This window comes from Quercus lobata, chromosome 10 (genome assembly GCF_001633185.2).
Source record: "Quercus lobata isolate SW786 chromosome 10, ValleyOak3.0 Primary Assembly, whole genome shotgun sequence".
Classification (NCBI taxonomy): Eukaryota; Viridiplantae; Streptophyta; class Magnoliopsida; order Fagales; family Fagaceae; genus Quercus; species Quercus lobata.
Genome location: NC_044913.1, coordinates 63,558,742 through 63,630,830, shown reverse-complemented (window position 1 = coordinate 63,630,830; position 72,089 = coordinate 63,558,742). Strand labels below are relative to the sequence as shown.

The window sequence follows — 72,089 nt, the reverse complement described above, 5'->3', positions numbered from 1 at the left end:
GTAATATGACACCTGTATGCTTCGGCATAGCAAAAGTGCAGTATCAATGACATTTGTGTGCTTAGACATAGCAAAATTAGAATGTCAAATATCATTGTGTATTTCTTTTCTCACTTTAATATGCCCATGCATGATATTCTTAAAAATAAAAATATGCAAAGAAAATAAAAAGCAAAAAGATAAAAAATGCTTTAAAAATGATTGCAAGCGTGTATTCTAGGAGATGTGGGAGTTATAGGATGTACCTCAAAAGTGACAGTCCCCATCAAGCAGTTATGATTGTGTGTGTGAGTTAAAGTGATTTTCTCATATCTCAAATCGTCTTAACATGTATACACTTATACAATCTTGCGATGTTTTTCACACACAACATGCAATATTCTTTGCTACTTTTGATACATGTGCAGGTACAATGTGATTTGGTCATCACAAGGTTTTACATGTGTTAATGTATGCTCACTGAACTGTCTTGACTTGTTTTTGAAATATAAAATTGGTTAGACTTGTTTAGTGTTTGTGTGTTTTGTTTCTTTCTTTTATCTTGTCATCCATAGCATCTTGTTTCATTACATTCATGCATTTTTATGGATTTCTTGTGCCCCCTTGATCATCCTTGATCATTTTTTTTTTCTCTCGGGTGAAGCTTTCTAGCCTCTTGTATCCTTTGTCAATCATGACAAAAAGGGGGAGAAAGTGTGGAGAAATTGTGGTTTCTTTATAAGATTTCTACATGTTAGGGGGAGAAATACATTCCTTGTAAGGGGGAGATATGTTTCATCTTGTTAGGGGGAGTGCTTACTTCGTTTTTCTTGTACACCGGTTTTGTGACCATGTTTGCATACATTGAACTTATCTTCTTTATATGTTGATGTATGTCTTCTTCACCTAGCTCTACATTTGTTGTTTCTTTTCTATCTCTCTACACATATTTCTTATTACTTGTATGCAATCTATTATTTCTGTTTCACACAAAAATGCCTTGATGAGTTTTATTTAAAGTGTTTCAGAAATACAGATTGTCAAAGTCTACTTGCCATAAACTCTCTTCTTGCGAAGTTTTTCAAGAGTTTGTGTTAGGATAGATTTTATTGTATTCAACAAGTGAATTTGAGTTGAGTGATTTATGACTTCTTTTATATGTTCATTTGTTTGTTATGGTTTTGTCACGGATTGCCAAAGGGGGAGATTGTTAGGACATATGTGTTTCACTTGTTAAGAACATATGCCATTGTTTTATGTAATTGGCTAATCCTTTGACAAAACGCACTTTACTTGTTTTTGGGTAGATCTAGGATATGTTTAATACTTCAAGAAACATGTTGTTCAAGTCTAGTATTAAAGCCATGAAGATTGGACCAAGAAACAAGTGAAGAAAAGCTATTTATTAAAACTGGACAGATAGCTCGACACTTCTCGATAGCTGGTGGATCGATCGAGAAAGCTTTTGTCTCCTCAACAGCTCCTCGATAGCTTCTCGATAGCTGTATCTGTCGAAGTTTAAATCTCGACACCTCCTCAACACCTCCCGATCGATCGAGGTTACGGGAATTCTGATTTTCAGATCTGATTTTCAACCCATGCTGACATGTATGTGTAGGGTTTCTTTTCTCATAACCCTAGACCTATATAAGGCTTATTTTAGAGGCCGTCACATAAGAGAATACAAAGAGAACATATGCAAAAGGTGACCAATGCCTTATTCTCTTTGAAAGAAGCTACTACGTCTTTGCACCTTAGGGTTTTGTAACCAAGTGCTTCTTGATCTTTATTTTTGATGAAGTGAAGAACTTTGTAACCAACAATCTTCTTCTAGTTGGTGTTTAAATCGTGTATTGGGATCCACGCAATTGGTTAGTCACGTACTGGGATTCGTGCATCAAAAGGTGGTGTTCATATATTGAAGAGTTTAGATATTCTAAAGTGGTAGAAGGTTTCTGCTGTGAGTTCATCTACAGGGATTGTAAAGTCTAGGGACCAAGGTTTTGTACTAGATCTGAAACTTCTCTTTTTTATAGTGGATTGCTTTTCAAGAAGGTTTCCCCTCAGGTTTTTTACTGTGAAACTAGTTTGTTTCATTGGTTTTCTTGGGTTATCATATCTTGTCTTATTTATTTTTCTGTTGTATGATTTTGACATGATGTTGATGTTTGTTTGTTCTATCAAGTTTTATTCATAATAAATCTAATTAACAACTTGGGTTTAAAAACTTGTTAATTCTATCAACCAGGGTCTAAATTTCCCAACATCTTATGTTTGACACAATCTTCTTAAAGGAGATTTCGCTCCTCACACAATCACTATGGTGTTTTGAGATTCATGGACGTCTATCTCCCAGGATAAAATGATCTACAGCACGAAAACGAAGCACACAAGGTCGTGCTCTACGAACTACTCAATGTCCCTTTCCCTCTCTTTGACACAAAATGAATGCACAAAATATTCTTACTTGGAGAGTTTTCTAAAAAAGTCATTTCTATGAATGAGCGACTATGAATTATTATATGTTACTGAATGCACAGACTAACTGACTCAAAAATTAAAATAATAAAATATTATTATTTAGACAAGTAAACCCAGTCCACATATGCTAAAGGTGCAACCCAATGTCCAACTCATGAGCATATGAACTCATATATTATCTCTTTCCTTTCCTATGTGAGACTCAGAATTTTCACCACATTTAATAATATCTTCAAGTGAACATAGAAAACATCAATTTCTTATTCACTCCATGTTATTTTTTCCAACAATATTCCAACACCTCTACTATAACGTCAGCCTCCTCCAAAAGAAAAGGAGAAAAAATTTAGGATGAGAATCCCTGGATCTTTGGAATTTTATCCACTGTTAGTTTCAAGCCCACTTTTGACCTTCCAAACAATTTTTATGAAATTTCTGGTAAACTACAAAGTTGTAGATCTTCATGTATTCTTTCTGTGGCCACAAGAATCAGATCAATTAAATATCTATGCAAAAAGTAATGGTAAAAAAAATGAAACTGTGCAGGATGTTTCCATATCATGATTTTTCCAATTTTGACTTGGACGAATTTCTTTCTTCCCTTTTTTATTCACGCAGGTTTTTTACTTATTTAATGCTTCAAAAACCATGCTCCAATTTATCTTGACCCTTAGATTCTCTTGACAGCATGTCTGTATGATTACTCACAATCACATTTTTCACATAATGAAAATCTCTATATAGAAAAAAATGTGCCAGCAGTACAAAAAGGGTCTGAACAATCAAATAAGAGGTCAAGTTTAGGCGAGTTATACAGGCTAAGTTTCAATATTGCAAGTTATGTCAAAGAAATTGATTGGATCGTGGTATTAGTAAATCTAGATCCAATCAAGGAGCTGTATCTTCCATTCTTCACTTAGCTTTAAATCAAAACAAGCAACACAAGCGCGTGCGCACACACACACACATATATATATAAAATAAAAAATAAATAAATAAATAAAAAAAAAAAAACAACAACAACAACAACAGAACGAAAGTAATATAGTCATAGATGGTTGTACTGGTTTTCTACATGGTTGTTGCGTGTGCGTTCCTCTTTCTCAAAGTTAGATTAAAGGTATTTATATAGAAGATTAGGGTTAAGGGCACAGCAGAATAAGGTTAAGGAGTGGTCTTTTTGTCTTTTGGGCATGGCCTGATTTTATCTTTGTCCTAGCCCAAATGCTTGCGAGGGCTTTGCTTTGGCATGAAACCAAAGGCCCATCAGGTTAAAACAAGAAAAACTTAACTCTATTTTGGTACATTTTTTAACTTTTCAATTTTTTTTTTTTCTATACAAGATAGAAATTCTACTCTAGAATAATCTAAGTATATATGTGTGTGAAGCTCTCCTTTAGGAACCCTGACCTTTGTCCCCCACACCTCAGATGCACTTATACTTGTGGAGTGACCATTGCATTAAGGATGTGTGGTGGTGCTTTTCAATTTTATATTAGATAATGTTGGTATTTTATTTATTTATGATAAACTATATATTTGGTCTCTATCCTTTACACCATATTTTAATTTGGTTCCTAGCCTTTCAATTGTGACATTTTGGTCCCTAACATTTCAATATCGTGTCAATTTAGTCCTTACCATTATCTCTTGGATGAAAATTGCTAACATGGCAAATAGCCAACAAAAAAAAAAATAGTTTCTATCTATGTGACAATAAACTAATTTTTTATTTTGCCCATTGTTGATACCTGTTTCTAATAAAAGGTGCCCAACAACAGGAAAGCCTAGTAATTAGCAAAGAGAGATGGAGAAAAGAGATTAGTAAGCAATGACAGAAACAAGGGGCAATAAAAGCCTGAAAAGAAAGAAAAAAAGAAATAAGGCCCAATGGGCTAGCCTTGTAGGAAATAACAGCAGGCAAGCCCACAGGCCCAAGAAGATGCAAAAGTAGGGCATGCCTAGTAAGTCGTGGTAGAAAAAAAGGGCCATAAAAGCCCGAAAGGAAAGAGAGAAAGAAATAAGGCTTAATGGGCCAATCCAGCAGGAATAACAGCAGGCAAGTCCATAGGCCTAAGAAGAGGTAGAAGTGGGGCAAGCCTAACAAGCCTGTGTCATCCTCCATAAAAGATAAGCACAGGCAAAAATGAAATTGAGGAAAAATGAGACAAAGTTGAGCAGCAATGGCAAAAACATGGGAAAGAAAGAAGACAAAAACAGAAAGTAGTGGAACAACCACATTATAGCGGGAGCATCACCAACCTGTACCCAACCAATGTAAGGGACGTGGGCCTATGGTTAAGGGATTTATAGAGGATGTGGTTTGGTGTAAGCGGGAAAATGGCATATTTTTGGTATCCAACTAGGGCCTCTTTTGGGAGATGCTTTGTCGGGATGGCAACTTTGCCCAAAATAGGTGGTAAACTGCTGGAACCACTTAATGCATGCTAGAGAGGTAAGTACAGAGAAAGAACTTAAGCCTTATCCATTCAAACAAAGGGGAAAGACTCACGACAGAACCAAATAAATTGGGATCTATTATGGAATGGGTAGTGGAAGAGAGAGAATGTACTGGACATAACTTGATGTAGTGGTGGTCGAGCAACAAATAGGTTAGTGGGCAGCTCTGAAGAGGTGTTCACAGCAGACAAGAATGGTTGGTGAGACATAAGGGTGAAAGAGAGATATCCTATAGGATTATCCCAACATAAATAGGAACAGTAACACTAAATGGAAGGGGGATAGCGACTAAAGCAAGAAAACAGAGAGAACTAAAAGAGAAATAATAGGGAAAAGAGAAAGAGTCAACTAAAAAGAAAAGACAGTAAACACGGCAAAAAGACATGCATCAATAGGCCACATTTTCCCTCCTTTTTACAGCAAACCAACTCTTTGAAATCCCAAAGTAATAACAACTAGCCATCTAAGCCCATTCTCCAGAATGCACAATTTTGATGGCTTAGCCCAATAGCAAGTTTGTCCAGGTTAGGGTTCGAGTTCTCTTTGGTTCACTTCTTGCCGAAAGACTTATCATTTTATATTCTGCTATGTCATTCTTACATTTTGCTGTATTATTTTTACATTCGGTTGTATTATTTAGCATTTTGCTATATTGGTTATGTTAATTGCTTCCATAATTAATTTTCCTCAATGTAACTTAGTTTCTTGCCACAAGATATTTTCCACTAGATCTATAAACACGTGCTAACATTTGTATATTAATATGCATGTATTTGTTAATGGTTGTTGTCTTTGTTTTTTGGGGATGCTGGGTTTGTGCAAAGACTGGCCCTTTAGCAAGGTCCTGCTAGAATAGTGGGTCAGGCCCCAAATCTTCGAACCAAAGTAGAAAGGCCTTAGCCCAGCTAAATGGGCTCGGCCCAATAGCATGGAAAGGCCCCCACAGCATTTGCCGCGTCAACAATTTCCATCCAAGAGCTAACGACACGGACCAAATTAACACAACTAAAAGATCATGAATCAAATTAAAATATAGTGTAAAATATAGGAACCAAATAGCAATTTACCCTAAATAAAAATACCAATTATATCTAATATAAAAAATTCAAAAGTTAAAAAACACATAGGGGTAGAGAGAGAAATGAGAATTGCCTTTTGGTTGGTTGTGGTAGGTTGGTAGCTACTTTTTTTTATTCTTGAGAAATGTGAATTGCTTTTTGGTTAGTGGTTGTCTTAGTAATGAACATAAAGATTCTCATGGCATCCTCTCCTTGTGGTTAGTCTTCAAAGCATAGAGAGAGAAATGAAAATTTCTGCATTGCCCTATTACGAGTGTGCAACCATCCTGCCAATTCGCCAAAACCAACTCAATCTAACCCAATTCATTGGATTAGATTAGTTTTTAGAGGTTGATTGGTTGAGTTAAATTGTAATTTTTTTTTTTAACAGTGGGTTGAGTTGGATTCGAGTCATAAGGTTCAGAAATCCATCTAACCTACCCAACTTACATATATTTAATGTATATTTAAATTTTAAATAATATATTAATTTAATATATACATACATATTTAAAAATATATTATACAATTTTGTTTTGTTTATTTATTTATTTATTTTTTGTCTCTCTTCCTAAATAAAACCAAAATCCTAAGTTCTCCTCATATAGTTTATGTTGGTTTGGTGTTATGTTCAAAATTATTTGGTTATAAATTTACTTTTATTTGTGGTGATGTTCTAAAATTTAATTTAATAATAATTGAAGAGGAAGAAATAGACATAGACGGTCTCATTCTATCGAATCAGTCACGAGCAACGGTACCTTTAGCTTGTGATCAAGGTAATGGAAGAAAACGGGGAATATATACAGAAGAGGACAGATGAGGAAGTGGATGAATACAATGTGGACGATGAGTGGGGCCACGTGACATCCACATGGTGTAAGTTATCCTCAAGGTGACAGATGCAGAGTGGATGGCGGCAAGGTCACGTGACATCCACATAGTTTAAGTAATCCTCAAGAAACTTCAAAAGGAAATATCTTGCACCCCACAATTAATCCTGATCAACAAAATCGTTATATGGAAAGGATCCCAAAAAATAAGTGATTTTATGAGGATCTTCCTTATAAAGAAAAGTTCCTCTTCCCCAAGAAAATAAGTCAGTTCTACACTACTATAAAAGCCCCAAAGCCTTCATAAATCAAGATATGCATAATTCATCCTAGCTCTAGCACCATAGAGTTGTGAGAAGCTTTCTAACTTAACCTTCGAAGGGTCTTTGACCAGTACCACACCGGTTCTCTCCTAAGGTCCTCTTGTTCAGTGTTATGTAGATGTTGTCTTGAAGCATGTGAGGACTGTGTGACCTACTGACAATTTTCGGCATCATCAATTGGCACCGTCTATGGGAAGACGTATTCAGAGACAATGGGAAGCAATTCGACAACGTCACATTCAGAGACTTTTGCTCACAATTAGGGATCAAAAATCACTACTCATCTCCTGCCCATCCTCAAGCCAATGGACAAGTTGAGGTCACAAATCTGTCCTTGCTCAAGATCATCAAAACCCAGCTCGAGGGGGCAAAGGGTATATGGGCGGAGGAACTGCCAAGTGTCTTATAGGCATACAAGACAATGATAAGGTCACCTACAGGAGAAACACCATTTCAACTAGCATATGGAAGCGACGCTGTCATTCTAGCTAAAGTAAGGCTTACTAGCTACCGAGTAGGAAACCATGATGAGGGAAGAAACGATGAAGTACTACGCCTGTAGCTTGATCTAGGGGACAAGGTCAAAGTAAAAGCTGAGCAAAGGTTAACATGATACTAAGACCTTATTGCCAAGCACTACAACTCTAGGGTTAGACATAGGAACTTCTAGGTTGGAGATCTTGTCTTAAGAAAGGTGATGGGCGCCACAAAAGATGCCTCCCAGGGGAAGCTACGACCTAACTAGGAAGGACCATACAGAGTTGCATCATGGCACAGAAAAGGAACCTACCACCTAGAGACACTGGATGGGAAAAAGTTTCATCACCCATGGAACATAGTGCACCTAAAGAAGTACTACCAGTAGACAGTGGCAAGGGCAATGACACTTCTCATTTCCAATTTATTTCCTTTTAGTTTAATTTTCATTATCTACAATCCCAAAGGGAATTTTTTTTTTTTTTCAAAAGACAATTTTTATCCGCGTCTTTTTCACAATAAGAGGAGTTATTCAGAAATTCCATGTGTATGTTATCTATATTTCTACATTATCATTATAAGTCCCAAGTAGACGGGTTCACCCTTAAGGGGTTTTGTATTGATCAAGTCCATAAGGTGAACGGGTTTCATCCTATAAGGATGACTTATCTCCATTAAAAGTCCAGAATAAGTGGACGGGTTCATCAGAGAGTGAAATAAAAATTAATCCACAAGTGGACGGGTTCACCAAAAAGTGAGCTGAAATTAGTCCATAAGTGGACAAGTCCAACTTAAGGGGTGATCAAGATTATATCAAGTCCCTAAGTGGATGGATTCCCTAGAGGGTGAGTTAAAAGTCCATAAGTAGACGGGTTCATCGTGAGGGGTAATCAAAGATAATATAGATTGACAGGGTTCACTTTAAGTGAACGGGTTCGTCCTAAGGGACGAGTCAAAATTATAAATGAACAGGTTTGTCCAAAAGATTCAATCATTATAGGATGGGCCGACCCCTGAGGATAGCATAAATATTGTAAAGTCCACAAATAAACAAATGGATGATCAAGTTAGCAAAAATTTGGAAGCAGAAAGCAACATATGAGTGAAGCATAAGCGACAAATAAATAGAAATAATTAATAAAAGCCCGCAAGGCAAGTGTTTACATCTTGAGCCGACGGAAGAAAATAAGTATAGTTTTCTCAAAAAAGTTAAAAGCTAGAAGTTTACAAGTGAAAAAGAAAAATCTAAGACTGGACGACAGGGGTATCTACAACCTTCTTCGCGGTCTGATCACCTTCAAGGTGATGGGTAGCATCCTCAGATTTTTCTTGGTTATCATTAACACCATTACCGTCACCTTGAGGGTCAGGGTTGGTTTCATCAGCGAAGAGCTCGTCGGTTCCTTCGGAGTAGACGAGCTGGGAAGGAGTCTAAGCCCAGGTGTCAATGGAAACGTGAGAAAGATCTAGGTTAGGGAAGGAGGCTTTGACCTGATGGAAGCAGTCATCAAAACCGTCAGCAAAGGAGCCCCCAAGCTCCTTCAATAGGGCGTCGAACTCACGGTACTCTCACACCGCATCCTCCTTGGCCTGACGCAAGTGACACTTTGCCTTCGAGATCTCTGCCTTCTTATCCTTTAGAATCTTCTTTAGCGCCTCAACTTGTGCCACCGACTCCTTCAAGAGCTTCTTTGTATAATCAAGCTTGGAAATCTAGACGTCCTTCCAGGCCATCAGCTCCCTCAGCTCAGAGTCCTTCGCCTCCACCTTATCCTTTAGACGGGTGGTCACCGTCTCGTGGGATGAACACTAGTCCATAAGACCTTTCATCATGATGACCCCCTGCAATAGTCAAAGACTAATGTTAGAGTAGGACAACAATGGGAAGGAACAGAGGAAAGAGGATAAAGAAACATACCTGAACCAAACTGAATAGGCTTATCTCCCCCATGGCCTCAGTGGCATAATTGCCCAAGTCTTCGTAGTCGTCATCCTAGATGATTGAAGACAACTACTTGAGCACATACCTTGAGTCCTCACGAAGGAGGACGGGGCGCTTCTCGGCGATGAGGTTAGCACACATCATCAACCCCTTCCCCTTGCTCGGTCCAGGCTTAGGGGGCAACTTGCCAATGGCAGTAGTCTCACCAACGGTAGGCTCCATAACCACCTTGGCTTCTTAGGTGGATGGTCCACCTTTTTAGATGACTCTCTTTTGGCAGATGGATTGGCCTAGCTTGTTGCCTTAAGAGGCAAGCTCACCTCCTACTTCTTCTTGGCAAGTTGCTGCTTGATGTAAGCCCTTCTCTTGTTCTCTTCCATTTTTGCACAGAGGTGGATGGATAAAAGGAGTTAGATAACTTGAAACAAGGAAATCAAAGTGTTTGGGTGACGGACTTACATTGGCGGATTTGTGAATTGTAATCATGGGCAGCCGCAGTTGGTTCGAGACCGTCACAGTACTAATGGAAGGTGTCCAAGGTTACAAGCTTAGTCCACAACCTCTTGGATAGCTTGGTTTTTGTGAAAATCTTCACCAAGAAGCTCCACTGCCCAAGTGTAACTTTTGGATGGTTCTGAGCTGCAACAGGATATGGTTAGAATATCACAAAAATTTAAAAAGTACAAACCTCATGCAAATGGATACATACTAGACAGAGGCATAATGCCCCATGTTTTGTCCATGGGCATGTATTCTTTGTCACCAAGGTGACACATCCATTCTTCACCTTGGATGAAGAAATAGTGACCCTTCTAGTTCCTGTTGGAGTCGGGGGTGTCGCACACTAGCCTGAGCAACGAGCTCCTCGGCACGAAATTATACATGCCTCTTAACTGTGTGATTTCAGATGGACGGTAGCAATGGAAGAACTCTTCCACCGTCATCCTACGAGCCCCGTCAGACACCACCCTGTATAGCACTTCAGCTCCAAGAAATACTCTCCAGGCATTCGGAGAGATTTAGGTGACGGCCAGACCAAGATACTAGAGAAGACAACGATGAAGAGCACTTAAAGGGAACCTAAGCCCTATTTTCAGCATTTGCTCATATATACCGATTTTCTCTACACCTTTGTAGTAGCATTTTTCCCGTTTAAGGGGGAGACACATTGGAATGTTGACGGGTATTTGGTACTTCTCCCTAAGGGTGTTGAAGTGACGTTCTTTGAAGGACAAGTTGAAATCATTTATCGTCCACAACGGGAGCATAATGAACTCCCTGAATCCATTAGGGCCTATGATGGACTAGACGGGGGGCTCATCATTTTCTATGTCTTCGTTTGAATCACTTTCTGATCTATCTCCATCCAAATCATCATCCTCCATGGAAGGTGAATTGGTGGATGGGACCCTTTCTTCAAAAGAGGTGCCGAGGTTGTCCTGACCTAACGGATACACCTCATTGTAGCCCGCTCCCTCACGGACACACGACTGTTCACTCGACACATTAGACATCTGTCACCTACACGTGACGGACAAACCCTAAGAATTTGATGGTCTACATAGATGACAGGTTGGTGAAATTTAAATAAAAGACAAAGGAAATTCAACTTAAATTAAAAGATACTTACGTAGTGAGCAAAACGGAGAAGGCAACAGAAAAAGATATAGACGACAAAACACCAAGTAAACAGTAGCGCCAAGAAGACGGTATGCTGGTTTGGTGAAGAGGACAATGGCACTCTGGTTGTAAATTTTTTGCCAAAAGTGAAAATGAAAGATAAAGGAACGTGTATATATAGAGGTAACAGCATGAAAGACGAAGGGATGCTTCGGTTCAAGCAATTAACCATTAAAAATACGCCACGTGTACCTACAACATATATGACCCTAGGCTAGCCTGTCAATCAGAGCGCATCTCCCAAAGTTAACATTAGACCATCACTCCACAAATCCGTCCTGACATTAGTGGATGGATCCATAGAGTGAGGGGGCAACTGAAGAAGAAGAAATAGACATAGACAGTCTCATTCTATTGAATCAGTCATGAGCAATGGTACCTTTAGCTTGTAATCAAGGTAATGGAAGAAGACGGGGAACGTATATAGAAGAGACCGGATGAGGAAGTGGACGAATACAATGTGGACGACAAGTGGGGCCACGTGACATCCACATGGTGTAAGTTATCCTCAAGGTGATGCATGCAGTGTGGATGGCAGCAATGTCACGTGACATCCACGTAGTTTAAGTAATCCTCAAGAAACTTCAAAAGGAAATATCTTGCGCCTCACGATTAACCCTAATCAACAAAATCGTTATATGGAAAGGATCCTAAAATATAAGTGCTTTTATGAGGATCTTCCTTATAAGGAAAATTTCCTCTTCCCCAAGAAAATAAGAAAGTCGATTCTACACTACTATAAAAGCCCTAAAGCCCTCATAAATCATGGTACGCATAATTCATCCCAACCCTGGCACTCTAGAGTTATGAGAAACTTTCTAACTTAACCTTCAGAGGATCTTTGGCTGGTACTACACCGGTACTCTCCTAAGGTCTTCTTGTTCAGTGTTGTGCAGGTCTTGTCTTGAAGCACGTGAGGACTATGTGACTTACTGACAATTTTCGGCATCATCAATAATAATAATAGTAATTAAATTTTTTTTTTTTTTTTAGAAACTATCAAACTCATAGGTCTAACTCGATTCAACCCGTTCTACATGGATTGGATTGGACCTTTGAGTTGAGTTGGATTTTTTTTAACCCACATCTTAGGCGATTTACTGATGTAAGCCTATAACCCTCTAGCTATTGTTTCCCTTTGTGAAACATCTGCCACAATCCTTTTTCAAATATTTTTCTTGGTACGAATTTTAGCTTATTCGAACAAACTCAAACATAAAATTTTCATGAGTTCCTGGTTATTTACGTATGTTTAATTGCTTATCCCTCCAAAAATATTTTTAGTAAGTTATTTTCATGTTTATGTTTAATAATTTTCTTTTACGCTAATACATTTTCATGTTTAATAAGTTATACATTTCATCCTATTTCTTTAATTGATTCAATGAATTATTCTTATCATCAAAATTCTTTTGAACAAATGTGAAATGCCCAATTTTTTAGTTTTTTAAACATAAATCAAAAGATCGTTGTACTACCTGTAAATTTGATTCCCATCACTCAAATTGATTTGCAAATTATCCAATTATAATCTTGGAAACTAGGACCACCAAAAAAATTCATATTATTGCAATAGTATGATACAAAATTTGATAGCAGTAATAAAAGGGTCTAAACAATAAGACAGAGGGCCAAGTTCAGGCGAGTGATACTGGCTAAGTTCAATATTGCAAGGTCTGTAAAAAGAAATTGATTGGATCGTGGTATTAGACCCGACCAAGAAGCTGTACCTCGCCTTTTTCTCTTCCTTATTTATGCTTCAAAACAAGGGGAGAAAAAAAAAACACACACACACACATAACAAAAGGAAAAACTACAGAATGAAAACAACATAGATTGTAGTACATGCTTTTTATTTTTATTTTTTTGCTAAGAAACATAGATTGTGGTACTAACATATGTAGTTGCTGCGTGTGTCCCTCTCTCTGAGAGTTAGAGGTATTTATATAGATAGGATTAAAGTGAACCGAAGATTAGTGAGAGGGCTCTGCGTCGTATGGTACTAAGGCCCACAAGGTTATAACAAGAAAGACAACTTTAGGTTGGGTACATTTTTTTAAAGATAAAGTTGCATTTTTATTCTTTTTTTTTTTTATGTCAAATAAATTAACGAAAATAAGTTAATACCAAGTGATGTAAAAACTAATATTCAATCCGATTAAACTAAATAAGACTACATCTAGTAGACCAATCAAGTTATTAACAAAATTCCTTATAACTCTAGGCTACTACTACAAAGGTTAAACCCTTTTGTAGTGATAGTTTAGTTATGTAATATATTATAAGCGTGTTTAAAAAACTCTATATAGTCTTTCGTACTCATGTGTACTATTCTAATAAGTATTACTGTCTCCTAAAAAAAAAAGTTACTAATAAATTTTCTCAAAAAGAAGAAAAAGTTATTAACAATTATTTTTCCCAAATTGCCATGTACCTAACCTCAACATTTGCGAAGTACATAGTGTGTCTTCAAATTAAGATACCAAACTAATATCTTTACTGTGATGATGTATAAAACTTATGTTGAGAAAAGATAAGAAAAGAATTTCACCATCTATGATAAGAATAAGTGCACTTTCTTTTTTATTTTTGCTAAACAAGAAGAAGTGCACTAGTTAATCATGCATAAGAGCACTAGTATCAAGTTTCTCAAATGCTAAATTTGACGCACCAAACACCAAAAAACAAGATTCATGAGGTGTTTCATATGCTAAAAGTTTTAGCATTTTAAGCGAAATTGCTACAATACAATTGTATTGATAGAATTGTATTGTAGCATGTTGTATAATTAAATAACAATTTTTTAATTATCTATTAAATAAAAATTGTATTGTAGCATGAGGTGTTTCAAATTAAATAGCAATTTGTACTAGTAGAATTGTACTGTAAAATTGCTAAGGTACAATTTTTTACTACTACAGTACAATAGCTAGGTTTTTCTAATTATTATTTTAATGTAGTGTAATGTTAAAATAGAATATCTGATATATAGTGTATAGTAAAATGATATGCTAAAATTGATAAAGTAGGCTTTGGTGTGGTAAAATGGCATTTGGCATAGCATGCCTAATGCTAGTGCTCGTGTTTTCATAAAAATAATAGTAATAATAATAACTAAAACTAATGACACGAAGATGTTGATAAGCATAAAAATATGTAATACCCTAAAAACGAATGCAATCTAAATTGCATAAAAACAGAAAAGAGAGGAAAATATAGTCCTACAAGGCTACAACTAACAAGATACCTGTAATTTGTCTTTTAGTTCCATTATTGTTCATCAACCCTGAATCAATGTTCCACATTGAGGGCCAACTTCTCGTTCTAAATATTGTACCAAAAACATTAAAAACTAAAAATTCATATTATCTAGATGCTTATTGTTTCTAAGAGATTAGGACAAGGTAAGGTACAACCATAGAACCATAAGTTGGTATAATGTATTTGTGTCCTATTTGAATCATTATGCCGAGGAAAAGCATTAAAAATAACTATTGCATTGTCATTTGACGAATTTCTCACACTAGAAATTATGTGCGCTAAGTCTAGTATAAAATAAAAATTAAAACCATATTTGTCTTTTCTATAAACAATATGTATGCACGTTGAAATTACACGCTTCACATTGGTAGAAAAACTCTTCATTGCAGGGACTGCCACATCTGTGACATGCATGGTGGTCTTTAGTTTTTTGAATGATAATAAGGGGGGTGCGTGACAGTCAAATGTGTAAGAAACTCCAAATTTAAAATTTGGATATTTCCCAAGAATACATTTGGGATGAGCAGGTTAACTACAATATGCACAGTAGTAAAATCATTGTTTTGGGTCTCTTTCTTCTTCACATATATCACAATAATATTCACCAGAGTCATCTTCAGCAACATCACTAAGAATGAAGGGATGCTCATATTGTTTGTACCTTGTAGTATATGGTAGTGTAGCACATTTAAAGTCTAGTGCAAATTCACAAGTGATACAACAGAATCCTTGGGACCTTTCAAAGTTACAACTACTATAGTTTTGACTATATCTTGTGCTGGAGAGGCGAAGACAATGCTCGTGACCTTTGTGGGTAAGAATATCCAAGATCAAACTACATTGAACATCAAGATCAAAGTCACATTTATTACACTTGTAGGTGAAGCCATTGCAAAGCTGGCCACATGCATCACACCTAAACAACATAGACCTACAAGGTGACTTTTGGAAGAGAGCAAGTGAGTGTCGATGAAGAGGGTGTCACTTTTTTTTAGGTAATTCAACACAAGATTTATGAAGAAAGAATCAACACTTGACACAACTGTAAAATGGAGGGAGAAGGGCTAATAAACACCCATTGCATTGTTTGTTATTCTCAACCTCATCAATAAGCTTTAAGTCATGCTCATGATTGACGTGTTTGATTTCTTTGCCAATTTCAATTATGTCCTCACCTACATTAATTTTTTTGACTATGTAAGTTGCTGAGTCATTAGATTCATCAAGCTCCAAATCTTCATTTTCCAACTCACTAGACCCTCCATCTTTGAGTTCCATCAAATTTATGTCCTCCCTATTTTTCTCGTGCATAGCACAATCAAGGTGGGCAACAAAATTGCAACTTAAGCAATAGTAAAACTTATAGTCTGTGTCTACTTTTTGAACACAAAGTTGACAAAATTAAGAAATAGATTGATGGACTTCAAGAGAAGAATAAGTGAGGTGGAGGACGTGGTCATGATGAATAGCTTTGACACTATGTGGGTAAGAAGTACAACTTTTATGAATACAAAAATTGCATAATAACTACTGCATTCTCATTTGACGAACTTCTTAGGCCAAATATTATGTGGACTAAGTGTAGTACATAATGAAAATGAAAATTACATTTGTCCTTTCATAAACAATTTGCATGCATGCTGTAATTACACATGGCACATTGGAAGAAAAACTTTTTGTAGGGATAGCCACATTCGTGACATTTAGGGTGGTGTTTAGTTTTCTCAATGATAGTGAATGGGTTTGGGTGACAGTCAAAAGTACAAGCACCTCCAAACTTAATATTTGGGTATTTTCGAATTATACATTTAGGATGATTAGGATTGCTACAATTTGCACAATAATAAAACCAATACTTTAGGTCTCGTTCTTCTTCATAGATATCACAATAATAGTCACCGGAGTCATCTTCAACAGCATAATTGAGAGTAAAGGGATGCTCATGTTGTTTGTGCCTTGTAGTAAGTGGTAGTGTATCACATTAAAAGTCCATTGCAAATTCATCACAAGTGATACAGTGTAATACTTGGGAACTTTTAGAGTCACAACTACAGCAATACTGACTATAAATTGTGGTGGAGAAGCGAAGAAGATGCTCGTGACCTTTGTGGGAAATGATTTTCAAGATCAAACTACATTGAACATCAAGATCAAAGTTGCATTTATTACACTTGTAGGTGAAGCCATTTCAAAGTTGGCCATAGGCATCACACCAAAACAACTTAGACCTACAAGGTGCCTTTGGGAGGAGAGTAAGTGAGTGTCGATGAAGAGGGTGTCGCTCTTTTTTAGGTAATTCAACACAAGATTTATGAAGAAAGAAGTTGCACTTGTTACAACTGTAAAATGGAGGGAGAATTACTCATAAGCAACCATCACATTTTTTGTTATTCTCAACCTCAGCAGTAAGCTTTAAGTCATGCTTATGACTGAAGTGTTTGATTTCTGTGGCAAATTCAATTCCATCCTCACCTACATTGATTTTTTTGACTATGTAAGTTTCTAAGTCAACAGATCCATCTAGCTCTAAATCTTCAATTTCTAGCTCATTGGACTCCCCATCTATAAGTTTAAGCAAATTTATGTCCTCCCTATTTCTCTCGTCCATAGCAAAATCAAGGTGGGCAACAAAATTGCAACTGAAGCAATAGAAAAACACATAGTCTGTGTCCACTTTTTGAACACAGAGTTCACAAAATTGGGAAACAGATTGATGGGCTTCATAAGAAGAATAGGTGAGGTGGAGGAGGTGGTTATGACGTATAGCTTTGACCTTGCTTGGGTAAAATGTACATCTTTTATGAATACAAAATCCACATGAGGCACAAAGATAGGGCACATTGCCTTCTTTGCTACAAAGGTCACAAGTGAACTTCATCAACTTCAAAATGCGAGTTAATGGGTGTTCATAGACTTCAAATTCTATTTCAGATTCTAAGGTGAGCGGTAAGGAAGCACACTTGTCGTGAAGGTTAAAGTTACAACGGAAATATCCATAAGTGTATTCCCCACGATATTGTTTGCAAACTTTGCATTTGCTATATTCTATGTCAAATATATATTCCTGTTCGTCAAAGAGAAAAAGAGGACGTTTTGGGTGCAAGGTATGTTACAACTCACAGTGTAGTTCCGCACATGATTTATGATGGTAGTATGGCTGACAAACGTATCCTCCTCTCTCGTCTTCATCGTGGCAAACATGTTGAATTTCCATCTATATCACATGAACATATAAGATATAAGAACACCCAATTTCTTTAGAAAAAAAGAGGAATTAATTTATAGAATGCTAGATGGTACCCAAAATCCAAATCAAAATGTAGATCAAAATAATTGAAGATTGGACACATACCCTTTATAGATTACTAGTCGCAGACCCGCGCATTATGCGTGATAATTATTTTATGGTGGTTTTATTATTATTATTTTTTTACAATTTAAACTAATTTAATAAAGAGTAATGTATTTCATAATCATATTTTATTTATTATAGGAACAATCATAAATCATAAATATAAATTTTGTTGTGCCAAAATGAAAACAATACAATTTTTCTCAAAAATTCAAAAGGCAAGTTAACGAAAATTTTCATTTTTTAATAAAAGTTATTTATAACATTTTGTGAATCATTAAAAAGATTATAAAATTTGGAAATTATTCTTTTAGTTTTAAACAAACTTTCTCAAACCTTATTTTTTCTACTTACAATCCAAAACACCAAAAAATGTAACTAAGCAAATTAATAAAACTTAACAATAATTAATTGGATCAATTAGGAAAACAATTTGTTGTAATTTCATCCACCTAAAACATATTATTAAATAAAAAATTATTGGAAAAATCTAAGAATTAAATTTCTATATATGCATTGTTATAAATTATAAAACAATAACAATTTGGCATGCTAACAATATTTTAAAGAATATAAATGCATCATGTCAGTATTACATTCTATGTTTGATACATTATTACTAAAGTGACTATTACCAGGGGGAATTCGGTCTTCAGATACATTTGTGGTGACAACACCATTTTCATTTAAAGTAGTGCATATATAGATATTAGAATTTTTGTTCGTAGTCTCACTATTATAATCATGTCGTCTCTGTCTAGTGCTCCTCATAAATGGATCATCCTCCATATCTCTTGAATGGCCTAAAGAGAAATCAAATATAAGTAAATCCATAATACACACACACACACACACACACACACACACACACACACACACACACACATATATATATATATATATATATATATATATTAAATTGAAGACTTTAATAATATATTTAAAAAATGTAACTTTATGAAAAACCTACCAACAATATAATGTGAAGGTGACACAATCGTAAATGAAGCAGATCCTCTTTCTACAAAAACCTCTCCTCTCAAAGCATCAACATTGTTGAAGTTAGCATCTACTAAATGACTTCTATTAGCTGCACAATAACTCATATTCTTTTGCCTATCCAACACAATACCCCTATTCAATTCTAAGTCAGTAGCAATATGTTGAGTTGCAGGAGTATGAATATTGGTTGGATAATTGCAATTTCTCCTAGATGCAAGAATCATCCTTCTTCTCAATTGTGCATAATAAGAAGACTCCATAGTACCTACAAACCATTAGTTACTAACTGTCATTATAGTGAAAAATAATTTCAAATAACTAATGGATAATATGAACAACCTGCACCACCAAAAATAATATGAGGACAATTTTAGAAAAATATTTCATTTAATTTACAACTAACATTTAGACATACCTAAAGAAAACTTCTAGCTTTTGAACTTGCAATTTGATAGATAATCCGCAATAATTTGATAGACAATATGAACAGCCTACACAACCAAAAAATAATATTAAAATGATTTTAGCATACCAAAAGATAATATAAAAAAAAAAAAAAAAATTTACCATTGCCTTTTCATTATATTTATAATTGAGAGTTGGACATACTTAACGAAACAATCCAACTTTTGAACTTGTAATTTAATAGAAAATCCATAATCAACTAGTAGAAAATGTGAACAACCTACACAACCAAAAGATAATATAAAAAATATTTTAGCCTTCTTTTTTAGGGGTGCATTCATTTTGCTGTCATCTATTTATAGTGCCTTCCCGGTAGGTATGTAAGTTCACATATGTAGCATGAAGAGCACTTTTCTAAGACTATTTGGAGATTCCTGCCTTTATGCAATTGCTTTAAAAATGAAAATATAAATAAAATATTAGGCATTGTGGCTGCAAAACATAAATAAAAATTATGTGATATTTTTGCACCAATCATGTTTTTCAATAGAAAATATCTAATCTCTGAACATATTACAATCTCATCTAACGATTATCTCAATATCTGAAATCATGTGGCTCTAAAGAATTTAGAATTTTTATTGAATTATTTTACAATCTCATCTGACGATTATCTCAAAATTTGAATATCATGTGGTTTTAAAGAATTTGAAAAAAATTTTATTTATAAAATTCCCCCATTTTTTCAACTTATTTGGGTTCTATATTCTTTTGTATCGTGGGAATGTAATTCAATAAAATTTCATATTAAAAGATAGACACCCTAGCTGTTGATGTGACTCCATAGTACCTACATCATTTACTAACCGTCATTATAATAAAAGATCATTTCAAATAACTGGTGGATAACATGAACACCCTACCAATAATATGAGGACTATTTTAGCAAAGCATTTCATTTTAGAGAGACCTGAAGAAATATTCTAGCTTTTGTGAACTTGCAATTTAATAGATAATCTGTTATAATTTGGTAGACACCAAAAGATAATATAAAATTATTTTAGCACACCAAAAGATAATATAATCTCAATTTTATAACAGCCTTTTCATTAATTGAGAGTTAGACATACTTTACGAAACAATCCAACTATTGAACTTGCAATTTAATAGAAAACCCGTAATCAGCTGGTAAAAAATATGAACAACCTACACAACCAAAACAAAATATAAAAAATATTTTAACATAGCCTTTTCATTTTATAGCTATTGAACTTGCAATTTAATAGATATTCCGTAATCAACTAGTAGAAAATGTGAACAACCTACACAACCAAAAAAATATAAAAAAAAATATTTTAACATAGCCTTTTCATTTTATTTATAATTAAAAGTTAGAAATACTTGAAGAAACAATCTAGCTTAAAAACATGTAAATTAACAGGTAACTTGTGAGCAAATGGTGGGTAAAATAGTAATCAAAACGGTGACAAGTGTCCACATCATTGAACACCATGACCTCTTTTTTTTTTTTTTTCTTTTTTCTTTTTTTTCCTTTTCTTTTCTTTTGATAAATGAACACAAACATTCAAATACAAATACACACTCAAACACTTAAAAAAAAAAAATGTCATCTATCTATAGTGTCTTCCTACTTGTTAAGTAAGTTCACACAAGTATCATGAAGACCATTTTTCTACGACGATTTGGAGATTCCTATCTTTATGCAGTTCCATTAAAAATTAAAATATCACAAGGTAAGAACCAACCCAAAAACTTAAACTAAAATAGTTTTTTAGACCAACATCATTTTTTTTAATCTCCCTCCGTTTTTGCTTTTAATCTACCTTTGTTTTTACTCTTTCACTTTGTGTTAAAACCTTCCACTGCCTATTTTGATCCCCCTTTGTATATGGTGTAATTAAATAGTCTGAAATTTTAATCAAACATGTGAATTTGGGTCAAAAATTCATTAAATAACTTATTGATCCACAATTGATTTTCCAACTACTATAATTGCAGTTAACACCTTCCTTTTGAATGAGATCAATAGGAAAAAAAAACCCAAAGCAATACTTTTGTTTTTTTGTAATTTGAAACGTATTGTACATATAACCATGTTTTGAAGCTTGGCCTTTGGTAGCAATTATTTCACAAAGTGGACCTCACAAGAAGACTAAATTACTAAACTTTTTTTAAGAATCAACTAAATTATTGAACTTAATTAGGTATATAAGGCTACATTCAGGAAATAATTAATTAAACATGTTCTACGGCATCGGCATGGTTGCTGAAAAATGTCCTAGAGACTGATCTCAATGTTGATTTCTTTTTCCTTAGCTCATCGTGCTTAAATAGTAGTGACATTACATAAGAGGCATAGATTTATAAAAAGGCTGCAGTTAATTAAAACTTCTCAATTTGAGAAAAATATCACACCTACAATAGTTTAGGATGTGCCTATTAGGAAAAAATATCACAAAAGATCCAAAGAATTTTCCAAACAACTCAGTAAATAATTTGGTATATATCTCAAGGCTAAAAATGACTAAGATAGATAGTTTACTGCTTAAGGCACCATTTGAGGGACTTTGATGGAGGCATATGGCTACATAGGGCTGATAGACAACAAAGTAAAAACTTTAATCCAATTACTGTGGGTACCAATCTACACTAACACAGGACACTTGATATATAGAAGTGAAGACAAACAACAAAATGAAAACTCTAATCCCACAATCACAAAGGTGATGCAAACGTTTTGACTCCAAATATTTATGGCAGCTTAGTTACAATTTCTGGCTACCAAGTGGACAAATTGTTTGAGATGGCGTACCATAGATTGTCAACAATTGCCATTGGGACCTCTTTATTCATTTTTATAACCATGGTCTTCTGTCCCATTTGGGCTGGCAGTGGGCTTCATGATTTGATTGTTCGTAACCTGGAAAAAATTGTTGACTCCCTAGACGGTGTGCATGAACAAAGATCATTGATTGAACACTCAATATATAATTAATTCTCCTTATTCAAGCATAACCAAATTATACATAAAACACTTTGTCAACTTGAAATTCAGGATGTGCCAGCGAATTCTTCAAAGATGATAAAACTAAGCTTGGCAATAAGGAAGATCCTAGCAGAATTCAAGGCTACAATGTGTGCTTAATTCTAAGGCAACTGAAGAAGTCATGGTCGGCTGTTAACTATCCTAGTGGGTCAATTTGCTAGCAATATAATAACTATTGAGTACTCAATTTGTTAAATTTTCTAATTCAATTGTACAAGCCAATCTTGCGAGATGGGAACCTGCACATGGCAGATTCAATGTTCGACATCCATGGAAACAATACCTCAAGATTGGGACATCAATGCGTAAGTGTGCTTATTGCATTGAGGCTCTCAACAGTTGCATAAACTCAAAAATTCAGGTAAAACACTTTACTTTGGTTTTATGTATCATACTTTGTTTACTTAAATTTCTTGTAACATTAATTCCAATATTTTTTCTTGGCCATAAGCACTAGAGTATCTAAAGAAACATCTCAGCGATGTATGCATGGTATTGAGCACCAATTCTTCAAAGGTCCTAAAAGAATTGGTCATTACAATGAAAACTCTCACCAAATCATCCAAGATAGATTTATAACCTTAAAAAACCCCAAAACCCCAATCTTCTCCTTTTCTTTTTTCACAATTTCCCATTAACCAAACAGAGAAAATAGTAGAGTAACATACCATCTAAAAAAGCACCTGAAAATTGGGTATATATGAGACTCCAATCTACCAAACCATGTAATCCTCAACTAAACAAAACAAAAGATTATATCAGATCATTTTATTAAATAGCCATAAAATCATCAAATGATTGTAGAAATATTACTTGGTAAGCCCCCCACCCCCTGCGCCCCCCCCCCCCCAAAAAAAAAAAAAAAAAAAAAAAACAGCTAGCTAGATAGGTTAGTTTTGAACTTTAACTTTTATCCATTGAAATCAAGACATTTCCCAATTTTCATACACTATTACATTGACAACCCTGCTTTTACACTTGAACTCAAAATGGTTTCCCAATTCTTTCACTGGGTCAATTTGCTAGCAATAAGATAACTATTGAGTACTCAATTTGATAAATTTTCTAATTCAATTGTACAGGCCAATCTTGCAAGATGGGAACTTGCACATAGTAGATTCAACTTTCGACATCCATGGAAACAATACCTCAAGATTGGCACATCAATGCGTAAGTGTGCTTATTGCATTGAGGCTCTCAATAGTTGCATAAACTCAGAAATTCAGGTAAAACAATTTACTTTGGTTTTATGTATCATACTTTGTTTACTTAAATTTCTTGTAAAATTAATTCCAATATTTCTTGCTAGGCCACAAGCACGGACTATCTAAAGAAACATATCAATGATGTATGCATGGTATTAAGCACCAATTCTTCAGATGTCCTGAAAGAATTGGTCATTACAATGAAAACTCTCACCAAATCATCCAAGATAGATTCATTAATTGGAGAGATGAACTTAGCTGTAAAAAAACTTCAAGATTCCTTGAACTCTCTTCCCAATTCTTTCATTGGACCCACAGTGTCAACACTACAAGCTCCCAATCTTTTTTCCATATATCAATACTCTTATCAGTAGAGCCACTACACAAAAACGCCTTTATTTTACACATACATAGGACAACCATTTGATGAGCTTTTGTCTCATTAACTAAAAGGTGACAGATTTAATATATAGATTCAATATAGCTACATGATTGTCACACTATTTCTCGGTTTTCTCAGCCTAAAAAATCCCCAAAAGAACTCCGAATGAACATACCCAAAAGAAGCAGTGCTCCAATTAAATAACACAACAGTAACAAATTGAACACCCTAACAAATATGGTTTAGAAATTAAATGTAGCGTAACAACCATCCACACCACAGCAACAAATAGGCAAAAACAAATGTAGAAAGGGAAAAAAAACCATCAAGCAAAAGAATAAAGCACAAAGATGTAGGAATACCTCAACTGAACCACCCAGCTTACATCAGTATTTATATAGATGTGAGGAGTGGAAGGAAGACAAAGAGACTGCCGTTAGAAGCCAAAACAAAAGCTGAAACCATAGAGTAGGAAGATGAAACCGTGAGTCAAACGGTAGAACAGAAACTAAAATCGTGATAATCAAAAGGTGGGGAAGGGGAAGGGACTAATCCTGAAACGATGAAACAAAACATGGTAGACTAGAATTTGAATCGTGTAACAAAAGGGAATAGCATAAGTTGTAACCATGGAAAGCAATCAAGTTTGACAAGGGAGTTAGTTAAAAAGACTTTGGGTGCGGGCTTGGGCTTTATGGTGGATTTAAATGTATAAGAAGTGGATTTTAAAGTAGAGATAAGGCTGAAAATAATTTTAGTTTTTCAGCATTTTAAAATTGGTAAAATTATTTTTAAATTGAATTAAAAATTCAGAAAATAAGATAGGAATGATATAGGTGCTGACATAGCTCAATGTAAGTGTAACAATATTAAATACTACATATTAAATACTACTGATGATGCTCAGATCGTCAGTAGAAATGTTCGTCCAGAGGGGAGTCGTCCTCAACTAACCCTGATCCTGCAACAAGTCAAGCTATGAAAAGAAAGAACGTGATCACCGGTGTGGCGCCTGCCATAGGGTCCCCGATGCCAAAGTTAGAATGGCCAAAATAACAACAGAATGTCAATCGTTGTGAATTTTAAGTGTATGTGTACCTGTTTGTTGGGTTTCGAGAGTGAGAATATATAGGTGCTTCCTTCTTCCTTCTAGTCGTTGGCATCTTCTTAATGGTGGTATCATTTCCAAATCTGTAACGACCCTGCTGGGTGTTAAATGGGAAGAAACACTTTCAACAGTATGGAAATTCATTATTGACTTGGTAACGCTTCGTCATTAATGGAAGGGTGATGGCCTTGTCCTCGCCAGGTGGTTGATCCAGAGCTGGGCCAATCCCAAGGTTATACTCGTCAATGGATGGACGAATATATATCGGGGACTATCAGCTACCCCCCTATTCCAAGGTCATCCTTTGCCTTTCCTTTCTCATTTCTCTACTTTCTCTCTATGTTCAATTTCTCAGACTCTTAGCTTTTTTTCTTTGATTATCCTCTGTGTTTGAGTTCTCTGAGCTCATAGCCGTTTGTTGTGCATTTTGTCCTCCACCTTATTGGTTTTCTTCCTCATTTCCAAGTACGCCTCCTTTTTTTCCTTTTTGGTTTTACTGTAATTTGTACTCCTTTCCTTTTTAAGTTCCATATTTTTCCTTAATGGTGGATTACTCTGAAATTAGGCGCGCCTTTCCCTCCATTGCCTTTCTTTTTGCTCGCCTAGGGGGGCTGTTAGATTCTTCTAGTGACCCATTAGGTGTACTTTCTCCTTGCTCTAGTGATCAATACCTACAGGTTAGGGATTTCATTGTGGGCCGTAGTGGTCTTGATTTAGTGTTGGGTGACTTGTATCCGTTGTTGCACCAGTCTTTATCTTGGTTCAAATCTGTCCGTGGTGTTTTTAGGAGGGAAAATATGGGGTCCGAGGTGAGATCTAGTGGTCCGGAGAGGGGTTTGTCTTCCAATGTGGGCATGGATGAGGCCGGGACAAACACAGCCACCTCCATGCCTACCTCTATACATTCGTCTTCCATTATTCCTGCCTCTGCCACTTCTTATCCTTTTCATGCCCTCAAGAAGAAGTGTACCTTGAAGGCCGATGTCTTTGACAAGTTTAGAGATAGGTTCCAATTTCCTGACGAGACCAGGGCTCATCTTCCCAAGAAGGGTGAGAAGGCTTATGCCTTCGCTTATGGTGAAGTCTGCTTTTATGAGGCTATGTTCTTGTGCGGCCTCAGATTTCCCATCCATCCATTCATTATGGAACTCCTTAATCACCTGAACATTGCCCCGAGGCAGCTTATGCCAAACTCCTAGAGGATCGTCATAAGCCTCATGGTGATTTTGATGACCATAGCGGATGGGGACATGATCACACTCAACGAGTTCATCAATCTCTATCGTTTGAAAGAGTCTAAGGAGTTTGGGTATTATGAACTTGTACCTTGGGATAGGAGATCTCATATCATTGTTGACCTTCCTTTGTCGTTCCGATATTGGAAATCTAGATATTTCTTCGTGTCAGGCGATGGTTGTGAGACCTTGTCCGACGACTTTTAGGGGAACGTCCCTAGGTTGTTGCACCGGTGGGAGATCTCTTGTCTTGGTGCATTCGTCCTCATGTTTCTACTTGTTATGGTCTCGTTTTTGTTTATCGTCCTTATGACCTTGCTTAATTCTCAATTTTTATCTTGCAGTGAAAGAGCACCCTGAACTTGAGGATAAATTTGGGGAGCGAGTTGAGGAAGCAGTGAGATACGCCAGTACAATAGAAGACTTTGACGATCTTGTTGACCCACGCACGCTAGCTCATCATTGTTTGGGGCCAGAGCCTTCTCCTTATGTCCTTCGTACAATTGACCGAGAACAGAGAAGATGTAAGTAGTCTTGATGAGTCTAATCATCCTTTTCTCTTTTTTTTCTTTTTTTTTTTTTTTTTTTTTTTTTTTAAGATGATGACCAAGTTTAACAAAGATACGTACACAAAGATCAAGGAGAAGAAGAACGAGTTCCTTTCCAGTATCGGCCAAAGAAGGTTGAAGATAGTTGATAAAGGGAAAGAGAAGGAGAAGGAGTCAACAGAGAGGGGTTCGTCCACCCCAACCCTGGATTGGACAAACTGCTTCCCTAGCCATCTCACTAGAGGAGGTCGTCCCTCTTGCCAAAAAACGAAAGACTGGGGACAAAGGGAAGGAGAAAGTAAGCTCCAATGCTTGGGCCAATGATGGGGCTGCCATGGCTCGGGCAAATGATTTTCTGACTCTCAAGGAAATGAGGGAGATCTCCAGTATACCCGCCCATGAGATAGTGAGCCAGCATGTCCACAAGTTTGTGCAGGTGACTTTCCCTCTTTTGTTTGTTATTGTTTTTTTTTACATCTTCTTACTTTGACTGTGGCAAAACTTCTTGTTGTCATGTTTTGGGAGAGACGATGCATATTACTTCTCAGTATTTGGCAAATGAGGAGAAGGCTGTCATGGCCAACTCGAAGGTTGAGGTACGAAAGGCCGAGGCTTCAGGGCTGCGGAAGGACCTGGGATGCTAACAACACTACCAAGGATCAAATTAAAGTTTTAACTAAGCAGTTGGAATTTGAGAGACTGCTGGTGAAGCAAAAGGACGAGCTTTTGGCTTCATTGGGTTAGAGGATAAAGGCCGCTGTCACTAAGGCTGCCCACGCATTCCAAACTACTAAAGAGTAAAACATCATCCTGTTTTAATGGTATTTCAAAGGATTTGAACTGCTGAGGACATATCTGATCAAGCATGGCCCGAGGACGGATTTGGAAGAACTAGACTTCGAGGTCGTAGACAAGGAGGTTGAGGTGGACGATGCGGCCCAAGCTGCAGCCTTGACTAGAGAGGACTTGGAGACTGGCAAGGACGATGATAATGTTCCTCTAGCTTGATTCTGTAGCCCGTAAAAATTTTCTTCCTCTTTTTTTTTTTTTTTTTTTTTTTTTTGGAAATGCCCTATTTGTTTTAGGGCTATTGGACTACTTATGCTTATGGGCCCTACTTGTTTTGGGGCTTTTGAACAATTTACTGCTTCATATATGCACTTTACTTTTCTTTATGCTTATCTATGCACTTTACTTTATTCTGTTTACGTAGTCCATTTTGGAGTTTTTTTTTTTTTTTTTTACTAAGGCATTCTCTTCATCCGGTTATGGACTTCAGAGGATTTTCACTATATCATTCTCTTCATCTATCTGGGGACTTAGAGAATTTATTGAGTAACTCTCATCGTCCATCTCGGGACTTAGAGAATTTTATTGAAAAATCCTTCTCGTCCATCTTGGGACTTTGAGAATTTTTAGAGGAACTCTACTCGTCCATCTTGGGACTTCAAAGAATTTTATTAAGAAATATTCCTCTTCCATCTTGGGACTTTGAGAATTTTTAGGGGAACTTTCCTCGTACATCTTGGGACTTCAGGGAATTTTATTAAGAAATTCCTGGACGATGCACCTTCAATTAAAGGGTTTTATCGTTTTTATGCTTTGAACGATGTCGTCCTTTTGTCTGGACGATGTTCATCCACTTAAGGAATCTTATCGTCCTTTTTCTTGGACGATGTACATCCACTTAAGGAATCTTATCATCTTTTGGACAATGTACATCCATTTAAGGAATCTTATCGTCTGTTTTTTGGACGATGTACATCCATTTAAGGAATCTTATTGTCTTTTTGTTTGGGAAAGAGAAATAGATAACTAGAACACATGGATTGCTAGATAGTACATTTATTTGATTTACAAAAAGTATGAGTTCATGCATACAATTTGTAGAAAGTATGAATTCATGCATACAATTGGACTACAGTTCCTATTTGTAATACCTCTTCAGGTGCTTGACATTTCATGGACGAGGTAGCTTGTTTCCGCCTAGATCTTCAAGGTGGTAACTTCCTCAACGAGAATAGTGGACGGCCTTGTAAGGTCCTTCCCAGTTTGGTCCTAGCTTACCTTATGCTAGGTCCTTTGTAGCAGAAGTTACTTTTCGAATGACAAGATCTCCAATGTGGAATCTTTCTAGCTTCACTCTCTAATTGTAGTATTCGGCCATCTTCTGCTGATACTTGATCATTCTTCAGGAGGCTTGGTCTCTTAATTTGTCCAGACAATCCAGGTTCTGCTTTAATTGATCATCGTTGCTTTACTCGTCATCTTCTATTAGCATTCGTGCCGTAGTCCTGTAGGCCTATAGGACACTTGGAAATTCCTCGAGCCATGCACCTTTTGCCCCCACTAGCCAGGCCTTGATGATCTTTAGCAAGGTTCGGTTTGTTACTTTTGTCTGTCCATTAGCCTGAGGATGCCCTGGGGATGAATACTTGTTTCTGATGCCTAGGCTCGAGCAAAATGACTTGAATCCATGGCTGTCAAATTGGCATCCATTGTCTGAAATGATCATCCTGGGAATCCCGAACCTGCAAACAATATTTTTCCATACAAAATTCTGTACCTTTGCTTCTGTGATCGTTGCTAATGCTTCTGCTTCGACCCACTTGGTGAAGTAGTCAATCGTGACGAGTAGAAACCTCATCTATCTCTTTCCTTAAGGTAGGGGGCCCATGATGTCGATTCCCCATTGTGTGAATGGCCAAGGTGAGGAGATGGTCGTCATTTTTCCCCTGGGAGTCATTAGACATTTCCGTACCTTTGGCAGCTGTCACATCTTTTCACGAAATTCATTGCGCCTTGTTGCATAGTAGGCCAAAAATAACTTGCCTTCATGATCTTTTGGACGAGGGATTTTGCCCCCATGTGATCGCTACAAATTCCTCTGTGCACTTCTTCCAGAACGAATCTTGCTTCCTCCTCTTCTACGCACCTCAAGTAAGGTTGGGAAAAGCCTCTTTTGTAGAGCTTGTCATTAAGTATCGTGAACCTAACAGCTCGCTTCTTGATCTTCTTGGCTTCTTCGGGGTTCAGTGGTAGCCGTCCGTCCTTAAGGTAAGACAAAATAAAACTTGTCCACCCTGAGCGAGTGTGCACAGGGAAGGTTTGAAATTCTTTGATATTAGGGGAGTTTTGTTCTTCCAGCCTCCAGTCATTTACCCTTGATTGGTTGTCTGCAGACGCACTCCATGCCACTTCGTCAACTTTAACACTTCGACTTCGTGGGATCTAAACAAACTCTGCACGATCAAAGTTACTTATCAACCGGTTCGCCAACTTGAGGTATTTCTGCATTCTCGTCTCCTTTGCTTCAAAATCTCCTCTGACCTGCCCTACAATGAGCTGTGAATCACTCCTTAGTGAAATGTTTTTAGTTCCAAGTGCCTTGGCTATTCTTAGCCCCATCAATATAGCCTCATACTCTGCTTCGTTATTGGTTACAAGAAATTTAAACTGGACACCATCCTTCAAAACATCTTCCTAAGGGGAAGTGATGACGACGCCTGTTCCACCTCCCTTCTAGGTCGATGAGCCATCCGTATGGATCATCCAAAGCTCTTCGTGGTTCTCTTCATGCTTGAGATCGGTGAATATTCTATGAAGTCTACTAGTGCCTGAGCCTTGATGGCCATCCGAGGGCAGTATTCTATATCGAACTAACTGAGCTCAATAGCCCACTGTACCATTCGTCCTACGACTTCAGATTTTTTCATCGCTCTTTTGATGGGCTGGTCCATCATTACTATGATTGGGTTAGCTTGAAAGTATGGCCGAAGTTTCCTTGAGGCTACTATTAGAGCGAAAGTAATCTTTTCTATCTTCAGGTATCGGGCTTCAGCTCCCTAAAAGGCCTGACTAATGTAGTACACTAGAAGTTGTGACATCTGTGTAGGAATGGCATTTGGTGCAGGAATGGCATCTGTGACAAGGTCAGAAGTTGGAAAAGAAATCAAAGGATCATGAGGTGAAGCTACTGAAGGAAATAGATGAGGTAGAGGGATGTTGGAATGAGATGAAGATGAATAGGGATCCGACACAAAAGGAAAAATGGTTTCATGAAAAATCACATCCCTTGAAATGAAAATTCTCTTAGTAAATAGGTTAAGAAGTTTGTAAACCTTAACACCAAAGGGGTATCCAAGAAAAACACACTTAGTTCTATGGTGAATTAAAGTTGAAGCAAAACAAAGACAACCAAATATCTTGAGATGCTCATAAGAAGGAATTTTGCCATATAACTTTTCAAAGGGAGATTTATTGTTTAAAATAAGGGAAGGCAGCCTATTAATGACATGTACAGCAGTCAACACACACTCACCCCAAAGATAAAGAGGGACATTAGACTGAAATCTCAAATCTCTAGCCATGCTCAAGATATGTTGGTGTTTCCTCTCCATAACTAAATTTTGTTGTGGAGTGGCTACACAAGAATGTTGATGTATAATACCATTTGTAGAAAAGAAATCTTTCAAGAAAAACTTAGGAGCATTATCAGTTCTAAACACTTTGATTTTGGTGTGAAACTATGTACATATCATGTTGTAAAAAGAAACAAGCAATGGTCTAGTATCTGATTTGTATTTCATTAGATAGACCTAAGTAGATCTAGTAGCATCATCAACTAGAGTGAGAAAATATTTGAAACCTTCTTGAGTACGTTTAACAAAAGGACCCCAAACATCACAATGGACAATATCAAAAGTATTAGAGGAAATGTGATTAAAAGACGGAAAGGGTAGCAACAGGACAGAGAACACAATCTTTATTACTTTGAAATTGGATTACATCAGGAAGATGAATGTGCAAAGTATTGAGCTTATTATTAGAAACGTGCCCAAGTCTAAGATGCCAAAGAAATGGCTTAGAAACAACAAACACATTGGAAACAGAATTTACAAGTGAATCAAAAACATATTGCAAAATGGAAGAAACTCCTGATATAGATGTGCAATCTGGTGAAACTTGCAACAAGTAAAGATTGTTGTGCAATTTACCCACTCCAATCATTTTCCAACATGACAGGTCCTGTATGAAACAAAATTTGGAAAGAAAAACAAGACAACAAGATAGGCATTTTGTTAATTTGCTAATTGAGATTAGGTTGAATGAAAAAGAGGGAACACAAAGAACATTCTCAAGAATTAAGGTGGATGTGATTTGGATAGTTCCTATGTGAGTGACAGTAACTTTCTCACCATTAGGCAAATGAACAAAAGTGGATATAGAACTAATGATTTTGGTGAATAAGGTGACAAACTGAATTATGTGATCTGTAGCACTAGTATCAAGAACCCAAGTCTCACCATTGAAAGCACTTTTGTGCACAGGATTAACAGCAAATACAGAATGTTGCATGCTTAAAGTCATACAATCTTGAAACATATGGCAAGTATTACCTGAGGCAGTAGTGGAAGTAATTGCAGAATTGGCTGAATGGACACCTTCACAGGAATCAGATGAGAAGGCATGAGTGTTGAGTAGGGAAATCAGTTGTTGGCACTGATCAACAGTAAAAGGAAAATTGCCACTGCCTAGCTATGTCTCTCCAATTTGAGATTGATCACCCTCAAGACTGATCTGATTTGCCATTGGAGCCTTTCCATTCTGCTTATAACCTAGTGGAAAACCAACCAATTTGTAACACTTCTCCTTGATGTGACCAAGCTTGCCACAATAACTGCACATAGGCCTTCCTTTCCCAGCATTGCCTTTGAAATTCTTGCCAGAATTACTTGTAAAACCAGAGCTCTGAGTAAAGCTTTGATTTTTAACAGCAAGAGCAGTTGTTTCAACTGATGAACCCAGATTGAAACCTGAAAATCTTTGCCTTTCTTCTTGAATCACCAAAGAAAATGCCTTGTCTATAGAAGGAGTAGGTTCCATCATGAGAATCTAAGTTCACACTTGAGAACAAGCATCATTCAATCCATTGAGAAATTGCATCAGTGAATCTTGATGCTAAAGAGAATTGATCTTATCATTTACACCACAGGTGCACTTGCCACAGGAATAGCAAGGCAAAGGTCTAAAATTTAGCAATTGATCCCACGAAGCTTGAAGCCCTGTGAAGTAGGAGGTGATTGTTGAATCTCCTTGCATCACAGTGGAAATTTGCTTTTGTAGCTGTGAAATTCGTGGTCCATTAGCCTAAAAGAAACGATTCTTGAGTACATTCCAAACTTCAAGAGCTGTGTTCCTATAGATCAAACTAGCAGTGATATGAGGTAAGACACAATTCAGAATCCAAGAGGAAATCATTGAATTGCACTTAGACCATGCCTTGTTCTCCAGAGGAGTAACTGCCATTGAAGCAATGATTGATCCATCAACAAAACCTAGTTTGCTTTTGGCATCCAAAGCCATCTTCATCGCACGAGCCCAGGTAGGATAGTTATCCTCTATTAATGGTTGTGAAACCAAGATCGCACCAGGTGATTCACCATGATGCAGAAAGAATGGGCTGCGAGGATCCTCCATTGGTGAAAGCTCATGCTGTGAGGTTGAAGATGAAGCTTGTTGAGGATTGGATGCCATTGAAAGCGATTCTAGCTCTGATACCATGTAAGAATGGAAAACAAGGAGTAATAGAAAGCTAAACAGAGAGCTATGGAAACTAAGAAAAAGAGAGAGAGAGAGAGCTTCTGGGAAAACTTTCTATTATGACTGAAAAGAAATGAATGAATTGATTTCGTATATACTAACCAGATGCTAACTGAAAGAAAACTAATTCCCAAACTATGCCCTGGGTAGTTACATCAAGCAGTTACAACATAGCACGTGTGACTCTCACATGTGAATATAAATAACTAATGCAAACTAAAACTACAGGTAGTATAAGTTCTTGTGTCGTTTTGTGTATAACACTGTCACTTGCTTCACTCTGTTTTACTCCACAAGAACTTCACACCACAATGACTTCACCTCACTGTTTCAAAATTTGCATCTTGCCTCACTGCTGCTCTAACCTTGACCTCAGTATCTTTACATTTATGGACCAAAAAGAACATGCAGAAGCAACACCTTCGCTATCATCTCATATATTGGAGTTACTACTTGCTTTAGAAAAGCCTCGTCATCAGCATCATATACTGGCTTTACAGGCTCACCAGTCATTGGACTTCCAGCCAGTATCCCACACAACTCAAGTGCCATCTATAAAGATTGAAGTACAACTGAATGATTAAGTCAATAGAACCTTAAATTATACTCAATGATCAATAAAATTAGAGTGTCTCATTTGAACAACCATAATTTATATTTAAAATTAATCAAAGTTGAACCCCACTATTGGAGATATTAGGTTTATTTGTATAAGCACATAGGCCCAATTGTATTACTCAATACAAATGAGATTATTACATTGAAAATCCTCTATCAAATATAGTGACAAACTGCTTATTTACTAGGAAATTGTAAATTTAATAATTAAATCATTATACTAATATTTCCCCACCATATGAGGGAACAAGTATTAAGAAATTTTTTTTTTTTGAGATAATTATAATATGTTGTTAACTCTGCAATTTGAATTATTTCTCTCTTAAATCTCCAAACATTTTGTGTATAAAGAAGTGTCAATTAAGCTAAAACTCTTGACTTAAGCTATTAAAAAGTAAAACTTAAAATACTAGGAAATTGTGAATCTAAGCATTGAACCATTAGTATAACATATTCCACAACTTAATTAAAGCAATTTTCAAAAATTGTCAAAGCATAATATATAAAACTGCGGTAATCGCCAAAAAGTACTATAATTTAGTTTATGCAAAATTCTAATGTAGATCATGATCAATGTTATAGAAAATTTGCTACTTGGAATTAAAACCCTTGCATTATCCAAATTAAGTTCCCCTTGTTCACCTTCATCCAAAACGGTTTAGATTAAATAGATCAATCTCCAAGACTACCCGTTTCTCCAAAAAAAAAAAAAAATCTCCAAGATTACCCAAATCAGGCTTCTTATGTAAGGCCCACAAAGCTTGGAGCATGCCGCCATGCTATAATATAGTCAAACTTCTTACTACTAAAATATCCTTGTTGACTGACCACTGTTCAAATTTACACTACGGCAATATCTCATGCACAATTTGAATAAACCACTAAATCTTTATTTATGTTACCGGTACATATAAATGTTTTTTGGCTGAACAGCCTAGACCAGCTTACAGATGAATAGATTTATCAGAGAAGTACCTCGCTTGCAAAATTGAAACTACCTATGAAGACTCGAAAGCAACTTAAATGAAGTCTGTGGTGGTACCACCATGATATTTTACAAAATAACTTATAGAAAAACCATCAAATCAGTGAGTTGACTTGCATATTCTTACACCCTATTCAACTTATCTTCCGAACGTTTCCTAGCGGTAGATCATAAAATTGAAAATAGGAAAAAAGTATGAAGCTCTTGACATCATAAAAGCTTGGGAAGCTCACTATAGCACATAAAAAAGTACATGAAAAAAAAAAGTGATGCATAATTTTTTCAGTTAATATAAAAAATCTAGTAAAATTATATGAACAGTAATATTTTTTTTGTATTTTGGTTCCTCAACTTTTCTGACCAGACACATGGCATTGGCAATATCCCCACACAAGAGTTATGTCTCGTTAGTATTTAAATCTGTCATTCATATCCTTTCCCTCCCTTTCCCTTACGATTTAGAGCCCCAAAAAAATGGAAAGAAAAATTAATTCTTTAAATCTCTCTTTGCATTCTCAAGAACAATCATAACTGTACATACATGATGATAAATATAGCAAAGGCATTCTGGCATGAATCTCAAGTTTGCAGCTTCTCCCCATATAAGAAGATATAAACCCACGTATAGTAATTTTCTCTGCTGCACTTCCTGTTGAAGTGCCAGTTCCCTGCCAATTAGGGAAAAAAAAAACCACGAAGTAAAAGAAATGTATCAAAGTATAAAAGAGTACCTGACAATTTTGTATCAACTAGCAAGAAAAAGAGTATGAAATACGCAAACAGGATACGCAAACAGTGAAATTAATGTGCTAACTAAACTATGTACCTACCACAGCAGAAGAAAGCAGTCTAGTACTGTCGCACGTAACACTAAGACTAATCCAAGTGGCACTTTCAAAAAAATATATATATAATTTTTCAGATGAAATTTCTTAATAAAAAATAGGAAGGCTCACCGAAGGATACTTTTGCGATCCAAATACTTGCACCACTTTCTGTAGTTTTTGAGCGGTTTCTTCATCACTTCTGTCAGAGCACGATCATCCAACTAAATAAAGAAACAAAAAGTATCGTATGTTATGACAACATAAGACTGGCTCAAAAGATAAAAATACAAGCCAGAGCATTAATCTAAGAAGAATAAGACCTTGGGTTGCTGATCAGGCTTTGGGAATTGACGTATTTGCACATTTGCCAGCAACATAATCAAGTGCTCCCTTTGATTTGCAACATTGTCCTTCTACATGTTAATAAATGGAAAGTAGCCTGATGAGTATGTAGGGAATTTAACCAAAATCTCAACCTGTGAGAAACAAAACAAATAGAGAAAACATACATCAAAGAAAACAATCACACGCACAAGACAATATTTACGTGGTTCGGCAATTTGCCTACATCCACGGAGTTGCAGGGATTTCACTATTATCAGGGAAAATACAATAGTGCACAAGAACACTCTCAAGAAACTCAATTTCCAATTACACCCTAACTCTCTCACACGGCTGCACTTGCTAGGTTATTGGGAATCATTACTATTGCATTCTTTTTGCCGCACCTAATCACATATATATAGATATATATGTTAAGTCGGCTAATGAGGTTCCTATTACAAATAGGATTCGGTCAACTAAGGTGACTTAGACTGACTTGGGCTTGTGGCAATTCAAGCCACAGACAGGCCCACTTCAACAAATCTCCACCTTGACTTGAAATTGATCAAGCTACACTAGCAAATTCCTCCATCACCTTCACCTTAACCCTTAAGGGCTCACAAGCTGCAAATATCAACCACAATCCTCCATAACACAATCCCTCATCCCTGCAACTCATCCTCCTGTCCTCAAGCTAGAAGGCCAATTGAAGCTGTGTGCAGCTTCAGCTTTTCAATAGTGAAACCCTTAGTCAACATGTTTGCCGGGTTCTTAGATCCACAAATCTTTTCAAGTATTACCAGCTTATCTTCAATAAGATAACGGATAAAGTGGTATTTTGTCTGTATGTGCTTCGAATTTGAATGAAAAGCCGAATTTTTGGCAAGAAAGATTGCACTCTGACTATCACTGTGTAGAATGCCCATCTCCTGCTTCTTACCCAATTCATCTAAGAAACCATGTAGCTAAATCATCTCCTTTCCAACTTCAGTTGCTGTAACATACTCAGCTTCTGCAGTAGACAAAGTGACAATCTTTTGCATATTTGAAGCCCATGATATAGTTGTACCACCCAGAGTAAAAACAAACTCAGGAGTACTCTTTCTACTATCAATATCACCAGCAGAATCAGCATCTACATAACCCTGCAGTTTCAAACTTGCACCTGTGAAGCAAAGACATGTATCTAATGAACCCTTCAGATATCTCAGAATCCACTTGACTGCCTCCTAATGCTGCTTTCCAGGCCTACTCATGAATGTGCTCACAACTCCCACTGCATGTGAAATGTCTGGCCTTATACACACAATAGCATACATCAAGCTGCCAATAGCTGAGACATAGGGCACCTTGCTCATATGGTCCCTTTCTTCCTCTATCTTTGGTGATTGTTCTTTGCTTAGTTTGAAATGACTACCCAAGGGTGTGCTCACTGGTTTAGCTTCATTCATGTTGAACCTACTGAGAACTTTCTTCACATACTCTAACTGTGAAAGCTTCAATGTACCATTAGCCTTGTCTCTAATGATTCTCATACCAAGGATTTGCTTTGCAACTCCCAAATCCTTCATTGCAAACTATTTGGACAATTGCTTCTTCAAATTATTAATCTCCTCAATGCTAGACCCTATAATAAGCATATCATCCACATACAACAGTAATATGATGTAAGAATTGTCAGAAAACTTAACATAGCAACAATGATCAGTCACATCTCTTGAACCCAATTCTATGCATAAAACTGTCAAATTTCTTGTACCACTGTCTTGGAGCTTGTTTTAGGCCATACAAGCTCTTTCTCAGTTTGCAAACTAGATTCTCTTATCCCTGAACAATGAACCCTTCTAGCTGAATCATGTAAAGGTCTTCCTCCAAGTCACCATAAAGGAATACTGTCTTCACATCTAATTGCTCAAGATGTAAGTTTTTTGCAGTCAACATTCCCAGTACCAGTCTGATTGTTGACATCTTCACAACTGGAGAAGATATCTCTGTGTAGTCAATACCCTCATTCTGCTAGAACCCTTTAAAAACTAACCTGGCCTTGTAACGTTTGCTACCATCACACTCATTCTTTATTCTGTATACCCACTTGTTGTGCAAAGCCTTCTTTCCTACTGGCAATTCAGTCAGTTCCCATGTCTGATTCCCCAACAAGGAATCCATCTCATCCTTCATGGCTAACTCCCACTTGCTTGAATTCTCATCTTGCAAGGCTTCATCATAACATTCTGGGTCACCACCATCAGTCAACGGGAGATAATTTAGAGTGGGTGAATAACGCTGTGGAGGTCTGATGTTCCTAGAAGATCTACAGACTTCAGCTATAGGTGTACTCAAATCTACTTGTGAATTTACATTCTCCTTATCTTCTTCGCCCCTTTTCTGGACAGTACCTTCAGTCAATTCATCTAAGTTGACAAACTCAGATTTCTTTTGATCTATCTCTGTAACATCTAACACTACAGTTGACTTGTACTTGTACATAACCTATTCATTAAATATCACATTTCTACTTCTAATGATTTTCCTATTTTGTTCATCCCAAAACCTATAGCCAAATTTCTCATCACCATAGCCAATGAAAAAACATATTTTAGACTTTGCATCAATTTTACTACAAGCATAAGAATCAATATAAACATAAGAAACACAACCAAAAACTTTTAAATGTGAAAACTTTACCTCTTTACCACACCAAACCTCCTTAGGAAGTCTGAACCCCATGGGAGCTGATGGTCCTTGGTTTATCAGGTAAGTTGTAGTTCTAACAGTTTCAACCTAAAAATTTTTTGGTAGTCCAGCATGCAACCTCTTACTCCTAGCACGCTCATTGAGAGTTCTGTTCATGCACTCAGCCACACCATTCTGCTGTGGTGTCCTAGGAATGGTCTTCTCCATCCTAATTCCCTGTGCAGCACAATACTCACTGAACCCTCCATCTATGTACTCTCCTCCATTATCTGACCTCAAACATTTTACTTTCAAACTTGTTTCTGTCTCAACCATGCCCTTCCACTTCTTAAAAGTTTCAAATACATCAAATTTATTTTTCAGAAAATAAACTCATACCTTTCTGCTTAAGTCATCAATGAAAGTGATGTAGTACCTTGAACCTCCAATGGATGCAACCAAAGAAGGCCCCCACAAATCAGTGTGTTCTAACTCCAATTCTTCAGCCTTTGGTGTCTTACCAGTTTTCAAGAAGCTCACTTTTTTCTGCTTTCCTAAGATGCAATTTTCACACATGTCAAAATCGATGGACTTCAATTCTGGTAGTTTTCCTTTTGACAGCAGCATCTTCATCCATTTCTCACTCATGTGACCAAGTCTGCAGTGCCATAGGCTTGTATTAGTACTTGCATCAGCAACTGCAATTGTGTCTCTTGGATTTGAGGTCATGTACAGAGTACCAGTTTTCTTTCCACGAGCCAATACCCTAGCTCCCTTTGTAACCTTCCAAGTACCACCAACAAATAGTATTGCATGCCCTTCATCATCAAGTTGTCCAACAGAAATCAGATTCCTTCTCAAGTCAGGAATATGTCGAACCTTCTCCAGTAACCAAATAGACCCATTGGCCAACAATATCCGGACATCTCCGATACCAACAACATCTAAGGCTGAACCATTAGCCAAATACATCTTACCAAAATCACCTGCAACATAATTCTGTATGATTTCTCAGTGTGGAGTGGTATGAAACGAAGTTCCTAAATCCAAAACTCAATCATCAAGTGGACTGTCTACTGTAAGAAGTAATGCATCTTGTATCTCTTTTGTTACAGCATTAGCAGAATCATCTCCATTCTTCTTCTTAGGACTTTTGCATTGATTCCTAAAGTGGCTTGTTTTCCCACAGTTCCAGCATTGTACTTGTTGGCCTGATCTAGATTTACTTCTGTTCCGATTAGAATTTCGAGATTTTGATCTGCCCCGGTTTGAATTTCTGTCATTACCTCTGCCTCTTGTCTCAAGGTTTAGGGTAGAATCAGATCTTGAAGTTTCGCCTGCATCTCTTTTGCGAACTCCTCAACCAGAATTAAATCTCGTATGTCATTGTACTTTAGCTTTTCTTTTCCTGTAGAATTGCTTACTGCCATCCTCATTACCTCCCAACTGTTTGGCAAAGAAACCAAAACGATCAGAGCACGAATCTCATCATCAAAATCAATTTCTACAGACGACAATTAATTTGTGATAGTATTGAATTTGTTCAGATGTTGTGCTACAGAAGCATTCTCTGCCATCTTCAAATTGAACAATTTCTTCATCAGGTGCACCTTGTTGTTTGCAAACGGCTTTTCATATATACCAGACAAAGCCTTCATCAAATCTGCTGTGATCTTCTTCTTTACAACATTGTGTGCAACAGACCTAAACAGAGTTAACCTAATAACTCCCAATACCTGTCTGTCAAGAAGAGCCCACTCTTGAGCCTTCATAGCCTCAGTTTTTTCCCCTTGAAGTGACAAATGCAACTTCCTCCCATAAAGGTAATCCTCGATTTGCATCCTCCAAAATCTAAAGTTTGTGCCATCAAACTTTTCTATTCCAGACGCCTTTCCTGCTTTCTCTACTATTGCTCCCACTCAAACCTAACCCTAGACTCTGATACCAGTTGTAGGGAATTTAACCAAAATCCCAACCTGTGAGAAACAAAACAAATAGAGAAAACAGACGCCAAAGAAAACAATCACACGCACAAGACAATATTTACGTGGTTCGGCAATTTGCCTCCATCCACAGAGTTGCAGGGATTTCACTATTATCAGGGAAAATACAATAGTGCACAAGAACACTATCAAGAAACCCAATTCCCAACTACAACCCTAACTCTCTCACACGGCTGCACTTGCTAGGTTATTGAGAATCATTACTATTGCACTCTTTTTGCCACACCTAATCACATATATATAGATATATATGTTAAGTCGGCTAATGAGGTTCCTATTACAAATAGGATTCGGTCAACTATGGTGACTTAGACTAACTTGGGCTTGTGGCAATTCAAGCCACACACGGGCCCACTTCAACAGAGTAGCCATGAAACACTAGCTAGCTAATGGACAACAAACGATTTAGTAAGTCACCTGAAAACCAAATTGAATCTGAGGCCACTCTAGAATGTCTTTATTAACTTGCATCTGGTGGCCCATTGGCCATGGCAAACCGCTGGTATTACGAAGTGCAGAAACAGTAGCTTGAATCTGCCAAAAAAAAAAAATCAAAAGCAAACTTGAATGAAAGAACTAAGGAAAATCAACCATTCCACACAAGAAACTGGAACAAATTACCTTAAGATATCTCATAATAACCTGATTTTGACTCTCTGGATCAAGAGGAAGAATATTATAAGGCATATATAATTCTTCTCCTTAACCGTAGTGTGAGCTTGCAAAATCTACAATAGAACAAGTGTTAAAGGACAATAATTTCCCAAGAGGGCTAATTAGGGCTAATCCTAGTTCCTAGTCTATATTTATTGTAAACAACAATTGAAAATATGTGAAATATAGCCTTCAAGCCTGATAGAGATATGTTAGCTCAATATATGTAAGGTTGAATTTATTCAACCATCTAATTGGCTTTATTCCGTGCCAAATTTGCTTGTAATTCAGCATTTAGTAACCCTGTATTTAGGTGGGTTTGATGTAAGGGTAGTGAGTGAGATAGAGTGAAGATTGCTCAAGAGTGTGCAAGAAAATAGAGACTCGCGGCTTCAAGCCGCCAGACGCAGCACACGTGCCAAGCATGCTGGAAGGTGAACAATCATGCAAGCTGGAGCACTACAGGACAAAACAGGACAACTGGCCATACGGTTATCTCGCGACTGGATCTCGCGACTTAGTCAAGCCGCGAGGTCAAGCCGCGAGCCACCCCTGTTTTGTAAAACCTGACGTTTCACATTCCTCTACCACTCCAGTATAAATACCCCTTTTACCCACGATTGTAAGAGAGCTTCCGGAGAGAATTTTGAGAGAGAAACCCTAAAGAAAAACAAGATTGATTCACCCACAATCTATACATTAGAGTCTCTTCAAATTCCTCAACTCTCTTCCTCTCCATTGTCAAATCCTTGAGAGGCATTATACCAAACCTAATTCTCACCATTATCATTACTGTGAGAGAGCTGTTTGGATTTCTGGAAAGCAGTTAGGAAGGAACCAATCTTCATTGGTTGATGCTACGGTCTAGTAGCGAAATCCGGGAAGCTAGAAAAGAAAAAGGTTTGGCGCAACCTCGTTGGAGCAAGAAGCTTGGAGGGCTTAGGTGCACTGGGTAGATTAGGCTTGGAGGGTCTATTACTGTCCATGTATCCTAACTGTATTTTCTAGTGGATTGTTTACCGCTTGGAGGGCGGCGGAGAGGTTTTACGCCGAGGGCTTCGGTTTCCTCTTCAATAACACATCGCGTGTTGTCTTTGTGTTTGCATATTCCTTCCTCTCTATCTTTGCCTTTTTATTATCTGCTGTGGATTGTGTTTTGTTTTGGCTTAGATAGTTTTTAACCAATTCCATATTATAGCTTATGTTAAGTTTCCGCACACTTGTTGTTTGACATATTGCTTGAATTGGTTAAGTCGTATTTTGGGGGTCTAAACGTTCAAGGGTGTTTATACACGTTTTTGAACTTTCATTTGGTATCAGAGTGGGTACACTGTTGTTGGTTTCATTACCATTGTGTGATCCTTGACTCCCTTTTGAGATGGATCGGTCTCAATCCCTAAATGCACCTCCATATTTTGATGGTAGTAATTATGCTTTTTGGAAGGTTCGCATGAGAGCTTTTCTGTGTTCTATTGATGAATCTGTTTGGGATGCTGTTGAGATTGGTTGGACCAGACCTGAGGCAGCCAAATCCACATGGGATAAGGCAGCACTTGCTGCATCTAATGCTAACAGTAAAGCACTCAATGCTATTTTCTGTGGTGTGTCTCCAGATGAATTTCACAGGATTTCTCACATTACCGTTGCCAAAGAAGCATGGGAGATTTTGGAAACCACCTATGAAGGCACGAAGAAAGTGAAAGACACCAAGTTGCAAATGCTGACCACTCGGTTTGAGGAGCTCAAAATGAGTGAGGATGAGTCTTTTGACTCTTTCTATGGGAAGCTAAATGAGGTGGTTGTCAGCAAGTTCAACTTGGGGGAGAAAACGGAGGATTCAAAAATTGTAAGGAAGATCCTTCGATCATTGCCGGAAAGTTTTCGTGCTAAAGTGACAGCAATTGAAGAGAGCAAGGACCTTGATGACATCAAAATACGGGAGCTGGTTGGTTCTCTTCAGACTTATGAGATGTCGCTGCCCAATCAACAGAAGAGTAAATCTCTTACTCTTAAAACCATTAATGAGAAGGTGGAAGATCAAGACTCATCGGGAGAAGATGTGGTTGACAAAGATATTGCATACATTGTCAAAAATTTCAGAAAGTTCTTGAAATTCAAAAATAATGGCAAATTTGATGATAAAAGAAAATTCCAAAGTTCTGGAAGGGAGAAAAGGGAATTCAAAAAGAAAGATGGAAAAGAGTCCCAACCTACACAAGGTGTCACTTGCTTCGAATGTAACGGGCATGGACACTTTAAGAAGGAATGTCCGAATTATTTGAAATCGAAAGGTAAAGTGTATGCCACGACATTAAGTGACTCGGATTCGTCTGACTCAGAATCTGAAGAGAGCTGTGATGGAGAGGGGAACTATTCGGCTTTTATGACTATTGCTCATGTTGAGTCTTCAGATGAGTTGAATCTGTTTGTACGAGACCTTGGAGAACATAGTGATGATGAATCACTGGGAATTGTTGAAGAATCAGATGTTGAAGAAGATGAAAGCACAGCAAATCTTCAAGAGAATTATAACTCACTCTTGGAGAAGTCGGATGAGTACACAAGGGTGGCCAAGGCTGCTGTGAGAAAAATGAAGAAGGCAGAGGAGGACTACAAAAGTCTCCTAATCCGATATAGGGAGGCCAAATGTGAGATAGAAACACTAAATGGTGAGTTGTCCGAAGCTTACACAAGAGTGAGATTTCTTGAGAATGAGGTTGTGCAAGCAAATGCAAAAATAGAGAGGGTCACCACCAAGAAGCTAGATGATGTTATCTCATCTCAAAAGAGCTTTTCAGACAAATCCGGATTGGGATATACCGGAGGAAGTAGTTCATCTGGAAATGTCACTAAAGAAGTGAAGTTTGTAAAGGCCAAAGATCCAGTTGTAACTGACCTTACTGAAGAGAAGCTCAAGATGGAGGAGAAGAAGAATGTGGTGAACCAACGGATGCTGAATCCCCGTAATCAATCTGTGGGCAGGTCTGAATCTCGTGCCAAGTCACGTCCACGACCACAAAGAGGTCCTAGAGCAACTTATGTGTGTCATTATTGCGGACTTCAAAGACATACTCGACCAAATTGCTAAAAGCTGAGAGCAAAGAATAGTGCAACTCCTCAAAGGTCAGGAGGACCTAGAAATGATAGAAGAAATTGGGCTGGTGATCAATCTAGAGATCAGAATGGTGATCCCGGAATGATGAACATGATGAAGATGATTGGTGCATTCACCAACTACTTGGAAAGCTTCTCACGAAGGTTTGAAAGCCCTAACTCCCATACCCAATCCTATAAGGAAATCACCCCAAACGCAAGTGACGTGTGGGTGAAAAAGGGTACTCATGCATAAGCATTACAACATGTCCATGCATTAATACTTCCTATGCTTTGTGACGATGTTTGTTTGTTTGCTTGTTGTTTTTGCTGTTGGTTGTCCGCTTGTCTACTTATGCATATTTTTAATTTTGTTTTATCAATCTTTTTGTTTCTAGTGTCAAAAATCCAAAAATCACATAAAAATTAGAAAATCAAAAAGCTTGTTTGACTGTGTTGAGCTTTTGTCTCAAAACTTGTTTTGCCTTATACCTTTATGCTAATGGCTTTGTGCATTTTCGAGCATTGCTTGTTTTCATGCACTCATATCACTGTGGGAAAAATCTTGAAATCTATGTGATTGTTGTAAATAGATCTTCAAACTTGTCATGAATGATTAGTGAATGGTTATGTTGATCTTGAGACATGCATAGACTTGTGTCTATATATCTTTCCACTATTTATTTTTGTTTTTGCTAAAAAGAGCTCACCAAATGTAAATCTCCAAATGAAAAGAGATATTGAGCTGCAAAAGCCTGTCGCACATTCTAGTATTCGACTAGGAAAAAGGGTAAGCGACTTTATATTAAAGAAAATGTTTATTCAAAAAGCCAAAGGCTTGTTCATTAAAGTGAAATATCAAATATCACTCTCACAATGAGAGGTGATTGCCTTAAAAGATCATCAAGATCAAATGTTATGATTAAAAGTGGAGTTAAATGTAAAGCTCCAAGTTATGTTATCAAGTTTTGTGGGAGGTCATATATACATATTTCTATAATTGAGATGGGTCACATGATCTAGTGCTAATTGTGTATGTCTTGGTTGAATTGATTATTGAAACTTCACATTAGACTAAGGACTATCTCATTGTTGATATCCACACACAACACACAAGTTTATGTTCAATAAATGCCATATTCATTTGTGTGATTGTACTTGATGAAATGTGTTTTCACATACTCAATCCTTGTTAATTCAAGCACAAAAAGATTTTTGAGTGTTTTAAGTGTTTTTGGAAAGTATTTTGTTTGAAAAATCTGAATATTTCAAAAATCCAGTTTTGCCCTGTTTTGGCGGCTCAGTCGCGAGTATGTCAAGTCGCGACCCTTAGTCGCGTCTTCGCGGGTCTTTTTTGGCGACTTGTTCGCAAGTGGAAGGTCCAGTCGCGAGGTTTACTCAGAGATTTTCGCGGCTCAGCTCGCGACTCACTCTCGGATAGACCTTCCAGTCGCGAAAAACACTTAGAAAAATTTTTCAAATTTTTGTCCTCGAGTGTTTTGGCGGCTTAAACTGACGACTATGTGGCGACTCAATCAAGTCGCGAAAAACGCGTGTTTGGCAGAAATAGGGGCAGTTTTTAAATCTTTTTCAGTTTTCCCTCGAACATTTGTGACTATTCATCTTCTCTCTAAACTATCTACTTCCCAAACTCTCCGTGCTCCCATTTCCAATCTCCATTGTTGCATATTTTCTGCTCAAATTCTTCAAGTCACAGGTATGGGGTATGGGTTTTCAGTTTTGAACTCATTTCTACTTGATTTTGTGTTTTTCCCTTTGATTTTTTTGCATATGTTTATGTTTTAGAGATGGGTTTGTGATTCGGCTATTGCTCTATGTTCATGCTTAGCTTGCGGGTGCTATTGCTAAAGTTTGTTTTGATCTTGGTTGTTTCCTTTTTGGTCTTCATCATGTGCTTAGCTAAGTGTGTCTTTTAGTTTATCTGATCTTGAGCTGTTGAGTTGTTTCAAAATGTTCCGTTTGAGGATGTGAGTTTTACTGTGCTGAATGTGCATGTTATATTGTGTTAATCTGTTGGGAGCATCTGTTAGTTTCAAAATGCTGATTATGAGTCATATCATTTTTCCATTATATGTCTCAATGACATATATCTGCCTTTAGGATAGTTCCTATATCTGCTGATTTTTTTTCTCCCTTGCATTCTCCCTGTTGTTCTTGTGTTTTCTAGTTTAGGCTTGTTTATCCATGTGGTTGATCTAAGTAGCTTATTGTTTAAGTGTTCAAGTTCATTTGTGTGGCTAAAATCTTTTTGTTAATTACATGGTACTGACTAGTTCTACACATATATTGTTCTATTCTGTTGTGGCCTCTTCTGATTGTTCACAGATGGCTCCCTCACCTCCGAAGAAGAAAACTCCTGCAAAGAAGGCTGACAAAAGATTGAAAATGGATTCTAAACTGTTTAGGTCAGTTCAACACTTTGAGAGATACAAGGATATCTTCTTGAAAGCAGGAATTATTCAAGAAAGATTTGTAGATTTGGAGGACTTAAGACAATCCTTTATCCCCAACTGTTTTGAAGGAAGAGGATGGGAAAAGCTTTTGAGTGATCTCCCTGTAGTGTGTAAACCCCTGATTAGGGAGTTTTATTCAAATGCTGTGATAAGGGAGAATGAGTTAAGTTGCTGGGTTAGAGGTAAAGAATTCATTTTGGATGCACATGTCATTGATGATGTGCTAGGGCTTGAAGGATTAGAAGATCAGGAATTTATCAATTACAAGGATAGGAGTGTTTCTATTGAAACAGTTCAACAAAGGATAGGTGGGCAGAGAGAAGGGAAATGTTTGAATATCACTGCCTTTCCAGTGGACATGAGGTGTCTAACAATAATCATGATGTTTAACCTCTATCCCATAAAGAAGTTGACTACAATCAACTGTGCTAGAGCAATTTTTCTAATGGATCTCAAAGAAAAGAATTTCATTGACATAAGTTCCCACATATATGACACCATTATGGATGAGACAAGAACAACCTCTAGGCCAAAATTGATCTTTCCCAGTTTGCTAATGAGGATTTTTAGAAGGAAGGGTGTTCCAATCCCTCAAAACATCAGTCCCATGTCCACACCCTCTGCAATTAACAAGCTTACCTGCAAAAGGATAAGTGTTAGGCTTCCAGGAGAAGAAGATGAAGGTGATGAAGGAGAGGGTGTCCCAATGGAGACTGAAGCAGAGGCAGTAGGGCATGCATCAACCTCAACACCCAGGAGGAGTGGCAAAAGGTCTAGAGTATCAACTTCTTCAGATACACCTCCAGATGCTTTCCAAATCATTCTAGAACGACTTGATGGGATCAGAGAAGTCCAGACTGAGCACTCTGAGAGGATGAGAGCCATGCAAGACCAGATTGATGTTTTGTCTGCAAAACTTGACAGCTTCACCACCCAGCATGAACAGTGACCCTTTGGCCATTCCGGTCAAAAAGGGGGAGATGACATTGATGATGAGAAGCAGAAAAGCAGCTCTTAAGGGGGAGTAATGTGTCGAGGGGGAGTTGTCAAAGTTGTCAAAATCAGAGACTTTGTTTATATATGCTTATGTTTTGGGTATTTAATGTTTATATGGGTTTGATACACTGTGGTTTTGGTGTATAGTTGTTTCTAACTCTTAACCTATACTCTTGGTTTAAACTTTTATATATTTTGATGATGTTATTCAGGATGTTTTGGTGGTTTGTACCCATGTGCTTTTGTAAGCTTTTAGGGTTAATGTTTCATGCATAGTTTGTAGGCTTTATGGTATGTACCTTGCTTAATGCAGTCTTTATGCTATGTTGAAATCAGTACTTTAATCTAAATGTCTTGCATTTTGATTTATGTACTGTCACTCTTGTGCCCTTGTAGGATTGTTCCTAGATGCATATACCTTGTGTATTATGCATTGGTTGAGTGTTGAGCATACAAGTTTCTTGCCTTGTGCTTGTTAACTTGTATGTCCTTGTGTTCACTCCAAGTGTGAATGAACATTGTGATCACTACCTTGTGGTGTTCACTTGGTTGATCAAGCCATGGTTTGTTTCTTAAACTCCATCTTTGCTTGATCACATATTGCCTGTTTCATATGCATTTTATGATTTTCTGCTTACAATGATCATGGTGTATTGTTGTGTTTCAGGAGTATTATGTTCATATGATTCAAGTGCTTCACAGCTTCTAGAGTTAGGTGTGAGTGAGTTTTGTTCAACTGTTCCCAACTCACATGTTAAGTCTAGAGTCTGTTTTAGGGTTTTGTCACGGAATAGCCAAAGGGGGAGATTGTAAGGTTGAATTTATTCAACCATCTAATTGGCTTTATTCCGTGCCAAATTTGCTTGTAATTCAGCATTTAGTAACCCTGTATTTAGGTGGGTTTGATGTAAGAGTAGTGAGTGAGATAGAGTGAAGATTGCTCAAGAGTGTGCAAGAAAACAGAAACTCGCGGGTGACTCGCAGCTTCAAGCCGCCAGACGCAGCACACATGCCAAGCATGCTAGAAGGTGAACAGTCATGCAAGCTGGAGCACTACAGGACAAAACAGGACAACTGGCCATACGGTTATCTCGCGACTGGATCTCGCGACTTAGTCAAGCCGCGAGGTCAAGCCGCGAGCCACCCCTGTTTTGTAAAACCTGACGTTTCACATTCCTCTACCACTCCAGTATAAATACCCCTTTTACCCACGATTGTAAGAGAGCTTCCGGAGAGAATTTTAAGAGAGAAACCCTAAAGAAAAACAAGATTGATTCACCCACAATCTATACATTAGAGTCTCTTCAAATTCCTCAACTCTCTTCCTCTCCATTGTCAAATCCTTGAGAGGCATTATACCAAACCTGATTCTCACCATTATCATTACTGTGAGAGAGCTGTTTGGATTTCTGGGAAGCAGTTAGGAAGGAACCAATCTTCATTGGTTGATGCTACGGTCTAGTAGCGGAATCCGAGAAGCTAGAAAAGAAAAAGGTTCGGCGCAACCTCGTTGGAGCAAGAAGCTTGGAGGGCTTAGGTGCACTGGGTAGATTAGGCTTGGAGGGTCTATTGCTGTCCATGTATCCCAACTGTATTTTCTAGTGGATTGTTTACCGCTTGGAGGGCGGTGGAGAGGTTTTACGTCGAGGGCTTCGGTTTCCTCTTCGATAACACATCGCGTGTTGTCTTTGTGTTTGCATCTTCCTTCCTCTCTATCTTTGTCTTTTTATTATCTACTGTGGATTGTGTTTTGTTTTGGCTTAGATAGTTTTTAACCAATTCCATATTATAGCTTATGTTAAGTTTCCGCACACTTGTTGTTTGACATATTGCTTGAATTGGTTAAGTTGTATTTTGGGGGTCTAAACGTTCAAGGGTGTTTATACACGTTTTTGAACTTTCAATATAATATGTCCAAATCTACTCCTACTTGTACTAGTAGTTTAAGGTCTAATAACCTATATATACTCATATGAGAGTTCATTGTAACACATGTTATTATACTACATACTTACATAATTAATATACAACCCTTAAGGATTTCTTCCGCAAACGTAGGCCGACAAAACTAAACCATGTAACTCTCATGTTCTTATTTAATGCTTTTCTTTCCATGTCCATTTTAACATATACAATATAGTATAACACATTTCATTGCTAATATATTTAACAAAGCCAAATAATTCTACGTGTTCTTTCTCTGTTGCTTTTGTGTCTAATTTCGTTTTCTCCTCAAATCTTGAAAAATTATGCAAGTCGTTCCTCTCCATTTCAAATCTGTCATTTCCAGGACACCATTTAAAGAAAACAATCACATAAATGATAGAACACTACTATGACATCCGAAGAACAGAACCCAACTTTTTCAATCGTTAATGTCAATGACATCTTCTACCAGCCAAGGATGCTTGGCTGGTAGAAGATGTCATTGACATTATTGAAAATATAGCAGAAACAACAGCCAAGGATGCCCAGCTGGTAGAAGATGTCATTGACATTATTGAAAATGTAGCAACCTTTTCAATCGTCAAATTCTCCCCACACGCCCCCCAAAGATTCCAACATGGCTCCACTCCGTCATAGGCACTGGCCTTCTTCCTCAGTCACATGCCTCCACACGTGACACACGTCACACACATAGTTTAGCCTTCGGTGATGTCAACCATGCACGTGGCATGACTAAAGTGTTTAGTCATGCCACGTAAACCCTAAGCCGGCACTGATATGCCATCTGCCATGTCAACACCCACTGCCACATCAGCAGGCTCTCTTTCGATCTCCATTGAACCAATTTCAACTTGGATCCGACACCATTGACTCTCTTTGACCCATCTAATCGATGACTTTTGACCATTTGACCATTGACCAAGGTAAACTTTTTTTTTTAAATTATTGCATGTAGAGAAATGCCACATTTGTATCATTTTTACAACAAATTTTAAATGATAAGTTATTACATGTTGTTAATAGTGGACAAAAAAGTTACTTCAGTAATAGATTCAAATTAAAAATCAATAATAACCTACCACTTATAATTTATTGTGAAAATATTATCGATGTAACACTTCTCTTTCATAAATTCTGATGTAAAGTCCATTTAAGAACAACTTATTTAATTAGCTTAAAATGAAACTTTTTGTTGAAAGTGCTGTAAATAAAACTAAAAACAAGTTAAAATAGTACTATAGAACCTATGAAAAGTACTAAAAAATGCAATGGGACTTATGAATAATAGCAAAAATAAACTAAATAATAAAAATAAAAATAAAAACTTCATTTTTAGACAATACCAAATGCAACCGTAGTTTTTCTTCTCTAATAAGACTCCAAAAACACTCAATTTGGCCCATTTTGGTCTCATATATACTAAGTGTGTGTTTGGATACCGCTTATTGCTGAAAACTAAAAATTGAAAATATTATAGCAAAATAATTTTTAAATGTGTAAATAGTGCCATGGGACCCAGTTTTAAAATTGTTTTTACTGAAAAAAGTACTTGCGAGTCCCGTGAACAATGCACGAGACCCACTGGAAAACATGGGACGCAGCTGAAAAGTGCTTTTTAGCACTATCCAAATATACACTAAATTGGCCAATCCAGTTACAAAATTATTCCAAATTCTAATCCATCATCTAATTAATTTGGTCATTCATAAGTCATCTTCTAGCTAGGGATCTTCAAAAACTTCTATCCTAAGTTTGACAGGAGTATTAAAGATAATAATTTCCAATATTTTCTTACATAATGGCCCATGAGACCATATTTAGTGTAAAGCCCAATTATGACCAACCCTAGCTTTTAGTCTCTATAAATGCCTACCTCGGGTTTCATCATAAACAACAAATAGAAAAAAGATGTAGCTATTTATTCTATAGATGTAGGCAATCATGCCGACCCACATAACTCTCTCTCTCTCTCTCTCTCTCTCTCTCTACTTTAATTTCAACATGCATATGATATTAAACCATATTCAATGAATATTCTTTCAAATTACCCCAACAAAAGAGAACAAAGAAAATAATTAATTATTACAAGTTTACAACCACATATATAAGACAGTAACCACAAAACATGAAGGTTCCTGGACAAAAATGTATTATTCTCAGCAAGTTCCAATAACATGATATCATTCAGAAGTAAGATATAAAGAATTCAGTTTCACCTCACCAGGCACTTCAACAGCCTCTGTCTGATTTACAGCCTCCAAAACCTCAAAGAGGACCGTAGAAGTTTAATATGCTTTTGTAAGTTGGGCACTGATTCAAAAACATGAATTTAGTATCAAATATAATATAGATTAATGATATATAGTATGCATTTGGATACCGCTTATCTTGCTGAAAACTAAAAACAATAAAAAAATAATTTTTGGTTACTGTTTATTATTGTTTACTACTATTCAACACTGTATATTGGCCTAAATATATTGTTCATGTCCCATGAACAGTGCATTAAGTGCTGGTTAAAAAATAAAAATAAAATAAAAAAAAATAAAAAGGCCTAAAACGCAAAACGTCCAAAACGTGGATGTGATCCAAACAAACACATAGTCACACACTTCTTTTTCCATAGTCACCATACACACACGATTATATGACTGAAAATTTTGCATAAGGTGTATGCAATGGGAAATGTGTAATAATAAGATTTTCTGTAAAATATATTGCACTAGAGCCAACTGTCAAGAAAGTAAACTACTAGAAATCAATTCTCTTAGAGAACCAACCGATCATGTTTATCAGCGGCATTCTGCAAAGCTTGAATATTCTTTTTGAAGTAATAGTGATAAAAACTCTCACTCTTTGCCCTACCTGCCAACGTCATTTCATTTTCCTGAAAAGAATTAGGGTTTGAATTAATATTTCTTTAGAATTCCAAACGGAGTTGATGAGAAGTTTCTAGGAGATTAAATCCAGAAATTGGTCATGAAAACAAACTTAACGTAGCACAAATTAATTTTCCTTTAAAAGAACAGAGAAAAAAACAAAACAAAACATTTTGTGAAAACAATAGAAGGCACTTAACATTTATGCCATTTAAAGTCAGCCATCACACAAAAGCAGTATCTGAGATGAAAATAGCAAATCGCCATTGAGATTATTAAGCAAGTGCTAGATGAGTTCGAAATGCTATCTGGTTTGATAGCAAATGCTAGTAAAAGTGAGGCGTCTTCTGCATGAGTACCAGATGATTTGTACGATCAAATTTTGATTGTGTTTGAATATAAAGAAGGAAAGCTACCAAAGAGATACTTCAATGTTCCTTCAATATTGTTGTAAGAACTATGGATGATTAAATTAATAATTTTTTAATAGCTTAAACATTTGGGACTAGTTGTAGTTTATCATGGTATTAGAGTAAATAGTCTTAAAATTGTAACACCCCTGTTGTTAATTGTAATTTGAAAGAATGTTGATAGGATAATTGGTAATTTTACTTGCAAGATATTTTAGGGACAAACTTGTTATTAGGCTTCAGCCCCTTAAGTCTTCACTATTTTGGGAAGAGACGGATTTCTCCCATTCAGCCGAGAATGGAAATCTATGGTAAATTTCCTAACAATCTAAGTAAAACCTTGCTATGGGGTTTATGCTAGAGCAATATAAATTGGGTTTAAATTCTTAATTGGAATGAAAAGTTTGGTTTGTTCTTGAGTTATTTTGCTCTAGTGGTATCCCAGTCACAATTTTTTCCTTGGATAATGAGTTTGGAGGTTTTGGTGATGTGGAGAGGTGGGTATGTGATACTGTGATAGTTTAGGTGTTATGAACTTGTTTTAAAACAAATGGATAATGAAAGTATTAACCATGAAATTTTAAGTGCCTTCAGGTTGTGCTTTTTGCACATCAAGTATTTGATACATTGCCTCAATGAGTTATGAAGTTGGGTTTAATTGTGTGTAGTTATTTATTCAATTTGAAGTTGGACTTTGTGATTGATATATATATAACAAGTTTAAGAACTTTGAAAAGTGATTTCATGTTGTGATAATTGACTTTTATATGATGCAATATGTATTAACATTATTAATATATGAGTTAGTGTAACACTTATAAATTGTTGTTTCGTTGTGAACGCTTGGGAATTGATAAGAATTGTTCTAATGACTTGATTTTAAAGTGATTTATTTTATGTTATTTAATAAATGCACATTGTTTGCGGTAGTACTATATTAAAATGCTTTGATTGTTTATGGTCTGTTGGATCACTTATATGCTTGTTTGATATCCTTTGGGAATATGCGCCTTGGGATAGTCAAGTTAGGCTTTAGACCCTCAATTTGATTTTAAGGGACCATTTTCAATCTATGGAGACAAGTTTGATGGTACTTTGTGTCTCTAGGTTCCGAGATTCTTGAGGTAAAATTGGTTGGCCTATTGAGCTAAGTGGCTTCTTGATGAGATTTTTGAAAAATAATCATTATTGCACACAAGTATTCTATGGTTAAACCCATTTTGGAACATTATTTATGTTTTCCCTAAAATATACTATGTGGATTACTATTGTTAGTTAATCATTTACAGAAAACACATGAAATATTGAAAGTGCATCATATTTGTTATTGCATATGAGGAAACACATGATTTGTTAGTATGGAAAAGACAAGCAAGTTTGATTTAATTTTTGGGAGTGGATTTTATGAATTTATTGCATTGTTTGCAAAATTTAAAGATGTTTTATCTTGACTTGTGATAATTGGGTATTTCAAAGATTTTATGAAACTACTTGTAAATAAATTATGTATATTGATAACATGTAATTTGTGAGCTTAATATGTTTTACCCTTGTGTCACGTCATGTGATTACCCGGTAATTACCTAACTAGACGCTATTGTTTATGTGACATGGGTATCTTAGCACCCGTCTTTACGATATGGTTATTGAGTTCCAGTTGTGTGTTGGCAATTGAGTTCTATCTTTGTAACGACAGATTAGCTCTGCCTTTGTGATGGCAAGTGAGTTTTGTCATTGTGACAGCATATTAGTTCCGGCTGTGTGCAGTGATGAGTTCCATCTTTGTGAATAGTGATGGCAGATGAGCTTTGTCTTTGTGGCGGCATTGTCATATGGCTTTGGGTTGGATTTTCTAGTTTTGGAAAGGTTTTATCATTGCTCACAGTATATACATTATGTAGTTTCCTATTGAGATGTTTTGAGGAATCTTTGTGTTATATATATCATTTCAATCATTCTTGTCATTTTATCAATGAAAATGAATTTGCAGGATTCAAATGGAAATCCCCAAAGTGTAACATGTTTTTTAAAAATACTAATTATTTTGAGACTTGTATTTTTCCCACCTCCACTAGTTATGCTACTTACTAGGCATTACCTCATCCCACTCTTTAACAAATTTTCAAATCAGTTAGCTATACCTCAAGCATTGAGCTTCCTGTATTAGTGGTGATTGGAGTACTATTTTTATGGGGAGACTCATCGTTAATTCTTGGTGATTCGGTCTTGCTATATTTGTGGAGGTAATAGTTAGAATCTTGAGGTTTGTTAGCCTTGGGCTACTGGATCTAGACTTGTTGTTGGTGTTAAATATTCTTGGGAGAGATGTGATGTTGTTAAATTTTTGGAGTCTTGAAAAATATTCATGTAACTTTTGGAGGCACATGATTTTTATTTTTTTGATAAAGGAGGCACATGATTTGTTGTCTGTATTGTTTGTATATATGCTAATGTTTTGAATACTATTTCGAAGTTCATTTTAATTTGCCCATTAGGATGGAATATATAGCTACCAGCCTATTTTGGTGTGCCGATTCAGAGGTTACCGGCATATATATTTATATATATATACATACATATTGTTAGGTTCTAAATGTTTAGATCAATTAGCAAATCATGAATACAAACTTGTCTAGATGTAGATCTTAGAGTCTATAGGTTTTATTAGACAATGCTCAATGTGATTCAAGTCAAGATTCAAGAACATACAAGCTGCAGGAAGAAAATTTCATAATCTGTCTGGTTCGATCGATCGAAAGACAAGCTCGATCGATCGAAAGTCGTATCTGCAGAATTTTAATTAAACCCAAACAACAGTTCAAGCCCATTTAGGATTAGGTTTTCTAATCTACTTCTCCCAGTATATAAAGGAAACCCTAAGCACGTTTTTATATGGCTTTTCAGAGAGAAAAGAGTGTGCCTCTTTTGAATTTAGGGTTTTGTTACTAAAAATCTCTCTTATGTCTTCTACCGATGCTATTCCTTGAAAAATCTCAAGATTCGATATTGTAGAAGTTGCTGCCTTCTCTAGTCATCAAAGGTGCTGATGATTTAAACCTTCAAGGGTGGTCTCGGAGTCACAAACAAGAGAGTTTGTGTTGCTAAACCTTTAAGTGGGATCTCAAAGTCACAAACGGGGGTGTTTGTGTTTTGCAAAGGCCAAAGAAAGAAGGAGTCTGTGGATTCGGAGTTTGCACGTGATCGTGTCAGTAAGTTCTACTGGTTGGTAGCAATAAGAAGTCGAGCGTGAAGGCTTGTAAGTCTTATTATATGAACTTCGATTCTTTCTAGTGGATTTGCTTTTTATCTTGAGGATAGCTAGGTTAAATCCTTCCCAGGTTTTTTACTAGTTTAGTTTTCCTGGGTTATCATATCGTTGTATTATTTATTTTCCGCTGCTATACATTGATATGATATATTTGTGTTAACCTAGACTTGTTAAATTGGACTAAGTAATAACTTGACTAATTACCTAGGTTAAATCAATTGTTTTTTAAGGGGTCTAAAAACCAACACACACACACATATATATAAAAGAAATTTTATATATCTTTCATAAAAACAAATTATAAAAGATAGTAATTAATTATCGAATAACTACAAATATGAAAATAATAGGATGATTATTCCTTTGAAGCAAAAAAGGAAAAGAAAAAAAAAGCATGATTATTCCTTTTTTTAAATATTATTAATTTATTAATATTAAATAGGGTGCTTTTTTTAATAACTTGTAACATAAAAGTAAATTTTTTCACTGTAGCTCAAGTTGATAAAACCATGGCAATAGTTTAGTTAAAGGAAGTAAAGCGTGCAAAAAATTTCTTATTTTCCCATCTAAGATTTCACCCACCCCAATTAACCCCACTTCCTCTACCCTTATACAGCTCTGGGTTTTCAAGTTCTTCTCTCCTTGTTTAATTCTTTACTTGTAGCACTCTTTACCTCTCTCTTTGTATTGCAATATGTGAAGATTGAAGACAGGCTCAAAGAATTATCAAAGGCCATCTTTTTTTTTTCTTTTACTCTCTCTCTCAATGTTCATTGTTTTAGATTTTTTGGTTATATTTGATGCCATGGGGTAGAATATAATTAGTGAAACTCAAAACTCTACTATATGAAGTTGTAAAAAAAATCATTAGGTTCAAGAAAGAAAAAAAGAAGTTGAAAGTCATTTTGGACGAAATTTGCATTTCAATCGATATTGGCTAGGATGCTTGAAATTGGCCGCAACGGGCTGAAATTTTATCCGAGGTTGAACAAAGGGTATTATCGTTCCAGTTTACATACCGATACAAGAAATTCCGACTAGAATGGAATAGAATTCATATCATTGAGCTATAGAGCTCTGACTTATATTGTCGAGAGATCAGTATATTTATTTATTTATCATATGAAAAAAAAAAAAAAAAATTCTCATACAATTTCCCTTGAAGGTTCAGTTTCTCATGCTTTGAATCCTTTTTGGTTTAAGGCATAACAAAAATCATCATGTCTTTACTCTACCTCTTACTTAAAAATTTAAAAGCCTAATTTTGAGCCTCACTTATTAAGGGTAATTTGGAATTTGGAATCACATGTAAGAGCAAACGTTAGAATAATGGATAAATGATTAAATGAAGTAGGACAAATTGGAGAATTTGTGGATCTAGTGTTTATAATTGTTACAAAATGATTTTGGAGTTGTGTTGAGAATTAAAAGGTGGTTTGAAAAGTTATTTGATGGTCATTTAGTAAAAGAAGAATGTGGGATTTTAGGTTTTGATTTGTAAACTAGAGGAGGAGAAGAAGAAAATATAGGAGAAGGGAAGAACAAAACACTCAATGCCAACATACTTCAATGCCCAAAAGTCAAAAAGCTCTATATAATAAAGTGTAGTAGCAATATCACTATCATGACTCTAGTTTAACTAGTAAAGGAAAAATATAATAGAAAACCAACTTAGACTTAAAAGAATAATAAAACCTAGGATACTTATATCTATTAGAAAATTGTAGACTTAAGTAAATTACCAAAAGATCATTAACTCTATAAATTATAGTTTTTCCCCTAAATAAAAAATTGATCATGACTAACAAAATAGAAACTCGAGTAAAAAATTGTTTTAACCCTCTAACAAACTTAACTAGACCTTTAAAACAGCAAAAATTTTACTTCAATTGGACTTCAACATGGGTTCCTTAAAATAAATATTGAATAAATGAATTTGCAAAATAATAAGGAAAAGGTTTTTCTCTAAACTAGTTTGGAGAGAAACCTTTCAAATTCCACTTATATCTTTTTGTCAGATGTGAATTTTGACAAATCCACCGTTAGATTGTTTATAAATTTCCTTATTATATCCTCAATGCTTGCAAAATTTCAAAAAGATCAAAAATTAATAGTCATGTCATAGATCAAAGGTATAACTTTCAAGTTTTTGTAATCTTAAATTATGTATAAAAATGCTTTCATGGATCGAATAGTAATTAATATCCAATTCGAACAAAATTTTACATGCATGTCAAGAACATAAAGAATATGCAATCCAACAATTAAATTTTCAAAATATATAGCATATTAAATATTTTAGTGAGAGTTTGAAAGATTTCTCTCTAAACTAGTATGAAAAGAAACTTTGTCCAAATAATGAGTTAATCTTCCATGGCTGCATTATTAAATTAATTCTTTCTTCACTATAACAAAATGTATTTTTAGCAACGAAAATTAGGGAGGAAATATTTTTCCTCGCTAATAATGAAATTAAATTCACTATTGTTGATCTGAAAAATGGGCGCTAGTTGGGAAAATCTTGGCGCAAACTTAATTAATCTATAGTGACGAAATATTTCGTCGTTAAAAGTTAAAATATTTAATGACGAAATATTTTGTCGCTATAGATGTTGCTGTGAATGGTATTTGTGACGAAAATCGTTTCATCGCTATAAGAAATAATTAGCAACGGAAAACAATCGTTGCTAAAAATAATCATGGTTTTTTATTTCACAGTTTTGGCGATGAAATCACAATTCGTTGCTAATATATAGGTTAAACTTTTGGGGTAAGTAATATTTTATCAACTACAAAACACTTGTTAACAAGAAAGCTGCAAGAACTAAAATATCAAAATCTAAATATCAGTTATACTGGCATTTCTAAACCATTGCTATAGGCCTCCAAAGCGTTGGAATATACCTGATTGGGCTATACCGACAGTTTTGCTAACCGCCGCAATATGTCCTGAAGGTTATGAATACCCATATCGGTGAATTCTATCAAGTGACGGAATAGACTAGGTCGGGCTATCCTATAGGGTTTTTTTTATAAATAATATTTGTTTATGAAATTACCTATATCGGCAATTTTGAACTGCCGCTATAAGTGAACTATTGAGGAGGTTTACGTAACCGCCTACAACTACAACCTTGGTCTACAGTGGTGGTTTGTCTAACCACCAAAATAATACATGCTATAGTGGCAGTTTTTGGGGCTGCCATTAAAAAAATGTCAGTATTCTCAAAGCCATCACTTGCCCCACTCTTTATTGCTCGTTTTGTAGAAACAACTAGAACTTGACCTGATTTTAGGTGTGATGAGTTTTTGCCTATACATACAATTTCACAAATAAACTACCCAAGGATAATTATACTAGATGCTTCTTCACCATAATTATGATGAAAAAAAAATTCCAATTCAAATTGAATGGATTCAAATGACATTGATAGCAACATAGAGGTAGTTTCCATCAGGAAACAACAGTTCTACTTGACCCTACTTAAGCATGCATATTATATTAGTCAAGATTTGGTGTAAAGCCTTAGAGCTTACGTTAGAAGAGAAAAAGGCCAAGGGCTAGGTTGAGCTAAGGTGGGACATCATTAGTGAGTTCATCGGGGAGGAGCATGGTGAATTGTAAGAAATTTTTTGATTAGTTTCCTTTATCATAATTTTTGTAATCCCCAGGTATGATACATTTCAACAAAAGCAAGCAAGACAACTTCATTCTAGTTTCATTGATCTAGAGGAAAAGGAAATGTCTACTAGTTGGGAAGCTAGCCATCAAGTAAGTGGCTTGATGAGGATAACTAAGCTGACACGACAAAGTTGGTTGCCGGCACCACAAGTGCACGCGTGGTAGCATTTGTGCTGGTGCCATTACTTCATCAAGACATAAATACAGGCAATGTCGTCACCCAATTGAAGTATGGTACTGATATTTACAAAATTTACTTCTCTATTATATTACTCAATAACTCAGACAAATTTACCTATTCTAACTACGTTTTGTTTTATTTTTCTTTGAATTAACCCAATAAAAAATCCTTCAATTCTCAAATCAAAAGAGAATAGAAAAAACCATACTTTTATACAATATCTTAATTGAATTGTATGTAATGATCAATAAAAATGTCACCCCTTTCATTCTAGGGTGACGAAGGGATCGTACCACTCTTTCGGTTTTTATTTATATAAAAATATATATAAATAACTCTTTTTTGTGTGTATTGAATGATGGAATGAATAGAGCTGCAAAACACTCTTGGATCAAATGATAAAGATATTGTTGAAAAATGGATGGCTTTTCTTGGATGAAATGAAAATTAAATTCATGTAACAAGAGAAAGGCTTTTTAATTCATATTCGAGGAAGGCATGCCACACTAGGAATAGTTTGTGGATTAGAAGTATTGTCAAGTAGAGGAAATGCTCTATCAAATCCTTACACTTTGTTTCAATCGTTACATATCAAATATTTACAATTATTCATGCTCAAGCTCTCCACCTAGTAACCCCTCCCTTGATATGATAGTAGGAGTCCTTGCGATGGCACTGTTTGACGTTAAGACAATACTAGTTGTAGCTTTCTAGGGCGGCTAGAATTTTACTAATATAATATCAAGTAAAGGGAACTCAATTTGCAGGGATTTTACAATTGCTGCAATGCGTTTTATACGATATCCAAGTTTACTGTCAGGATTATTCATACTTCCGAAAAGAGTAATTTAGCTGACAAAGAAGAAAATTAATGCCTTTCTTTGTACTGGCAATGATGACAAAGCCATTGGTATAAAAGTCTCTTGGGACTTGGGTTATGTGCCTAAAATAAAAATTAGCTTGGGTTTAAGGTGGAAGAGCGGAACAAAGCTACAGGTATGAGGCATATATGAAATCTCTATGCTCGAGCAGGTTCTATATTGAGGTTGCATTCAGAACAGGGTTCCAGACCGTGTGTGGCATATTCCTTATCTAAATTGTCAAGTTTCTTAGTCTTTAGCAATATAAATTGTCAATTTTTTATGCAGTTCATACTAATAGCATGTTTATACTGTCCTAACAGTTTCTCCTTCTGTATTTCTCCATTTGTTTGAATAAAATAACTAATTCATAATGTGGCGGAAGTTTAAATTCTCAAAAAAAATATATATATAATAATAATAATAATAAATTCATCCTAAAAGAAACACTTTTTTATTTAAATTTTTAACCGTTTAATTGAGATACTTCAAGAATAATATTGCGTACTAAAGAAAAATGATGTAATGGGCAAGTGATTTTAGAGCGTACCCTTTCTAGACGTTGAAGAAGTGAAGTTTTATATTGGCGAACACCACGTCCACTAGAAGTTGGATCTAGTCTGTGAGCTTTTTCAAAGGCATAAAACCGACCTAATTCCAGCATTGACATAAATATGCATTTGTGTTCAGATAAATATCAGCGTTCAGAAAATTCCCATTATTGCGTTCGTTCAGAGATATGCACCATGTTAAATTCTGCTAGGGCATGACATATCATATATATATATATATATATATATATATACATACAAATAGACAAAACCAGATGCAGTGATTCATTAGTTTGGAGAAACAATAGTAGCAATGAAAAAAATAATGCCTCGCAATTGAATTTGAACTAAATGAGATTGATCGTAGAAAAACCCAAATAAACAATATAAATGTGAGTTAAGGAGAAAAGGCCAGTATTTCCCGATATAAATTATAAAGGGTAAAAAAACAAAAACAACAAAATAAATAAAGATACAGATAACAAAAACAACTAATTAGAGCATTGGTCTAATGACTTACGTGACTTGTGTCTTCCCCCGAAAGCAACTAGTTGCGAATTTAAGTATAGAAATTACCATCTCCAATAATTTAAAGATAGGGCTACCTATTATAGTCTCTCGAAACCTACAAAAGTTCGTACACTTTGAAAAAATAAATCAATCAAACAAACAAACAGAATAGATGCTGTAACACCATGACCTAACTGAATATTCGGTTGATTAAGTAATTAACCATTGCCTCCAGCAAAAGTCCAAATGCATTCATATCTGTAGGGTGTCGTTACAGGATAAAAGGTGCATGATGAATTATAAAGCATCCATCCCTCTGAAGTCTTGTGCAGGACACAATATTTACCTCACATATATTTAGATACATTCATGCATACATATATATATATATATATATATACACACACTTTGGAATCTACCATAAATAAATAAAATGCAAACTTTTTATTGAAAGAAAATTATTATTTCATTTTATAAATTACAAGCTTATTTAAAAAAAAAAAAAATTATCTTGAGAATCAAATTCTCACACACAAGGACGAGGGAATATAATTTCAGTACAAAGACATATTAAAATTCCACTCAAAAATTATGATAACTTTTGAGACTATAAAAGCTTATTTTACTAGTAAAAATATTCCTTAACCTATCCTAATTGATATAATTCCATAATAGACTCTAATTTGACTTGCAAAGTATTAAAATATATAATCAAGATAATAAAATCATAAGCCCTAGATTTTTTAAACAATAAAATTTAACCCCCATATTTTGTTCCACATCTGACCCCTCCACTTTAATGAAACTTTTTTGTTTTTTTTGAGTTTAACACTTTAATGAAACTTGGCCTTAAGTTTCCGTCTAAAATTGAAACATTCAGCTATAAATAAGAAGCTACTTTAAATATTTCAATAATTGGATCTAGTTAAAGCTTGTATCCTTGGGAAAATGTAACATAAAATTTCTTTTCATTAACTTTTCAATTAATTTGCTACATCAGTCAACAAAGGATTAAAGTCAAAATTTACAATTCCTACTCCAAAAAAATCAATATCTTTGATAAATTGTTGATGGGATCTTGAGACCTTAGTATTATAGCCTCATATTTAACTTTAACTAAATCTTCCATAGTATTTATTATAATCTCTTACTTATGATTTTTGTCAATCTCCTTAATTAACTCCATATTTTCTTTTTTGAAAATAATATCTTATTTTCAAATTTTTGTCTTCTAACTTGTCAACCTTTGTCAAAACATGATCTTTTTCGATTTCTTTAATAATAAAATTATTCTAAAAATTGGAAATCCCTCTCCAAGAATGATGTCCAAATTTTGATTCTCCCAAATGAACAAATATTGAGATTATCGCCGCAATCCCCTTCAAATAATTATTTTTCCTATGATTATAATTTGTGTAAAATAATGTTTCATCATAATCACAAGGAAAAAAAATAACCATCAATCTTTTCATTCTTACCCATGAAGCTAGGCCTACCCTTTGCATTCTAAATTATTGCATATTGTTCCACCAATCTATTACAACGCTTTCCAAAATTTCTTGATACAAGTTGTACCTTGAAATCCTAGGCCTCTAGGATCTTTGCGTAATCAAAATAAGCTTAATGGACAAGGTTATAAATATGAAGTCTTATTTGAATGATACACCATTTAAGTATGAAATATCATTGAAATTTAGAAAATGTTGGTTGACAGGTTAGCCACAAGAACAGTCTCTAACACGATTACTTTCATTGTCCTCACGATCTTGTTTGCCCTTCAAACCCATACCGAAGGGTATTTGGTTGGGATCATTTTAGAGAGATGAAAAAGGGGGAGAGATTTTTTTTTATTTTTTTGTGTGTTTGTGTTTGTTTGGAGTAAATTTAGGATGAAAAATTGGTGGGGCTATGAAATTTTCTCTCTAAAACCACCAAAATGTTTCCTTCCCAAATAATTGGAAAGAAAATCGGCCCAAAAATGGTTGGGGTGGTTTTTTGAACAAAAATGCCCCCTTTATGACATTCTTCTTTCTTTTTGGTTTAGTCCTCTTCATTCGTCTCTTTTCATTTGTTTTTTTTTTTTTTTTTTAATCCTTTTTCTTCTGTCTCTTCTCATTCCTTATATTTTCCAAATTCTTTTTTTTTTGGGGTTTTTTTATATGTTTTTTTCCTCATTATTTTTTTTAAAGCATTTCCTCATCAGTTTTGAGTTTTTGGACTCCTTTTAAATATTTAAAAAGAATGAAGTGTCAATTTATATGCATTTTTTAAATAAAAATATAATGTGTTGCTTTGTTTATTTATTTATTTTATTTAATAGGGGTATAAGAGTAAATTTACAAAAATTATATTTTTCATCCTCTCATTTTTCTTTCTAATATCAAACAAAAGAGCTTTCTATACCTTCACTTTTCCACTCCCAAACCAAACACCTTGAGAGAAAACTGAAATGCCTTTTATCCCCCCACTTTTCCATTTCCTCTCCATTTTCTATTTTCTCACTTTTTTATCTCCAACCAAACTAACCCTGTGATATGCTAGAAGGTTTTTTCTTTTTTCTTTTTTTCTATTTTATAAAAAATTGAAGTATGCTGACGAGGAAATAAATCCCATAACAAACTGTCATAAAATCAAAACTCTATCTCCATTCAAAAATCATATAATGAATAAAGAAAAAAATTGAAATAAATACTATTAGGACCCAAAAAAAAAAAAAAAAACTTATATGCTCGCATCTCTTGCTATGTATCTATACCCCCAAACCAATCAATAAAAATGAAGAATGATTTTTTCTTTTGAGAAATTGAAAGTTGTTAGACGAGAAGCATGAAATCGAATAAAAGAAAAAAGTTAACAAAAAAATTGGGAGAGAACATATCCAAATTTAAAAATATATAGAGTAAGGAAAAAAAAATCTTTAGCCATTAGAAATGTTTTGGAACCCATTACTATATTATATTTATATCATTTGATTTTTTGGAGCAAGTAAGGAGAATGAATGAAAATAAAGAGGAAGAGAACATGAGCAACCGATATCAATTGATTACAATTAATTGGAAATGCCAAAAGGCTAGTAAGAGCAAAATATAAGAGAGATGATTCAAATTTATGCACAATATTTTGTAAGTTTATATTATTTAGAAATGAATATTTCCTTACCTTACTTTTTGATTTCTTAAGAAAGTGTTTAAAAAAAAAGTTTTTTCTTCTTTTTATATAGGAAAAATTGATATTTTTTATTTAATTATCAAGAGTGTAAACATATTAGTGTCTAGTATAAATAAAACTGCAACTTACAGAGATAAGCAACTCTTGGATTGCTAGCCTCGACTTCATTAGCCACACGAAGAATTGGAGCAATCTCAAGCAAGGAAGAAGGCAGCACCTCACTATCCAAGATCGGCTCTCCTAAATTCCCGGCAGTCTGAGTCCTCAAAATCCGCACAGGCGGTGGCTGATCAGACCCCCTTCTATTCTATGTGACATCTCCAGACCCAAACAAATATAACTCAAGCCACTTTGTATTCCTGTCAGAACCAATCAAATATTCTTCACGTAAAGTATAAACCATGCATGGAATTCAAAATCTTCATCCAACTGATCAACTGAGCATAATTCAATAATTAACTCTATTTTTTCACAAATTCAAAATATTAAAAAACACCAAAAAAGCAAAAGAGTTAAAAATAAAATATATATATATATAATAAATAAAAATAAAACTCTATTGAGTTAAAATCATTAAAATCACTTGAAATAAATAATCTAAACCTAAAATAACGAGGGAAATTTTGTAGACTCTGTCTTACATCACTTCGTTAGCATCAAACAAAGTGGAATAGAATTTTTTTTCTATAATTAAGGAAAGAAAACCAAAGTACAGAAACAAAGAATTAGTGAAGTCTAATATATGTTTCCAAATTCACATGTAAAACATACCTCAACTAAGCCATATTATACACACAAACAAAACTTTTTATGTGCCTCACATATACACAGAACTATATGTCTCCACCTTCAGTCAGTAAACAATGAAACAAAAGACAAAATCTTCAAATTTATGAACTGGGTTCTAGGTCTCGGCCTGTGTAGTCAACAGAAACAGGAACAGAGAAGTGGAAGTAAAAGACAGTCCAAGATGACTTAAGTTAACAAAAATAGTTCCAAACATGCAAACAATTATTGCTAATAAATAAAAATATTTAATGGGAAACTCTTAGTGGGTGAGAGCGGAATCTTTTATTTATATAGTCAGTGTGTGAGAGTGAGACAAGAGCAGTTGGCGACTACTTTAAGACTGGCGGTGTGAATGTGAGTAAAAAAGAATTTAAGTCAGTTGCTTTCTCTCCAGGCTGCTTTTTCAGCTGCTTGTTTCTAGTTTATCCTCTTCTTCTGTGAAATAGACTTTTTATTTTTATTTTTTTATGGGAGTGAAATAGACATATTTAGTTTCACACTGACCTCCTTTAAAAAAAAATGATAATAAAATAAAATTGTAGCAGGTACGACTTAGGAGATCAAATGTCATGCAAGAAAAGTTAATCTTCTTAGTAGTTAAGGATATATGAGTTACCTGGGGGAGGCCATGACTGATTAATGACACCATTAGTTTAGATGGGATTGAGCACAGCTAATCTTTCTCCCTTGAAAATTTAAGATGATTCTTGTCTTGATCTCATATCATATAAATATTTCATGACCAAAACCCCAAAAAAAAAAAAAAAATATATATATATATATATATATATATTGTAATGACCTCACCCCAACTATGTAGAATTGTCCACTTTGAGGGTTATACTCCTTACAGGCACACGCGTCCTCATGTATGAGGCCCACACTTCTAGCTAGGGTATTGCTTTGATACCATTAAATTGTTACACCCCAAACCCGACCATTAAGATAAGCATGTAACAATGACTGCACGCTTATAAAGTTTTCACCTTACAAGTGTATAAGATCTTTATACCGACTAAAAATTTATCCTCCAAAAACAATTACATCAATAAATCCAAAAATATCATCAATAATGCAATTGTCAAAAGATCTCCAAAGTACCAATAGAAACAACAATCCAAACCTCTTACCATTAAATAAAAAAACAAATACTAGTTATTACAAGATCGTCTTATGGATAAACCCACTCCACCACCACCCCACCATCATTTTCTGACGATTACCGAAAATCTCTATAGGAAACTCTAACGCTCCATGAACAAGAAATTCATTAAAAAATCTAAAATTTTTTACATCTAAACAAATTAAAAGAATAGATTTTAAGTAATACATATAAATATATATATATATATATATATATATTATTTAATTAAATTTATATATATAAAAGGCCTGAATTTAAACATCGCCTTAGACTCAATATTCTCTTGGGCCGCCTTGCTCGATCGCATTGGTCACAACTCACAAACTTTCAGTATCTTATTCTATAGTACCTAAATGTTAATTAAAAAGGTAAAACAACAGAAAAGCCAAGTTTTTCAAATTTTGCAAGTTAACTGGCTCAAGTCAAGAGGAGTATAGACCAATACACCTGAAAATTCAACAATATCAATTGCCATGTAGCACGTAGGACAAGGCTTTCAACAATTGCTAAAGACTCTCTTTGTTGTGGGGATGGTTAAGCTGTGATGTGACATCCATCATCAAGAGCAACTTAGTAAGAAATTTGTGGACAAACGCTTGGACATAGTAGCATCCAAAGAAAAATGTTGACCTTGTCACAATATCACTCATATCAAAAGCTTGTCTTCTTTCCTAACTTCTTTCCTAGAAGAAATGACTATTTAGCCTGAATTTTTGAACCATATATGTAGCCAAATAACTTATTTTTCAAATTTTATAGCAAAATACTCTTATTTTGGAACTTAATATTGTTGGTGTTGAGTTCTGCCTAGAATTCAACATTAGCAATATATATTGAGTTTTATGCATGTTTTTAAATGGAACTCAACCTTCTTAATGTCAATTTTCGCACAAAATTTTCAAATAAATAAATAGCAAAATACGCATAGAACTTGACATGAATAATGTCAAGTTCCTAAACAGGTTATTTTACTATGTAGTTTGAAAATGAGGATGTTTGACTATATAGTTCAAAAATTAAGGCTAAACAACTATTTTTCCCTTCCTTAAAAAAATAGAAAAATGGCTTGCCGTAAGAGAATCACTGCACTACTTTGTCTATCACAAGAATTTAAAGAAGTATCCATTCTAAAAGGGCACATCTAAGCTTTATTTAAAAATAAAAATAAAAATGAAGACAAAGAAAGACAAAAGTAAAAACATAGACAAACATGCTGAGCCAAATCGCGATTGTAAAGTAGCCCCAACCCGGTCAGCCTTAAATCATCTTGGGTTGGGTCAAATTCAACCCAGCCCGTAATATATATGTATTTGGACCCATCACGAAACCCTCAACCCATCAACTTTAGGGCCTGGCCCGAATAAGTCTAGCCCATTTTTATTAAGGTCCACATCAACTCATACAAGCCCACACACTCCAAGCCTTAAATTGTAAACCTCAACCAGCCCAATTTCAAACAAAACCAAGTCCAGTCCAAAACCCTTACAGCCCAACTCGAAAAACATCAGAATTTAAACTCAAACAAGTCCAATTTCTAACCCAAACATATTTAGCCAGCCCACTTTTAAACTAGAAAATAAACAATAAAGCCCGAATACACTATTTGGTTCAGTATACCTTATGAGTGACTGAGCGCAATTGGTCCTTATGTTTAAAAAATTAGCTCTATTAATCATTTTATTGTATTTGGGGATTTTTTTTTTTTTTTTTTTTTTTTTTTTTTTTTTTCATGTTTGAATTGAACTTTTGAGGTTGAAACCTTATTGTTTCATATGGTGTAATTAAAGTGACGCTGGAAATAGGTGATCTGTGTGATGGGTTTCTTAATTTGATTAGAGGAATATTTTATTAAAATGGGCATTTGATTGACACATCCTCTTAGAGATTAAGAACTACTAAATTACTAATGCATATATGAATGAACACACTTATATGTTAACATACTCATAAGATATCAATTGATCAAATTGAATGATAACTAATGTTTGTAATTCCATAGTTTTACTATTTCATTTTTTCATCTATGGTACCTACTTAATAGAGTGGAGCGTGGTCCCATTTATGATGACTCAATTCTTAATAGTCTTATGCAGAATTTGAGTTTATATACGTTGCATGCATCATGTGAGCCTACATTTTTAATGTGTAATTAATTGTCATTTATGGGTATTATTTGAATGCAATTTGTGGAAACTTCAGGAGTTGAGGGAATGGCTAGTGGTGGTGATGGTGTGTCAGTAGTTGGTGGAATGTCAAAGAAAGGCGTGGGACAGAAGGGATTTTGGGGGAGAAACTTTGGAGAGTTGAAGAGAATGGTCCTCTTTTAAGTGAAAATAGGGAAGACCCAGATGGGGAAATTGGGACCATTGAGGTTCCAATTGAGGATGTGGCTGAAAAAGAAGAGACAAACTAAGGCAAATTGGCACCATCATCTGGGTGGAAGAAAAGGAAAGGTACTGGCAGTGATCATGAAACTAATGCTTATTTGGGTATTGAAGCAACTTCTGTAACAAGGACTAAGAGAAAGGACAAAGTGGTAATTGATGATGAACCTTTGTCAACAAAAAGGAAGAAGAAGAAGAAGAGCAAGTATACTGTGGTGCAAAAGAACAAAGACAGAGAAGTAGAAGAGCCCCTTAACAAGGAACTGAAGTCAAACTCAAATCAGGCTAAACCAAAGAAAGCAGCTGAAATACCATATGCAAAGTTAAAAAAATCTCAAGTCAAAAAACCAAGCTGCTTGAACATCTGTTTCTGATATGAAGACAAGTGATAAGGAGAATGAGGAGGGGGAAGCTACTGCTGCAGTGCTTTTTGTGACATATGGACCAGGATCTGTTTGCCTACTAAAGCTGATTTTATCAGAATTTATGGTAAGTTTGGCGAGCTAAATAAAGTGAAAATAGAGATGTTCAATGACAGTTTCTGTGCTCAAATTGGCTTTTGAGGTCTCAGCGATGCCTTAGAAGCCTTCAAGGAGTCACTATGGAAGAACACTTTTACAAATCCCTATTTCTATAAAATAAAAAAATAAAAAAAAGAACGAATCCCCCTTTATCCTGCACCTGATTGTAAATCTGTTTCTGACTACTCAAGCTTCGAATGGCCTCTTTTCCATGCTGTCTTCTAGACCTCGCACATTTGATTCCGCCTCCTAAAGATTGCAATCTCTGTGGTTCTTTACCTTTATGCCGCACCTGAGCATGTGAATGAGTTTCTGACTATTGAAGATTGCAATGTCAGTGCCTCTTTTCTCTGAGAAACTGAACATTTTGGAATTACACACAGACAGATATACATTGATCCATGTCTAGGTTTAGAAATATATTATGTTTCTTTTTTGCGTGCTTGGAGTTGCAGAGGATGTAGGAGTTAATTCTCGCGCTGTTGTTTTTATGAGTAGGCATTAACTTGATTTAGGTGGGATAGTCTTTTTAGTGCTTTAAGTAAGCTAGTTGCATTAGCATATGTTCACCGATATAGAGATTATCACCATTTTAGTCCCTCTTTTTCTATGTCTCAGTTAGTATGGCAAGAAGCTATTTCCCTACAATTTTTCTTTATAGAAAAGTGGAGATTACATTTTTTTTTTTTTCCCAAGTGCCAATTCCTCTATATTTGAACTTTTGTTTGTGTTATGCATACTTCCTAATGAAAGAATCAGAATGATCACGAGCAATGGACTAGTTTGGAGAAAGAAGACCCTGAAATTTCTGTAGTTAGGCTACTTATTTTGTCTCAAGATTGCATTCAGTTTATTTTTACTTTTTTAGTTAGTATCATACGGTTTTTCTTCCAATTATTTTACTTTGAATGAAAGGTTTCACCGCACTTTTTTCCTCCAACTATTATTGTATGGGGCTCAAGTGGCCAATTTCTTAAAACTTCTGAGTTAGGCTTCACCAGAGCCATTTTTAGTATTTAGTAGCTCAACTATAAGTGTCTACAAGAACCTTTTGAGGTAATACTTGATTCTTGAAATGTTGTTTTCACCCGTAAAAGATTTTTAAAAATGCATTTTTTCAATCACTTGTATTAATTTGATCAACTTGTCGTAAATTTGAAAAGATTGACCTTATTGCTATGGCCTTTCAGGTGTCCTAGTTCCTAAAGAGCAAATCATAACCAATTCTGGTCCATCATAACTGTTTTCTTAGACAATACAATAAAGAATCTGATATTAGATTTATTGGGCAACACACTTGATCATTCTAGATTGTTTTCATAATCCTACTTCTACACGAGACCCAATAGGCATCTGGAAGGCCTAATGCTTGTATCCAGAATACATCTATGAACTTTTTGCCAAGAATTTCCCCAACATGGGCACCACTTTTTAGTGTCTTTTTGGTCTCAGAATAATGCGGTTACTTCTGTAGCTTTGCTTCTTGCCTTTGATACACATATATGAGACATTATTTGCTCATCTGGTCATGAAAGCAATTGGTGGATTAATGCAAGATTTTGCCAGTTCTGGAGAATATTTCTTCAGAGCCTACATCAAACCACTACCTCTTCACCTTATAAACCGAAGGAGATGTCACAGAATCCATACAAGCTAAAATTACAGAGATCAGGGTTAAGAGATAGCTTCAAAAAGGAGTCTACAAAGCAAGGGGAAGACAACATAGAAAAACAAAGTTTTTCCCTAT

The 72,089-nt window shown here is 35.6% G+C and overlaps 1 pseudogene across 1 annotated transcript; it reads right to left on the bottom strand.

The window, feature by feature from the left end:
- Nucleotides 1-33,788: 33,788 nt before the first annotated feature.
- Nucleotides 33,789-66,942, bottom strand: LOC115965204 (annotated as a pseudogene). The gene is made up of 11 exons (XR_004086015.1): nt 66,910-66,942; nt 65,634-65,811; nt 61,826-61,926; nt 52,776-52,882; nt 52,217-52,305; nt 41,453-41,532; nt 41,249-41,365; nt 36,152-36,244; nt 35,961-36,052; nt 35,546-35,672; nt 33,789-33,953 (listed from the first exon to the last, which is right to left on the bottom strand). The product of XR_004086015.1 is annotated as a callose synthase 2-like (transcript).
- Nucleotides 66,943-72,089: the final 5,147 nt, after the last annotated feature.